At 44.6% G+C, this 72,089-nt stretch overlaps 1 protein-coding gene across 6 annotated transcripts; it reads right to left on the bottom strand.

The window, feature by feature from the left end:
* Positions 1–17,370: 17,370 nt before the first annotated feature.
* Positions 17,371–60,280, bottom strand: Coq7 (ubiquinone biosynthesis protein COQ7, mitochondrial). 6 transcript variants are annotated; one of them, XM_068377635.1, is made up of 5 exons: positions 59,841–59,869; positions 43,023–43,174; positions 25,105–25,254; positions 17,672–17,953; positions 17,371–17,552 (listed from the first exon to the last, which is right to left on the bottom strand). In XM_068377635.1, the coding sequence occupies exons 1-4, from the start codon at positions 59,852–59,854 to the stop codon at positions 17,673–17,675; spliced, it is 597 nt and encodes a 198-aa protein (XP_068233736.1). In that variant the 5' UTR covers positions 59,855–59,869; the 3' UTR covers positions 17,371–17,552; position 17,672. The 6 variants fall into 6 exon arrangements, with proteins under 6 accessions (XP_068233736.1, XP_068233739.1, XP_068233745.1 ...); XM_068377638.1 differs by having other exon boundaries at positions 17,372–17,549; XM_068377644.1 differs by lacking the exons at positions 17,371–17,552; positions 59,841–59,869 and adding an exon at positions 60,093–60,280 and having other exon boundaries at positions 17,581–17,953.
* Between the last annotated feature and the right edge of the window lie 11,809 nt (positions 60,281–72,089).

The following is a 72,089-nucleotide window of genomic DNA, read 5'->3' as shown; positions in this document are numbered from 1 at the left end:
CTCGTACATCTCATAAACTTACTCTTACCCACATTAACTCTCAACTTCCTTCTCTCACACACACTTCCAAATTCAGTCACTAATCGGCCAAGCTTCTCTTCTGTGTCTACAACCAGTACAGTATCATCCGCAAACAACAACTGATTTACCTCCCATTCATGGTCATTCTCGTGTACCAGTTTTAATCCTCGTCCAAGCACTCAAGCATTCACCTCTCTCACCACTCCATCAACACACAAGTTAAACAACCACAGCGACATCACACATCCCTGTCTCAGTCCCACTCTCACCGGAAACCAATCACTCACTTCATTTCCTATCCTAACACATGCTTTACTACCTTTGTAGAAACTTTTCACTGCTTGCAACAACCTTCCACCAACTCCATATAACCTCATCACATTCCTCATTGCTTCCCTATCAACTCATACGCTTTCTCCAGATCCATAAACGCAACATACACCTCCTTACCTTTTGCTAGATATTTCTCGCATATCTGCCTTACTGTAAAAATCTGATTCATACAACCCCTACCTCTTCTAAAACCACCCTGTATTTCTAAGATTGCATTCTCTGTTTTATCCTTAATCCTATTAATCATTACTTTACCATACACTTTTCCAACTACGCTTAACAAACTAATACCTCTTGAATTACAACACTCATGCACATCTCCCTTACCCTTAAATAGTGGTACAATACATGCACAAACCCAATCTACTGGTACCATTGACAACACAAAACACATATTAAACAATCTCACCAACCATTCAAGTACAGTCACACCCCCTTCCTTCAACATCTCGGCTCTCACACCATCCATACCAGATGCTTTTCCTACTCTCGTTTCATCTAGTGCTCTCCTCACTTCATCTATTGTAATCTCTCTCTCATTCTCATCTCCCATCACTGGCACCTCAACACCTGCAACAGCAATTAAATCTGCCTCCCTATTATCCTCCACATTCAGTAAACTTTAAAAATATTCCGCCCATCTTTTCCTTGCCTCCTCTCCTTTTAATATCTTCCATTTCCATCTTTCACTGTCTCTTCAATTCTTGAGCCAGCCTTCCTTACTCTCTTCACTTCTTTCCAAAACTTCTTCTTATTCTCTTCATATGAATGACTTAATCCCTGACCCTACCTCAGGTCAGCTGCCCTCTTTGCCTCACGTACCTTGCGCTTTACTTCCACATTTTTCTCTTTATATTTTTCATACTTCTCTATACTATTACTCTGCAGCCATTCTTCAAAAGTTGGTGAGATTGTTTAATATGTTTTGTGTTGTAAATGGTACCACTAGTTTGGATTTGTGCATGTATTGGCCCACTATATAAGGGTAAGGGAGATGTGCATGAGTGTTGTAATTCAAGGGGTATTAGTTTGTTGAGTGTAATTGGAAAAGTGTTTGGTAGAGTACTGATTAATAGGATTAAGGATAAAATAGAGAATGCAATCTTAGAAGTACAGGGTGGTTTTAGATGAGGTAGGGGTTGTATGATTCGGTTTTTTACAGTTAGGCAGATATGCAAAATATTTAGAAAAAGGTAAGGAGGTCTATGTTGCGTTTATGGTTCTGGAGAAAGCGTATGATAAGAGTTGATAGGGAAGCAACGTGGAATGTGATGAGGTTATATGGAGTTGGTGGAAAGTTGTTGTAAGTAGTGAAAAGTTTCTACAAAGGTAGTAAAGCATGTGTTAGGAAATGAAGTGAGCGATTCGTTTCCGGTGAGAGTGGGACTGAGACAGGGATGTGTGATGTCGCCGTGGTTGTTTAACTTGTATGTTGATGGAGTGGTGAGAGAGGTGAATGCTCGAGTGCTTGGACGAGGATTGAAATTAGTAGATGAATGGGAGGTAAATCAGGTGTTGTTTGCGGATGATACTGTACGGGTTGCAGACGGGGAAGAGAAGCTTAGATGATTAGTGACAGAATTTGGAAGGGTGTGTGAGAGAAGAAAGTTGAGAGTTAATGTGGGTAAGAGTAAGGTTATGAGATGTACGAGAAGGGAAGGTGGTGCGAGATTGAATGTCATGTTGAATGGAGAGTTACTTGAGAAGGTGGATCAGTTTAAGTACTTGGGGTCTGTTGTTGCAGCAAATGGTGGAGTGGAAGCAGATATACGTCAGTGAGTGAATGAAGGATGCAAAGTGTTGGGGGCAGTTAAGGGAGTAGTAAAAAATAGAGGGTTGGGCATGAATGTAGAGTTTTGTATGAGAAAGTGATTATACCAACTGTGATGTATGGATCGGAGTTGTGGGGAATGAAAGTGACAGAGAGACAGAAATTGAATGTGTTTGAGATGAAATGTCTAAGGAGTATAGCTGGTGTATCTCGAGTAGTAGGGTTAGGAACCAAGTAGTGAGGGTGAGAAAGGGTGTAAGAAATGAGTTAGCAGCTAGAGTGGATATGAATGTGTTGAGGTGGTTTGGCCATGTTGAGAGAGTGGAAAGTGGCTGTCTGCTAAAGGTGGTGTTGAATGCAAGAATTGATGGGAGAAGTAAAAGAGAAAGGCCAAGGTTTGGGTGGATGGATGGAGTGAAGGAAGCTCTGGGTGATAGGGGGATAGATGTGAGAGAGGCAAGAGAGCGTGCTAGAAATAGGAATGAATGGCGAGCGATTGTGATACAGTTCCCCCTCCTGCTTCCTCCGGTGCCTTGGATGACCGCGGAGGTAACAGCAGTAGGGGATTCAGCATTATTAAGATTCATCTGTGGTGGATAATGTGGGAGGATGGGCTGTGCCACCCTAGCAGTACCAGCCGAACTCACCCTTGTCAAGCTGGGAGGAACATAGAGAGGAGACGTCCCCTTTTTTTGTTTCATTTGTTTGATGTCGGTTACCCCCCAAAATTGGGGGAAGTGCCTTGGTATATGTATGTATAAAGGTTAACTGTTGATTGCCCTCCAATTTGGTAACTACATTTCATTATCAATAAGTTCCAATTTTCTGTATCTCGCAGGTTTGCGCGATTTAGTAGGAAATATGCGAGATTAAAAAAGTTATGTATTTTAAAACTTGCAATGCACTAAAGCCACAAAACAAGAGCTGCACTATGGCGAGGGAATACTGTAGACCATTTATCCACTTTTGATTGTAGGCAGGACTTTCTAAGGGGGAGGTGATGGCAGGCTTAGTATAAGTAAAGAGCTCAGGTTTGTACGATTAGAAGAAATATAAATTACTTCCAAGTCATTTGTTCCTAGACAAATACAAACTAAGGAGACTCAAGCTTACGTGGGAGAAGATCCAAAAACTAAATAGGCTGGGAACTTGACCTGGGGAACACCTCTGAGCTCGTGGAAGCATGAGAGGTACCCTTGTCACCTCATGAACTCGGTATAGAAAGCATGAGAGTTGACGGCCTGGGGAAATAGTGGTGAATGTATGGAAGCTTAAGCACTAACTTGACCAGGTAAGGATATTAGAGTGGGTAGCACTCCTATTTCTTAGCCTAGACATTGCCCAACTCCTGCTCACAGAGAGAACGGGGACAATGGGCATTACCTGCAGTTGGAGGTAGACCAGCTTGCAGAGTCCTCAGATGCTGTGCCCAAAAAGAGGGGATCATAAAGGAAGAAAAGGCCAGTCATTCTGTCCATTCATCCAAGGCTAATACCACTGTCCATTCATCCAAGGCTAATACCAGGTAAAATCCATCCTCGACCAACTTCTACATGTCACGTAAGGGAACTAAGGTAAATTACATCACTTGTGCCGACACCACAGGATCTATGGAGAATGTATGCAGGCTACTGTGGGTTAAGTCTGCCAGGTGGGTAGTGGTGTTTTGATGCGTCTAGACACCCGCCTGTAGGACATGCGTCACAGACAAGTTTCTTTTAAATACTCGGGATGTACTAATGTCTCTAACATCATGAGCTCTGGATCTGCGATTTCTTGGGGGGAGTCAGGATTTAGCGCTTGCTCAATGATCCGTTAAATCCAAGTTGAGAATGAGATGGTGTTTTTCATGACTCCTTTAGATCCTGCTTGTGCTAACAAATATTCATTTAATGTGCAAGCGAGCTCCAGAAGTTCTTTTTAGAAAGCGCCTTGGCGCTCTCACAGGACTTAGTTACGATTGATCTGGATCATCGGTTACGTGACGGAGACTTAAAATCCAGAAGGTCCCGAACCTGGGATCCACCACAGCCGGATTCTGAGTCTTGGCAATAAACTCAAGGACAAAGTTGACAGTTACTTGACCCCATCCACTTGAATGGGCTATGTTGTAGGAAAGACCATGCAACTCGCTGACCAGCTTGGCAAAAACCAGGGAGAGGATGAAAACTGTCTTAACAGTCAAGTAACGATCTTAGGACTGGCGTAGCACTTCATAAGGTGCTCCTTTCAAGTATTGTAGCACATGAACTACATTTCAAGGAGATGATCTAGCTTCTGACTGGAGGCAGATAAGATTAAAACTCCGTATGAGAGACCATTCCATCGAGGAGGAACTGTTAACTCCGTTCAGATTAAAGACAATGCTCAAAGCAAAGTGGTAGCCTTTCACTGCTGAGACTGAGCAGTTTTCCTCCCTGAAGTACAACATGAACTCTGCTATCATGGGGATAGTGGCATTAAGAGGAGCAAGATTCCTTCCATGACAGCAACCACAAAAGATAGCCCACTTCTCCTGATAGACAGAAATAGAATACCTTACTGAGGAATCCAGACATCCCTTTTGCCACTGCTTTTGAAAAGCCTCTCTATGAGAGGAGATGCTGGATAACCTCCAGGCGTTAAGTTGTAGGGAAGTGACTGCCTTGTTGTATATCTCTGTGAGGTCATTTGACGAGATTGGGAGGAAGAGGAAGTTCTCTCGGTACCTCTGTCTGAAGTAGTAGAATATCTGGGTACTAATCCACTTGCTACAACAGCGGAGCTATCAAGTTCATCAAAAGTCTTGCAATGATTTTACCTTGTTGATAAGTCTCCTCATCAGACAGAAAGGGGAACGCCTGGACGTTCAGATTGTTCCACAGATGTTGAAAGAGCTGCCTGGGGATACGGTACTGGGGAGCAGTACATCATATCTCTGCCATCTATACTTCCGGCATCCTTCCGCCGGTGGACAAACAGGAGGAATGGTCCCCAAAGAGGGAACAATCACGTCCTCCACCTCTACCTCTTCTGCCTCAACACCCTTACCATGAAAGGGCTGCTTCGGAATTTGCTTCTCAGCAGTGGACTGCTTAGAAGCTGTCGACCCTTTTCTGTGTCCTTATCGGTTGACAGGGGACAATCTCGGCTGAAGACTAAGAGTGAGATGTCACTGCCCTATGGAGGAGGGAGTCATGACTCTCCTTCTTTCAGCGCTCCTCCACTGCATCGACGTCTTCCGAGTTGGACAGGGTAGAACCCTCCAATGACAAGATGCATAACTTGAGCTTTTCCTTATCTGGCACCTACTTCTGGAATTTAAGATGACAGTCAAGCCATTTCAAAATCCAGTTTATCCACTGGTTGACCAGATTATAGGCAAGGAACTAGACTGCCCTTACTTTGGAAAGCAAGAAGGTGTTCCTTGCTTTCCACTTCTCTGAATCTGCCAAATCCTCATTGGCAATCAGAGAGCCTATTGAAACAGACCAGTAGTTGATCCACAAAGTAGCTTTCAAAGAAGCCTTTGCAACCTGCTTCATGTTCGCAGCCTCTGCCTAAGAGAAAGTCACCAGTCGTGCTGCCAATTTGTCAAGCTAGAATTACTTGATCTAAAGGCAAAAAGAGAGCGATCATTGTTAAAGACTTCGTAATGTTTCCTCTACCATACAAACGGGGGAGTAAGTAGAATCAAAGAAAGTTTGACTTCCCACCAACCTGAGAATAGACTTTCTTCACCATCCTAGACCAGGGCAACTAAATCCTGGTTTTGCTGCATATGGAGCGCAACACAAAAAAAAGTCCAGAAACGTGTCTTTCCCCCCTTTGGAGGGGAATAGGAAGATTTGCCCAGATTATTTATTTTCCTTATGCAGCCTATGTCTTGCATCCAAGAAAATAGCCTTAGAGCTCGCAGACATTAGCAGCAATGTCAGAGTGGTTCAAAACATCTTGCGACTCATCCAGACCCAAACTCACACCCATAGAAGCCTAAGCTGGGTCAGGTTTATCAACTGCATCCCTTGCAGGGGTCTGAGAACTAGAGAAGTTATGCGCCGCCGGTAACACCGATGCCAAAACCGAACCAAGAATGTTCTTCTTTTGACCTGCAGCCTTGGGACATTTCAAGGCCCAGTTCTTCAGAAGGGTCTTTTAAAAGTCCTTCTGCTCCCTGGGCTTAGCCGAGGAGGAAGCAAGGAGACATGTTAACTCCTTCCGAGGAACTTCCATGGGCTACGAGGCCTGCACAGTATTTGCCAGAACCAACTGAGACTGGCAGAGGAGCAGCTAGTTGGTTGTCACAATCTCTACTGGGGAGAGCCGGTAATAAGATCTTGAACCCCTGCTAGTCCTTGGGTGATGAGTATCACCTGGGGGAGGCATCTCTTGTCTGCTCAGGAGGAGAAGGAGCCCGAGGCACAGCTGGAGGAGTGACAGTACTCCTACATCTGGGATTCACAGGTAGATCAGTGCTCCCAGGTGAAACCAACACCACAAGAAGGATAGGCATTGGCTTAGCTGAGGCCTGAGATGATAGAGCTAGAACCAGCTCACTAACAACTTGTTTCACAGCCTCAACAAGCTCTTTAAACCATCGCACATCCTTTGCGTATGAAGGGATGGCCGTAGGAACCCCAACAAGCATGTATTCTTCAATGCGCCAGTGACAAGCAGTTGCTCTTAGCAAGCAAACTGAAGAACGTGTGCATGCACAGCCAGATAAGTGAGCATAATTTAATCACCAGACGGAGCTCACCAGCCCACCTCGCAAGTGAGTGGTGGGTAAATGTGCGCCGACGGACAAGACTCTCTCTCACCCAACTAGGCCCTGTTCATCTGCGAGCTGTAACATTGTGGACAGGGGTGCAAACACTTGTCAAAGAACCTACAGTAGGTTGACGAGCTGCCTTATGTACTCCTGCAAGTGGATGGAAACGACCAAGGTAGAGGGGGGCTTGTCTGCGAACGTGAGCTGTCATTTCACAAATGTAAGAACAAGTAGTCTATCCCATAGGGAGCAGAAGCCTGAGGTAATAACCCCAAAGGGTTATGCCTCAAAAGACTTGTTGTACCACAGGTCCATCATAGCAAGGGGCTGAGACTACAAACAGTTGGCTGCCACCACCATCTGGATGCCCTGAAGAGTTGGAGTGAGGCTTAAACAGTCTACTGCCCATTTACAAGGATCTCCAAGGGGAGACCACTCACAAGAGGGAAGCCCTTTCGTGTTGACGAGGAGGGCGACCTGACTAATAGGGTGGAGGAACAGGACTAAAGAATTCCTGCTGCTAAGGGAACTTAGTGCGGGAGCAAGCGCAAGTCGCTGAGCTGGCATGCTCATCCAGGGAGATTGCCAGCAACTCCTCAGGTGGGGCGAGGTGTTGCGTTGGACACTTCGGCAGGGGGCACAAGACACTCTGGAGGATGTGGGAGGAGGGCCATGGTTAACCCCTGTGGAGGCAGATGTATGCTCCCACTGTACCCCAAACTTTATCACCTACAATAGCTGTTCCTTACAGGGGTAATCAGAGATCCACAAGGAATGCCAAAGTCGACGCATGGGATCAAACGAGATAGACTACCCTCTGGCGGTTAGTGACAGGGCCCTCTGTACCTGAGTATTATCCAGGGGTTAAACAGTCATCACTCTTACTCAGTCGTCCTCCAGAGGAGACCAAACGAGCATTGCCAGCAGGGGCGGATGAGTTACCAGAGTAAGAAGTTGTGATTTCTTCGACCTTTTGGATGACCCCAAGGAAGAAGAATGACAAATTCGAAGATAATTTGTATTTTTCCTAACCATACAAACCTTAGCTATTTACACAGGGTTTACCTTTTAGCGCAGCTGAAATGGCGAGCCATTAGAATTTAACAAGGGTGTATTACCCCCGCGCTAGTTAGCGGGGGGTAGGGGAGTGGTAGCTAGCTACCCCTCCCCTCCCTCACACACAGATGAATGCTCACTTTCACTTAGAGGTAGGACTTGTCTTGGGGGACAGGGCTGGCGGGCAAATGTGTGTAAATAGCTAAGGTTTGTATGGTTAGGAAAAATACAAATTATCTTCGAATTTGTCATTTGTTCCGTAACCGAAATACAAACCACGCTATTTACACAGGGTGACTTACCCCTTAGGTAGGGTGGAAAGTCCCCAGCCATACTGGCTTTGGCTTTACCCGGGGACTCAGAATCCGAGTGAGTAGCACTCGATAAAAGGAGTCCCTGCACCTCACAAGTTCCTTGCTTCGCAAGGAACTATGTGGCCTACGTAAGCTTGTGTGTGAAGGAAGAAGTGTGACCCGTCCTAGGCAGTTGACCTGGAGTTCCAGAAGGAACTCTGGGTTAGGACGTTCCCAATACCACCTCGTCAGGGTATGGGGGACGCGACAGTATTGGCTCAATACTCGGAACACAAGGAAGCATGGTTTACCTGCAAAGGTTCGAGGTCAGCTATGCAGAGACCAGGATGCTGCTTCCCCGTAGAGGGGATGATGAAGAAAGAAGTAAGGGCCAGACATACTTCTTTCGTTCATGCAGACTAAAACCTGATAACAATGCCCTCAACCTTCTGCTACCTGTCCAAAAAGGAGCCTGAGGTTAGACCAGCTGTTGTGTAGCCACCACAGAGCGATAGAAAACGTATCGAGACTCCTGTGGGTCACGCCCTGCAGGAAGCGGGCTGCGAAGGTCATTAGACGCTTCCAGACTCCAGCTTGTAGCACCTGCGTCACAGAGTAGTATTACTCGAAGGCGAGGGACGTTGCGATGTATCCAACATCGTGCTGTAGGGCGACGTGACGGGGGGAGGGTCTGGAGACAGGTCGAGATGAATGTCCTCGAGTCCGGGCTGAAGAGGTATACTGGTGACTCTCCCCCATGTCCTCCTTGTGCTCCCAAATCGGCTGCAACTAAGGACAAACTGCAGCCGTTCCCAGCGCTAACCTCTCGATTCCTTTACTGGCAAGAAAGAGAAGGTCTTGGGACATCAGATACAGAATGGAGACTCGAAATCTTGAATGAATCGGACCAAAGGGCCGGGACCCCCAGATTCTGAGTCTAGCCAACAATTCAGGAGCGAGCCTGAATGTTGCCTTCCCCTCTTCCTTAGAAAGGGGGGAGTCGTAAGAGACCAAGAAGATTGCTTACACACTGGCCGTGGCCAGAGTGAGCAGGAGACCCAAGGCGGAATACAATCCGAGGCCTGTCGTAAAGGGTCTTGAGAAGATCTCTTAAAGGACTAAAAGTCCGAGCCATGCTCCAAGTTGGAAATCTTCCTCCGACTAGGGCAGGGACGATCGTAGCTTCGCATGAGCGAGGATAGATCCAGCGGTCAGGAAAAAGTTATTCCTTTAAGCCTGAAGGTCAGGGAAAGGCTGAGCGACAGGCTTCATTGCTGAGAGCGGAAAGGAGTTTCCTCCCGCCGAAAGGCAATAAGACCGTTATTGCTGGAGAAGAGGCCTCAAGGGAAGAGGTATATCTCCCACGGCACCAACCACCTTAGACTTCACTTTGCCTGGGAGACCCCTGTGGATGACTATCGCAGATGACGCGACCTCCGTACCGCGACTGTAGCGGGTTGTCTCTTCTTGAGGAGGAGGCGTAATGTGTCCAGGCATGAAGCCGAAGCGACGCCCCGGTTCGGGAGAGATGTCGCAGTGTGGTTGTTTGAGTAGTCTGCGCAGTGGGAGAAGCTCTCCCGGGAGTTCCGTCAGGGGAAGCAGAGGGTCCAGAAACCGTTCTGCGCATAGTCCCAGTGGAGCTCTCCCATTGAAAGGTTGACAGACAACCTGGTCTTGTTGAGACCCATTGTCCACAGACAAAAGGGAGGGAAGACGCAGGCGTCGAAGTTGTCCCACCATCACCAGAATGCATCTTGCCAGAGTCTCGGGGTCTGAGACTGGGGGGAAGAATAGCGGAAGCTTGAGGTTCCAAGCTGTCGCGATCAGGTCCCCCAGACCAGTACTTGCTGGTTACCCAAGGTCAAAGACCCCCAGGTACACTCTCTCTACGAGGCTCTGCTCGGATAGTCTGAGAGAACATTCCCCTGCCTGGAATGAGAGAGCCGATGGTGGTATTGAGAGAATCTCAATCATCCCGGTATCTCTACTGCAAGATGTGAAGGTGTGAAAATGCGTCCCCTGCTGGTTAGAATACGCCAGAATCATGAAGTCGACGCGCACGGGGCGACTCGGCAGGAGCTGTAGGATCTGTAGAGGGGCCAGACTAAGGCCCCTAAGCCTGCCTGAATGATGGAGAGGTATCCTTCAGGTCTTGACCATAGGCCTGGACCGGAACATGCCCCCCCCTTTCCTTTGACGAGTCCGAGAACAGCATCAAGAATGTGGGGAAAGGACGAGAATATCCACTACCATCAAGAGGCTCCATAGGTCAACACCCATTGCAGGTCTAATAGTTCCGCTGGTCCCATAGGGGCCAGGAAGTCCGGTTAAACATTGCCTGAAGCCACCGGAACTTGGATCGCCCCACATGGAACTTATCCTGAGGCGACCGTTCGGACTATAGACGGGTCAATGAGGAAAGGAGAACTAGGAAACGTTCCAAGGTAGGGCTGAAAGCTCTGCTTGACTGAGAACAGATACTGCGACTCTCCTCAGTCTTGCCACAGTCAACCGAAAGGAAGGCTCGGAGGATGTGGTAACAGAATCTGGCGTCCCCAGGTGGTCACCCATCCAAGTACCGACGTTGCTTAACCTCGCTGGACGGACGAGAAGCGGGGTTTCCAACGTGGTAAGTCCGTTGACTCAATATCATGGCCAGATACTCCAGATGTTGAGGCAGAGGAAGAGAAGGCTCCAAGCAAAATACCATGAGCCCACACTCATGGTAAGCATCCGGAAGCTTGTCCTGGCGCTGAAGAAGGTCGAACCCGAGCCTACCGGAGTTGACCAGCCCTCCAAACAGCAGAGGAGGCGGAAGCCTGCACCTGAGCGGCCAAGAGGAAGGCAGGGAGAGTTCTCTGGGGAAACAAACCTGCTATGCCACGGCGGGATAGCCACACTGCATCATAAGCAGGAATACTTGCAGTCAAGGCTGAATTCGACGAGCACCCTGGAAGATGGATGGAATGGAAACTGAAAGTACCCGTCCTTCCGATCCAGGGTTTAAGGAGTCCTGTCGCCTCGTTACCAGTCTGATCGATTCTGCTGGTCTACGCTGGCCGAAGTTTGTTCGACAAACTTGATCAGGGCTGAGAGGTCGACTAAGGACATCCCCTCTCAGATCCTTTCTTACAAGAAAGGATCGATTGAGGAGGCCGGGGGTGAAGCCGTCGATGATCCTAAGGAAGACCTTCGCCTAAGGTATGGATCATTCTGCCCAACCGGGCAACTCTGCTGACGCTATGGCATAGAGGTTCAGAGACACTGAATTCGCTGACAGAGACGGCAGGCGCGATATCCTTGGCTGATCACAGAGATTGTGCGGGAATGGGCATCGGGAAGCTGTCATTCGGATGAGTAACCTTAAGCATCCTCCCAGAGAAAAACCTGCAATCCTAGAGTTCGTGAACTCCTTTTAGGACTATGCCCCCCGGGGGAGTCTCCCGTGCCATCTGTTCCTGACAGGAGGAAACTGCAATTGGACACCTTGTCCCAGTTGTCGTAGCCGATAACTTAGGCCGACGTGATTGAAAGAAAAGGGCGCTGGAGCCCTGCAGAGTCTGGAAGAAAGCGCCTTGGAGGAGTGAAAACGGAAGTCGATTTCCTCCGCACAGCCGCTGTCTGAGTCTCTGACCTTGGGCACAAACAAACTCTTCTCAAAGATGGAAGGGTGTCTGAGGTCGTCGACCTCCACAGATGAGACACCCGAAGGAAGCCCTCAGTTAGCGCGTCCAGATGGTACAACATCGAGCTTGTCCGCAAGTTAGATACTTAACGACAAAAGGCCAAGGTGCCTGAGCTCGAGAGGAGGAAAGTACCCATGCTCATCCTGTAGCTTCCTTGAACCAAACCTCGGGCCGTAACCGAGGAGGGAAAGAACCTGGTAAGCTCCCAGAGGAAGGGGTAAGCAGTCACCCCTTGTCTGATGGAGAAATCTCGAACGGAAAGCCCCCCCGCCAAAAATCCTTCCAGGGAATGACGGGGAAGGGCTAACCAGGTTCAGGAAAGAGGAGTGTTGCTCAGATCTCCCTTGAGTTTCTCCTATTCTTGCAAGTGCCATGCTCTGCGTTTACGGGGTGAGGCCGTGTTCTGGAAATACGCTCCAGAAGAACTCGCCAGGCTGGCCATGCTGCGAAAACCCCATTGGGAATCGTGGTCGCAATCGCCCTGGAGCTCGCGCGACGGTAATTCAAAGATTTTCGCGTGGGCGAACGTGGAAGCGCCCATGCGCGGTAACGCAAACGAAGGTGAGCGAAGGAGCGCAGAAGGAGGGCGAGCGTGGTAGGAAGGGCGAGAGCTGGTGGTCGGCGAGCGATAACCCATAGACGAGCGATGGATACTGCAAGAAATAAGCCGACGTTTGTGCGAAGAAACACTGTAGGTTCGCGCGACGGAACACCATCCGTCCGCGTGATGGAAAACCGTTGGTTCGCGCGTGGGCGAACATTGGAGAGCATGGGCGCGGACGCGCATGAGCGTAGATGTGCAGGCACATGGGCGTGTGGGCGTGCAGGCGAATGGTCGCGCGGGCGCACAGGCAAGCGGTCGCGCGGGCGCACAGGCAAGCGGTCGCGCGGGCGCACAGGCAAGCGGTCGCGCGGGCGCACAGGCAAGCGGTCGCGCGGGCGCACAGGCAAGCGGTCGCGCGGGCGCACAGGCAAGCGGTCGCGCGGGCGCACAGGCAAGCGGTCGCGCGGGCGCACAGGCAAGCGGTCGCGCGGGCGAGCGGTCGTGAGGGTGGGCAGGTGGATGAGCGCGAGTCCGAGGCGGCGAACGCAAGCGTTAGCGAGGAAACGCGCTGCCGCGTGGGTGAGGAAGACCGCTGGCGATATGGATCAACAAGCGATCGGTGGTGAGCTGGTGAGCGCTATCGCGCAAGTTGGCGATGGCGCGTTGTGTTATGCCGACGCGATGGTCGAGCAGCATGCGCAGGTGAGCGATCGTGCGTTGGCGAGCAATATGCGAAGGTGAGCGATCGCGAGCAGCATGTGCAGGAGGGCGGTCGCGCGATGGCGATCAGCATCCGCAGGTGGGCGGTCGCGCGATGGCGATCAGCATCCGCAGGTGGGCGGTCGCGCGATGGCGATCAGCATCCGCAGGTGGGCGATCAGCATCCGCAGGTGGGCGATCAGCATCCGCAGGTGGGCGATCAGCATCCGCAGGTGGGCGGTCGCGCGATGGCGATCAGCATCCGCAGGTGGGCGGTCGCGCGATGGCGATCAGCATCCGCAGGTGGGCGGTCGCGCGATGGCGATCAGCATCCGCAGGTGGGCGGTCGCGCGATGGCGATCAGCATCCGCAGGTGGGCGGTCGCGCGATGGCGATCAGCATCCGCAGGTGGGCGGTCGCGCGATGGCGATCAGCATCCGCAGGTGGGCGGTCGCGCGATGGCGATCAGCATCCGCAGGTGGGCGGTCGCGCGATGGCGATCAGCATCCGCAGGTGGGCGGTCGCGCGATGGCGATCAGCATCCGCAGGTGGGCGGTCGCGCGATGGCGATCAGCATCCGCAGGTGGGCGGTCGCGCGATGGCGATCAGCATCCGCAGGTGGGCGGTCGCGCGATGGCGATCAGCATCCGCAGGTGGGCGGTCGCGCGATGGCGATCAGCATCCGCAGGTGGGCGGTCGCGCGATGGCGATCAGCATCCGCAGGTGGGCGGTCGCGCGATGGCGATCAGCATCCGCAGGTGGGCGGTCGCGCGATGGCGATCAGCATCCGCAGGTGGGCGGTCGCGCGATGGCGATCAGCATCCGCAGGTGGGCGGTCGCGCGATGGCGATCAGCATCCGCAGGTGGGCGGTCGCGCGATGGCGATCAGCATCCGCAGGTGGGCGGTCGCGCGATGGCGATCAGCATCCGCAGGTGGGCGGTCGCGCGATGGCGATCAGCATCCGCAGGTGGGCGGTCGCGCGATGGCGATCAGCATCCGCAGGTGGGCGGTCGCGCGATGGCGATCAGCATCCGCAGGTGGCCGGTCGCGCGATGGCGATCAGCATCCGCAGGTGGCCGGTCGCGCGATGGCGATCAGCATCCGCAGGTGGGCGGTCGCGCGATGGCGATCAGCATCCGCAGGTGGCCGGTCGCGCGATGGCGATCAGCATCCGCAGGTGGGCGGTCGCGCGATGGCGATCAGCATCCGCAGGTGGGCGGTCGCGCGATGGCGATCAGCATCCGCAGGTGGGCGGTCGCGCGATGGCGATCAGCATCCGCAGTTGAGGGTCGCGCGATGGCGATCAGCATCCGCAGTTGAGGGTCGCGCGATGGCGATCAGCATCCGCAGTTGAGGGTCGCGCGATGGCGATCAGCATCCGCAGTTGAGGGTCGCGCGATGGCGATCAGCATCCGCAGTTGAGGGTCGCGCGATGGCGATCAGCATCCGCAGTTGAGGGTCGCGCGATGGCGATCAGCATCCGCAGTTGAGGGTCGCGCGATGGCGATCAGCATGCGCAGGTGAGCTAGTAGCTGGCGAACCATGTTCCTTCAGAAGAGTTGGAGAACGTTGGCGTGCCGGCTGTAACACACGCGGGCGATCCGGAGATCGCCGAGAGACAGGTGATCGCTGGCGAGCAGAAGGCTACGCGTGGAAGCCTGCGTATAGAAGAAGAGTCCTTGACCCCGACCTTTACCGAAGTTCTAGATCGCGAGGGCGAACGTGGGCGCACAGGGCGCGTAACAGGAACCAACAGGAACAGCAGGGATGATCATCATGAAAGCGCTGACGAACAGGAGAGCGCTGATGAGCAGAAGAGCGCCTGTGCGTTAACACTGAGCAGGAGCAGGAGAGAACACAGCAGAAGGGCGCGCAGGGAAACCCTGACACGCAAGGGAAGAACCCCCGTGGGAGGCAACCCTTTGCCCCGAAGGGATCGTTGTCCGCCGGGAGACTGATGTCCGTCGGAAGACCGCTGTCCGTCGGGAAGGCCGTTGCCCGTCGGAAGACGAGATCAGACTGCTGTCCATTTGCACCAAGGCGGAAGATCGAGAAAAAGGAGTTGTAGGCTGCAAACGGAGATTCAAAAAGGCGCCTCAAACACCCTTATAGGGAGATGAGAGGCCCTTACGACGAGGCGGACGGTGGGCCTTACGGCGAGGGAGGACAACAGCAACAGCAACAGAAGAAACCTCCGAAGAGGAGTCTCTATGAGTGTACTCTCTCGCGAACGAAAGAGAAACACTTCGTAGAAGAGACTGGTCAGCAGTGACCTAAAAGGAGCAATCCTCCGAAGAGGAGCTCCTGCAGTTGCCCAGCCCCTTGAGCGAAACTGCAGGTGTGACCGCTCAGCACCAAGAGCATAGTCGCACGAAAAAAAGGCAAGAGGAGAACCCTCCATAAGGGGAAAAACTCAAGCCTGGACAGGAAAAAACTTCCCTCGGAAGGAAAGTTACCTGCCCAAGGAGGCAAGCCTCCTGAGAGTTCTAAAATGAACTGGAGAGCTGTCCGTCGTCACGGGAGTACTTCCAGTAGAAAGAGACACGCCCCTGACGAAAACACAAGGGGGGAGGCAGCAACAGCCGAATCCCCAGGACTCAACAAGACAGCTCACACCGTTGCCATATTACAGAAACGAACTAGATCGGTAACTGTAAAAAAATAAAACAAAAGAACATTAGTACACATTCATTCCCCCGGGAAGGCTCCGAAGAGGAATCCCGAGGGAAAGGAAACAAGAATTACACAACAGGCACGTGCCCTCACAACCACTTACACTCACGGAAGGAGAGCTGTAACCAAAACAGAATTATAACAATTATAATTATGTAAAAGGAAACAAGAATTACACAACAGGCACGTGCCCTCACAACCACTTACACTCACGGAAGGAGAGCTGTAACCAAAACAGAATTATAACAATTATAATTATGTAACTATGTAATTATGTAATTTAAAAATGAATGAACACTAAAGAAAGAACGAAAACCCCGAAAGAATCGTTCTACAAAGCTGAAAAATCAACAAATACAATTAGATTCATAAACTAATTGAGACAAACGTACGGCGTAGCAACCCCCCCACACGGAAAGGAAGCTACAAGGGCGTAGTAACACGTAGTAAAAGGGTGAACGACCTCAAGAGAGAGAGAGAGAGAGAGAAGAGACATAAGTCAAACTCGATCGCCACCCATAACGCCGTGGCGGCCAACTGCCGAGGACACCACGTAGATAAGTACACTATACACACAAATCTGAAAAGGAAACTTACTGATTTCTATACTCAAATATGTATACAAACATGAAAACATGTTTACATATATATTGAGTAAATGAAAAGTAAGCGATTAAGTAAAGACAAAACAAACAATGGCTGCCAAGAGAGGACCAAGACAGAGACTGTCTCAGTCCGAGCCAAAAGTGAAAGTGAGCATTCATCTGTGTGTGAGGGAGGGGAGGGGTAGCTAGCTTCCACTCCCCTACCCCCCCGCTAACTAGCGCGGGGGTAATACACCCTCGTTAAATTCTAATGGCTCGCCATTTCAGCTGCGCTAAAAGGTAAACCCTGTGTAAATAGCGTGGTTTGTATTTCGGTTACGGAACAAATCCCTTTTAGATTTCTACTGATGCCTACCGTACCACTCCCACTGGGAGGATGACCACTCCCTACACTCTATGCAGGAAGATGCCCAAGCGTAAGAATGTCGTCCGCGTCCAGATCAAAAGGAATAAGCGAAGATCAGTCTCCTATGCCAACATAAAGGTGCCGCAAGATCGACTTTCGAGGCCAGGGCAAAGCCACATCTTATTGGTCCTCAGTGAGACCAAACACACCAGAAAAAGGGAAACAAACTCAGTTTACGGCCAGTTCTTTTAAATAAATTTTTACGGGACGGAAAGACAGCATACCTATTCATCACCGAGCCAAAAACAAAAGTGGATAGACTGAGTGTGTGAGCCGGATGGTTGGTCTAACCCCCGTTAACTAGTGGTAGGTTGTTTACCTCGCATAAAACGTTTATGGCTAGTTTCCAGCTATGCCAGAGCAATATATCCATAGTCAATAGCTAACGGTTTGTATTTTCAGGGTATGGCACCAAATAACAGGAATACAAAAAAGTAAGGAATTAAATGAAATTCAATGAGAAATGGAAGCTAGAGCTGGCGGGTATGTAAAATTCATAATTGTAATAAAAACATATTAATGCTGTTGGCATACTTTCCTTTTACCTATTTTTTCTTTCTCTTCAAACAAGTACCTATTTTTTCTTTCTCTTCAAACAAGCAGCGACGCAATAATAGAAATCTCCATATTCACAGTTCAATGATTTGAAAATAAATTATCTTGCATCTTCCACATTCCTGACTGCTTACAAAGTTCTTCACTTATCCAGGCCTGCTTCAGAAAGGATATAAAAACAAATGAATTCAATTATTCTATATACATGTACAGTATGACTTGACAATGCAGTTATCTACAATATAAAAAAAATATGAATAAAGACAACAATAAATTACCTCATATTCTTTCAGATATAAACACAGCAGCCTTACATCCAGCTTTAATAACATTACTTAATAGGTTATAAGCTGGTGCTAGCTCAGCATCATGTTCCAAGCCAGTGTCATGGTGTTCCATTTCATCATCTCTAAATTTTTTGATTACTTCTATTAATTCCTTGTTCTCCTCTTCCCCCAATGAGAGCAATTCTCGCAACTGTGAATTGTAGTGATCAGTAATGACGGATTCAACAGCCACTGTACATGCCATTGCTCCCTCTTTTCCAAGTAATGCTGTTCCTATGGAAAACAAAAAAAGATTAACAAAATAACATTTTCATTATTGTCTAAACAAGATCAGTGTTGTTATTATCAAAATGGAGATCAACCAAACCAATGATTTAGTGTAGACCTGACTTACAGAGCATGCCAGAATAAATTTTTAAAAGAAAAATACAATGTATATAATATCTACGTAAAAAAATTTACTTGGGATAAAAAATCTATGAAATATAAATTTTATCTATGGAACCTATAGTTCTTAAGATCATTAAAATCTTAAAAACAAACTCTCAGAATCTGATAAAAGTCAGAAACTTTCTGACCAAAGCATAAAAATCTTTATCTTCAATTACAAAAAATATCTTGTAGGGTCAAAATAGTATCACACTCACTGCACTTGAGAATTATCTCTTGAAGTGTACACATTAAAAAAATCCCTGGGTGAATCTTGTATGATCAATACAGTATACAATCTTGCTAAAATGACCAGTACATTTATCTTTCTAGTTTGATAATTTCCATTGAGAAAAATTATTTAATTCTTAATTCATTAATCTCAAGTTCATCATTTCAGTTTACCATTTTGTTACTAAAAATTGCTTTATGATAGTTATAAAATCTTTATCGGGATGTTTAACGTCCAGCATCTTTTCTCATACTAACAACTCCATCATGGGCCAGAATTCAGCATATTTCAATATTTTCCCCTTGAGAATAAAATATTTTAAGATCTTTTATTTGTAATAACAGCTGGTTCCTATGAGAGTACCCTTTTAGGGTATCTGGCATTTCTTAATCAATAAATGACAAATTTAAGATTCATTCTCCAGTATCTTTAATTGTTTTAACAAGGTTAATTGCTTTACGAGTAACTTTGAATACGAGTAAATTGATATAAGAGTATATAAATTCAAATTGGTTTATCAGCACTTTTTTTGGTCTGGTGCAAAATACTTGCTTCATGTGTGCATTTTTTGTGGACAAATACTAACAAGAATAGCATATGATGTGCAAAAAGCAGTGGTCACATTACATTTACGAAAGGTACAGAGTTTTGTTTTCCCTTATTTGGCAACCCCCCCCCCACCCTGCTCAGACCTTAACCTCTTCGGTACGAGGCACCAATCCCCGTTCAGTACATACGAAAGTTGTGAATCTTGGATAAATTTTTTTTAACCTGTAACTGCATGTTCAATTTAAATATTTGCCTTTTTATTTCATTATTATTAAGTGATTATGTAATAATTCCACAATAGATAGCCTTTAAAATATATAAAAAACAACTGGTCATTATTTCACTTTATAAAGAAATATTCAAAAATTCTATATCTTTCCTCTTTCCTTTGACATAAAATGTATACAATAATGTATAACAAGGTATACTTGTCTACTGTTATGAGAGAGAGAGAGAGAGAGAGAGAGAGAGAGAGAGAGAGAGAGAGAGAGAGAGAGAGAGAGAGAGAGAGAGAGAGAGAGAGATAATCGGACGCAGATTTCCCCATCCAATCATTTATGTATACAATATTTCTTTGTAGTTAGAATAAAAATAAAAACATTTATTACTGGCTATTCATACTCAGGCATGTGGATATCCAGACATATGAATAAAATAGATCATAAATACTTCGTTCTTGGAAACGGTTGTAATATAACATAAATGAATAGATTTTATGACACAGGACAACCCTCCATTTGCTTATGAAGAGGGATAGGATAGACTTTGCGTTGTGAAGTGCGTCATTCTTGATTCTTCTTTTGGCTATGGCGGACCACATAGATGTGTCTAAGGGTGTTATTAGGTATGGCTGGGAGGACATGTTAGTGTAAGTACTGCCAGCTGGTTTGGTGCATTGGGAAAGGAAAGCAGACATTCTCAACAATTATTGTGAATGCAGCAATCCCCTTTGCAAATGCATCCATACAGCTGAGTGTTGGTGCCAATGCTTTTAGTAGCACATCTCGGCCGCTCCCTCCACCTCCTTGCCGACAGAATAAAACACTAAACTTTTTGGCTCAAATTTTACTACCTTCACACTCATTTTACATTTTCTTTCAAAATCTTTTGACCATTCTCCTTTTTTGAAATATCTAAAATCTTTTGTCTATCCACTCCTCTTATACAGCCATGATAAAATAATAAAAGAATACCACAGACCTATGCTCAATTTCTTTTTTTACTCCATCACTACGAGGCAGCGGATCAGCTATGTACAAGATGTAACCATTGGATATACATGCTCACTTACTCAATAATAACCAACATATCCATGTTTACTTGTTTTACTGTTGATTACAGAATAAATTTTTCAAAAGTTTGCTATATTTTCTATTGTATCTCACTCAAAACAACCGAAATATTTTTTTCCATTCATGTGAAGTCATTATGAAGTAATTTTTCAGAAACTTGTTTTATATAATTTTCCCTAAATAATGGTAAAGGACTGTTATTCTATGTGTAAAGAAAACTTAGTATTCGTTGAAGTGACTTGTGTTACAGTATTCTGTAATAATTCCACGATACATAGCCGCCAAAAGATATAAAACTTTTAGCAGCGATAAGATATAATTAGAAAAACCAACACGGTAAAAGATTAAACGTGTCGCTTCCTAGAAATCCCAACCAAAGAAATATAATATTCAACTGGGAAGCAGGGATCACCAAAACGTCGGACATCTTCAAAAGCACAAAACAACACAGAGCAAAGCAAAACACGTCTGATCAACACTGGTGCTATGGAGGAATGAGGTAGGGGGGGTAAGGAGGTGTAGGGGTGGGGAAAGATAGTCGTAGTAGGAGGCAGCAGACGGGTGTAGGACGGCACCTCGTTGTTCCAGGGGATGTTGATGAGGGAGAGGTCTAACTGGTGAGGGACCTATGGTCGTGGTTCTATCACGCCCCAGTTTACTATACCAATACTCATAGAGTGAGCAAGCTGGGTTTGTTCCTGGCATTCCATGCATCCTATGCATCCTTTTTTCTCTGGTATATTTAGCAATAACTATGCCTTAGAAATGGTGCTATAGGAGCATTTCCAGGAGCGACACAGGTCGAGCCCAGAAATGGACTTTACATCACACAGAAATTTAATAAAAACATCCGTTTGTTTCCTTTGACGGAAGAAGTATTCTATAATGTATGAACAAGCAGGATTCAGAAAAGGTAGAAGTTGCACTGACCACATTTTCATTTTGAGACGTACAGCAATGCGTAGAATATAGAAATCCCCTTTTGATGGTATTTGTGGACTATGAAAAAGCCTTTGATAGTGTACAACGGCCAATTTTGAGGAGAATACTGCGTTATGGAATTCCTCATAAATGATGTAAATTTGATTAGGTCTGTTCATGAGAATAGCAAGTGCAAAGTTGAAGTTAATGGAGTTTTATCAAATGAATTTTCAGTGAACAGTGGAGTATTCCAAGAGAGGATGTAGTCACCTACGTTTTTTTTCATCCTCATGGATTTTGTAATGCGTAGTAGGTTGGCCAGGGCACCAGCCACCCGTTGAGATACTACCGCTAGAGAGTTATGGGGTCTTTTGACTGGCCAGACAGTACTACATTGGATCCTCCTCTCTGGTTACGGTTCATTTTCCCTTTGCCTGCATACACACTGAATAGTCTGGCATATTCTTTACATATTCTCCTCTATCCTCATACACCTGACAACACAGATTACCAAACAATTCTTCATCACCCAAGGGGTTACTGCACTGTAATTGTTCAGTGCCACTTTCCTCTTGGTAAGGGTAGAAGAGACTCTTTAGCTATGGTAAGCAGCTCTTCTAGAAGGACACTCCAAAATCAAACCACTGTTCTCTAGTCTTGGGTAGTGCCATAGCCTCTGTACCATGGCCTTTCACTGTCTTGGGTTAGAGTTCTCTTGCTTGAGGGTACACTCGAGCACACTCTCCTATCTTATTTCTCTTCCTCTTGTTTTGTTAAAGTTTTTATAGTTTATATAGGAGATATTTATTGTTGTTACTCTTCTTAGAATATTTTATTTTCCTTTTTTCCTTTCCGCACTGAGCTATTTTCCCTGTTGGAGCCCCTGGGCTTATAGCATACTGCTTTTCCAACTAGGGTTGTAGCTTAGTAAGTAATAATAATAATAATAATAGAACAGTCAGAAATGGTGGAGAAGGCTTGGACTGGATTGGTGATACGAATTTAGCAGACCTAGAGTATGCTGATGATGCTGTCCTTATTAGCAGAACGAACACCACAGGATTTGCAATGCTTGCTTACCAGAATTCATGAAATATCACACGAGGTTGGGCTCAAGATAAATAGAAGAAAGACAGAGATGATGAGAAAGGAGTAGGCAATGGAAGATGAAATATCATTGGAAGGAGGAAGGATTAATGAGGTTGAATCATTTTAAGTATTTAGGAACTATGATGTCCAATACAGGGTCTTTAGAATTAGAGTTTAGTGAAAGATTGAAAAAAGCAAATCAGACAATGGCTAAGTTAAGTAAAATTTGGAAATCAAGTTACTTGAAATCACATATAAAAATAACACTATATATCAGTTTAGTGAGATCAGTGTTACTCTGGACATGAGTCATGGTATCACAATGAAATAATCTCCAAAAGATTTAGTAGATTTGAGAACACAGCCCTCAGAAGGATATTGGGAGTTAAATGGCAGGACAGGGTTAGAAATGAAACTATAAGAGACGGATTATTCAAGTGCCATATGTTGACGAGATCATGATGAGGGATAGATGGAGATGAATTGGGCATGCTCTTTACACTCCCAAAGAGAGATTAGTTCACCAAACGTTCAGTTGTGCTCCACAAGGCACTAGAAGAGTTGGAAGACCCAGGCCTACATGGCTGAGGACTATGAAGTGCATAGTAGGAGATGATGCATGGAGAAGTATCCACTTGAAAGCTCAAGACAAGAGATGGCTGGCGAAATCTAATCGAGGCCCTTTGCGTCAATATGCATAGGAGGTGGTGATGATGATTTATGTGGTATACTATATCTATATACCAAGGCACTTCCCTCAAATTTTTGGGGATAGCCAACATCAAACAAATGAAAAAAGGGGACCTTTCCTCTCTACGCTCCTCCCAGCCTGACAAGGGACTCAACCGAGTTCGGCTAGTATGCTAGGGTGCAATAGCCCACCCTCCCCTATTATCCACCACAAATGAAGCTTCATAACGCTGAATCCCCTACTGCTGTTACCTCCGCGGCCAGCCAAGGCGACCGGAGGAACCAGCAGTACCTGCCGGAACTCTGTCACAATCGCTCGCCATTAATTCCTATTTCTAACATGCTCTCTTACCACTTTCACATCTATCCTTCAATCACCCAGAGCTTTCTTAATTCCATCCATCCACCGAAACCTTGGCCTTCCTCTTGTACTTCTCCCATCAAATCTTGCATTCATCACCTTCTTTAGCAGACAGCCATTTTCCATTCTCTCAACGTGACCAAACCACCTCAACACATTCACATCCACTCTAGCAGCTAAATAACTTAGTCATATAGAACTCTCTTTACATTCATGCCTAGCCTCTATTCTTTACCACTTCCTTCACTGCCCCCAACACTTTGCATCCTTCATTCACTCTCTGACGTATATCTGCTTCCACTCCACCATTTGCTGCAACAACAGACCCCAAGTACTTAAACTGATCTACTTCCTCAAGTAACTCTCCATTCAAGATAACATCCAACCTCGCACCACCTTCCCTTCTCGTACATCTCATAACCTTACTCTTACCCACATTAACTCTCGAAAATAAACAAAAAACTGATGACAAAGAAACACATTTCTGGCCCCGAGAGAGAGACAATATAAATTTAATTCATTAGATATAATGTTTGTTCGTTCGTCTGTCATTCCACCTTGGAAATAGAGACTGCGCATGTAAGAACATGAGTACAGCGTAGAATGGCAATAATTGGAAATAATGACAGTAGGCTAACTTTTACTCATGAAAACAATGAACAATACTAATATGAAATACATAAGACATGAAGATGATGATATTTTGTAGAAATAATAGTTGAGAAAAAAGGAATAAAAAAAAAAAAAAATTTGTGGTGTGTCAACTTTGCATTACTGGTAAATTGTTTTGGTCGGAGCAAAGAACCGATGGTGTTTGAAGAACTATGTTATGTATTTTCTCTCATTAATTTGAACACTATGGCAATATAAAAATACACTAAAATAGACCTTAGAAATCACAAATAAGAACTAGAATCGCAAGTATTTCCATTGGGGGTAGCACAAGATGTGAAGAGCCCTACGTCTCCAAGCTAGGGGTGTCAAGGTGGAGTTGAGTAATGTCTCATGTAGGGAATGTCGCCACTGGCTAGAGAGAGGGGTACGATTATTATATCGTAACAAAAAACATACTAAAATAGCTTTTACATATTCAGAAATAAAGGCTAGAATGCCAATGACTTTGTTGGTTGGCTGAAGACAGGAGGAGGAGGGGCTAATATTAGGGAGAGCAGATTTTTTAGTGAAATTTCCCGAGTGTGAACTGTGTTTGATATATAACCATGAGCTATACTGTTTCGTAGCTTAGCTTGTAATAATAATAATAATGAGGATAACATAACCCGACGTCACGGTGTGTAATAGCAGGTATGTTTTGATGTATACCGAAGTCATCGTAGCGAAGGGGTTAACTCTTCCATCCTCCAAGCAGGACAAGTGGCAGCATCATATACACTTTTTTATAGTATCATGCAAGTGTCTTTGGAACTGTTCCTTGTAGAGTTGTAAAGTGTTCTTCATTGAATTATGATCTATTACGCACTGTAAATTTAACAGCACAGTTTTGAGGCAAAGGGCCCCAAGATGATTAAGGAGGATAGTAAGAAGGTGACTACCATAGAATAAATAAAGAAATGATCAAGAAACATGAACAAGGCTTCAATACGGAAACAAAATTGTGTGTTGAAACTGAATGACGCTGTCAAGGCATCGACTTGTTATGAGGGACAAAATCATTGTAAATGTTATTAGCATTGTGTCAAAAATCTTAAAACATTATGTAATATACCATATATATTAACAATGGCAGCAACTCTTACATGATAGATATTCAATAATGGTTAACAAAAAGCTCCAATTTCAGAAATGAACATTGAGAGGTACTTTACTTTGTTTACTAGAAAAAAAGACAATAGTAACTTACCAGCACCTAATGCAAACCCAGCAACATTCCACAAGGGAATCAGTACTGTGGGCCGCACTCTGTACTTTGGTATCAGTTCCTCAAATTTGGCTTTATGTTCCTTTTCCTGGTCCCACATATGTTGAATAACTGGACCAATACTAGTTTTTCCTAAAAAATTAAATTAAAAAATATCAAAAAATAATTATATAATATTTTCACCTTTATACAAATCCAGTACAACTACTATTTTAAGAACAACCTGTATGGAATGACAATGACCTAATTACAGTATTTAAGGATAACACTGACAAGCTTTATATGTTCAAAAGAAACTTTACTTCTGTTGAAACATTGGGCATTAGGATGGTTCCATAAAAATTTGTGCTCACATATACAGTAATGTATCTTATAATATTTTTTTTATTTCTATACTCACTTGATGTTCAAATTACTTATCCAGAGGCTCTGTTTATAAATGTTTACCCCATTAGTATATTAAAAATTTTCCCTTTTACTGTCCTTCCAAAAGATACAAGCTGCTAATAAAGTACTGTACAGTAATGAAACAATCATAGTTAATGGTAAGGAGCGGGACAACGGTTTCAAGTTCTTTAATTTGAAGTCAAAAGTATTTCTTATTAATTGACATGACAAGTCAGTAGGAAGGAGAGTAGGAATGTATATCAACATCTGCCGAGTATATAAAGAAAAAATGTAACTAGCGGTGTGGGTAGTTAACCCTTGCTAAACTTTAATGGCTCGTCATTTCAGCTACGCCGAAAGTAATACCCCTAATAAATAGTGTGGTTTGTATTCCAGTTACGGAACAAACAGCATATTGAACTGGTATTGCCTGTTCTCGTGTATGATCCGAAGTTACTTCCTTGTAGATAAATGGACTGGGATCTGGAAGTATGCGTCTTTGAGATCAAGTGTCCAAATGAAATCCTGTAGCCTTACTGCTTGTATGACCGTGTCTGCCATCTCCATCCTGAACAAAGTCTGAAGTGCAAACATGTTCAGAGCCGAGAGATCGATGATTGGTCTCCAGCCACCGAACGTCTTTTTCAGAAGAAAAGAGTCGACCAAAGAAGCCTGGGGAACCGTCGAGAACCTCTTGGAGAGTGCCCTTCTCCAAAATTTGTCTAGACTTCACCCTGGGGGATCAGCTCCTTTGTGGATCCCTTTGCATAGGATCTTGACTGGCTCCCGAGTCAGTGAAGGGAGAGATTGAGTGAACGGGAAGCGATACCCAGAGCAAATCATGGAGACTGCCCAAGGATGGGCTCCATGTTGCAGCCACCTGTGGCATTGCAGGAATCCTTCCCACCTGTGGGCAGGTGAGAGGATTGCCCTCCCTAGCGAGGGCAGCCTCTGTCACTGCCCTTACCACCTTTCCCTCCTCTGTACGGTGGGAGGCCTATGGATCTTTGGTGGGAAAGGGCTGTTTAGACTCCTTTTTAGAGGACCCTGCCATCTTGCTGGTTGAGGGCTTGGTGGATAGTAGCTATTTCATGGAAGTGGTGGAGCATTACCATCGGACCTGAATGTCAAGGCCCTGTGGAAAGGGAGTCCTTGGTTGATTTCTTCCATCGCTCGGCCGCCCTCTCGACCTCTTCCGGCTTAAGGGGACTGTCCACTATGGTGTTTAACATATATTGAAATAATAAAAAATTGTTTTATTGTTCCTATGTAGGTAGAAACATGTTGTACATGCTCTCCAGAAGTTTCAGCCTATTATTTTACAAATACTGAAGATAAAGCGGTCTTTAAATGATGACGTCATCATTACTGTGTTGTCTGCATGTGTTTTATTTTTGCATACATATAGCAATTTTTTCACTTGATGTTTCGAAATCTCGTATGTCTGGTAGAGATGGAAGGTATTGGTAGAGGGTGGGCAAACGCAAACTACGATCTACGAGAAGACCAGCCAGAGTTTCCACAGACGTATAGAAGTTATGATGCATGTGTGTTTGTTTACTTGCAGTTCGTATGTACATTGTGTTTTCACAACGTTCTTGTGAACTTTAGAGCAAGGCCAATGCTATCCAAGGTTAAAGAAAGAACAAAAGGTAAGCAGAGAGCAACAAAAAAGAACCAAGGAGAGGGAAACATGAAAAAGAGTACAAAGCTGGAACATTCTAACAAAAACTGGCAACAATGAGAGGCAGCTGGCAACCCTTACACCAAGTGTATTAGTACACTAAGGTTTAAATACATCATTTAGTGAGCCTTCATGTAGGAATTAACAATTAAAATGACAAATTCGAAGATAATTTGTATTTTTCCTAACCATACAAACCTTAGCTATTTACATTGGGTTTACCTTTTAGCGCAGCTGAAATGACAAGCCAATGGTTTTAACAAGGGTTAATTACCCCCGCGCTAGTTAGCGGGGGGTAAGGGAAGGGTAGCTTGCTAACCCCCCCCCCCCCCCCCCCCCCACACACACACACACACACACCGGTGACTTGCTTCACTTCACTTAGAGGTAGGACTTGACTTGGGGGTCAGGGATGGCAGGCACATATGTGTAAATAGCTAAGGTTTGTATGGTTAGGAAAAATACAAATTATCTTCGAATATGTCATTTGTTCCGTAACCGAAATACAAACCACGCTATTTACATTGGGTGACTTACCCCTTAGGAAGGGTGGAAAGTCCCCAGCCTTACTGACTTCGGCTTGCCCGGGGGTTCGATCCCTCAGTGAGCCGCACTAGAGAAAGGGAGCCCCCTGTACCTCACAAGTTCCTAGCATCGCTAGGAACGAGTGGCCTACATAAGCAGTGTGTGGAGGAGAGTGTGACTCGTCCTATGAAGTTGACTTTGAGACCTTCAGATAGGAATTCTAGGATAGGACGTTCCCAATACCACCTCGTCAGGGTATGGGAGACGCAACAGCATTAAGCTAGGAGCACAAAGAAGCATGGGTTACCTGCAGGGGTCGAGGTCAGCTATGCGAGGACCAGGATGCTGCTTCCCCAAGAGAGGGGAGAATGAAGAAAGAAGTAAGGGTCAGACATACTCTTTCATTCACGCAGACTAAGACCGGGTAACAACGCCCTCAACCTACTGCTACTTGTCCAATAAGGAGCCTGAGGTTAGACCAGCTCTTGTGCAGCCACCACAGGGCCGATAGAAAACGTATCGAGGCTCCTGTGGGTCACGTCTTGCAGGTAGTGGGCTGTGAAGGTCGTTTGACGCTTCCAGACCCCAGCTTGAAGTACCTGCGTCACAGAGAAGTTTCTCTTGAAGGCCAGGGATGTAGCAATACCCCTGACATCGTGGGCCCGAGGGCGACGTGACGGAGGAGGGTCAGGATTCAAGGCATGGTGGATAACCCTTCGAATCCAAGCTGAGATGGTGTTCCTGGTGACCCTCCTCTTGGTCCTGCCTGTGCTCACAAATAAAGCTCGCACTTGAGGACGGACTGCAGCCGTTCTCTTTAGGTAGTGCCTCAGACATCTCACTGGACATAGTAGCAGCTGGTCTGGGTCGCTTGTTACAGAGCGGAGACTCGCGATCCCGAAAGAGTCGAAGCGAGGATCCGGCACTCCAGGATTCTGAGTCTTGGCAACAAACTCAGGGACGAACCTGAACGTTACCTCCCCCCATCCCCTTGAATGGGCGATGTCGTACGAGAGACCATGAAGTTCACTAACCCGCTTGGCCGAAGCCAAAGCGAGTAGGAAAGCCGTCTTCCAAGCCAGGTGGCGATCGGTGGCCTGGCGTAATGGCTCGAAGGGAGGTCGCTTAAGAGACCTAAGGACTCGAACCACGTTCCAAGGAGGAGGTCTCACTTCCGACTGGGGGCAGGTAAGCTCATAGCTACGTAAGAGTAAAGAGAGCTCTAGCGACGAAGAAATATCCAAGCCGTTCAGTCTGAAGGCCAAGCTTAAGGCTGAGTGATAGCCTTTCACTGCCGAGACAGAAAGGCGCATTTCTTCCCGCAGATAAACGAGGAAGTCCGCTTTTGCTGGGATAGTAGCATCGAGTGGAGAGATACCCCTTCCACGACACCAACCACAAAAGACTCTCCACTTTGCTTGGTAGACTCCCTCAGAGGACCTTCGCAGGTGGCGAGAGATTCTCTCCGCAACCTGTTGCGAAAAGCCTCTCTCCGCGAGGAGACGCTGGATAGTCTCCAGGCGTGAAGCCGAAGCGAGGCTACGGCCCTGTGAGGGACACCGGAGTGGGGTTGTCTGAGAAGCCCGTGTCGTGGAGGAAGTTCTCTCGGGAGCTCCGTCAGGAGCTGCAGAAGATCCGGAAACCATTCTGCGTGATGCCATAGCGGAGCTACCAGAGTCATTGAACAGTTGACCGATAGTCTGGTCCTGTTGAGTACCCTTCTCATCAGACAGAACGGTGGGAAGGCGTACACGTCGATGTTGTCCCACCGTTGCTGGAAAGCATCTTGCCAGAGTGCCTTGGGGTCTGGGACTGGGGAGAAGTACAGGGGCAGCTTGAAGTTCAAAGCTGTCCCGAACAAGTCCACAGTCGGGGAACCCCACAAAGTCAGGACTTTGTTGGCTATCTGAGGATCCAAAGACCACTCGGTACTCACTATCTGCGAGGCCCTGCTCAGACTGTCGGCAAGCACATTCCTCTTGCCATGAATGAAGCGAGCTGATAGTGTTATCGAGTGGGTTTCGGTCCACCTCAGAGTCTCTACTGCAAGATGGGATAGCTGCTGCGAAAAAGTGCCTCCCTGCTTGTTGATACAGTATACTGTAAGCCACTACCGTGGTGTTGTCGCTCATCACCACCACGGAGTGACCCGCCAGGGACCGTTGGAACTGCTGAAGAGCCAGAAAGACGGCCTTCAATTCTAGCAGGTTGATGTGTAGGCACTTTTCTGATTCTGACCAAAGGCCTGAGGCCCTCTGGTTCAGAACGTGCGCCCCCCACCCTTCTTTTGACGCGTCCGAAAACAGAGTCAATTCCGGGGGGAGGACGAGAAGTCTCACTCCCTTCCGCAGGTTCTCGTCGACCAGCCACCACCGCAAGTCCGCCTGTTCCAGAGACCCTATTGGGTTCAGAATGTCTGGGGAATCGGATCCTTGATTCCACCGGGACTTGAGCAGCCATTGAAGGGATCTCATCCTGAGGCGGCCGTTTGGAACCAGACGAGCCAGGGAGGATAGGTGACCTAAGAGACGCAACCACGATTGGGCGGGGAGTTGTTCTCGCCTGAGGAAGGGTTCCGCCACCCTCCTCAGCCTTGCTATCCGGTCGTCCGATGGAAAGGCTTTGTGGAGATTGGTGTCTATTAGCATGCCTAGATAAACCAGTCATTGGGACGGCTGCAGAGAGGACTTCTTGAGGTTTACCACGATCCCCAGATCCTGGCAAAGATCCAGAAGCCTGTCTTGGTGCCGAAGCAGGGTCGACTCCGAGTCTGCTAGGATCAGCCAATCGTCCAGATAACGAAGGAGACGAATGCCGTTCCTGTGCGCCCAAGATGAAATCAGGGTGAACACTCTGGTGAACACCTGAGGAGCTGTGGAGAGACCGAAACACAGCACCTTGAACTGGTAGATCTTGTCGTCTAGGCAAAATCTCAGGTACTTCCTGGAAGACGGATGGATTGGGATCTGGAAGTACGCGTCCTTTAGATCCAGTGTGCACATGAAGTCTTGTGGTCTCACCGCAAGTCTGACCGTGTCTGCTGTCTCCATGCTGAACCGGGTTTGTTTGACAAATTCGTTCAGAGCTGAGAGGTCGATGACAGGTCTCCACCCTCCAGTAGCCTTCTCTACAAGAAAGAGTCGACTGAAGAAGCCTGGGGAGCCGTCGACGACCTCCTGGAGAGCACCCTTCTCGAGCATGGTCTCGACTTCGGCCTGAAGGGCCAGCCCCTTTGCCGATCCCGTGGCATAGGAGCTCAACGACACTGGATTCGCTGTCAGGGGAGGTTGAGATGTTGTGAACGGGACGCGATAGCCTTGGCCAATCACTGAAACCGTCCAAGCATCGGGCCCGTGTTGCTGCCACCTGCGGACGCAACGCTGAAGGCATCCCCCCACAGGTGGACACGCTGAAGACATCCCCCCACAGGTGGACACGCTGAAGGCATCCCCCCACAGTTGGACACGCTGAAGGCATCCCCCCACAGATGGACACGCTGAAGGCATCCCCCCACAGGTGGACACGCAGGGGGACTGCCACCCCTAGGGCTTGCGGCCGTGGCCGCCACCCCTAGGAGTCTTGCCTCCCCTGGAGGACTTACCGCCCCTCTTGACCTTGGCTGGAAAGGGCTGGGGCTTAGACACCATCTTTTTAACTGCCGGTGCCTGCTTTGGAGCCTTACGAGGCTGTTGCTGCTGTTGCGGCGGAGCTGGAGGTTTAAAGGGCCGAGCTGTAAGGGCCCTATGGAGGAGGGAATCCGTGCTGGATTTCCTCCACCTCTCAGCTGTTCGCTCCATGTCTTGAGGTTCAAACAGATTCTCCCCCAGAAGGGAAGCATGTCGGAGCCTACACACATCCACGGCGGGGACCTTCGGATGGAATCTCTCGGACACAGCATCACGACGCTTCAACACCGAGTTGGACCACAGGGTGGTAACCTGGTGCGCCAAAAACTCGATGGAGCGGGTGCCCGAAAGCAAGAAGGTCTCCAGGGCCTTCCTATTGGTCTCCTTGGACAAGTCCTCCGATCACAATAGGATGCCCAGAGATCCTAGCCAAAAGTCCAGCCACGAAGAACGACACCTGCCGGGCAGAGAGCTTCTCAAGGGGAACTCCCTTCGCCAGCTCCTCCACAGAGTGATGGAGAGGAAGAGCGAGGTTGGGCTCACCCAGAATCTCGAAGTACCTCCTCTGCTGAAGACGAGGAGGAGGGATGAGCTTGTTCCCGGCAGCGGAACGACTGGAGGAGGCAAGAAGCGCGAGCTGAGCGTTGGCCCTAGCTCTGGCACTCTTCAGACCCCGAGACCAGGGCAGAGCCGCACTGGTCTTAAGGGCCTTCCGAACGTCAAACACTTCATCCAAAATCGTGTCTTTGCCTTCACGGGGGGTGATGACTGGATCCATAAGTCCGTTAAGTTGCCTTATCTGGCTTAGGACCTGCCAGAAGGCATGTTCGGATTCTTGCTGTTCTCCTCCCTGCGGGCTGGCAGCTAAGTCTCCTGCCCCAGGGATCTCTTCCTGAGGTGAAACATGGACATTCCCCCGGGTAGCCGTGGGTTCCTGGCGAATCCTTGAAGAGGATTTCGGGACGGTCTTGGAGTCCTTGGATTCCCTCCTGGGAGGGATACAGGATCCCAACAAAGAGGTTCGAGGGGCCCCTTCCTCACGAGATGATTCTCCTCCATGAAGCGAAGTCTCCCCCTTTGGTGCCGAGGGGAAGACTACCGCCCCACTGGACTCACCTGAGGACGGAAAGGCCTCGTCCACGGGAGAAGGAGAAAGCACTTGAGCAGGAGAAGGGGCCTTCGCGACCGACCTCTTGGGAACCAACTTCGCCCTGGGGGAAGTCACCATGAAGTCCACTCCTCTCTTTCTCTTCAGCATAGGAGAGACAGCAGTTGGTTTGTTACCCTGGTCGGCAAGTGCTGGTTTCATAACCCTCACTAACGCCCGCGCCAAAGGACCAAACCAAGTCTAATGCTCCAAGTCCGAAATCCTCGCTAAAGGGAAAGGGATCGGGCAATCCTTTGGAGTGGACACCACAGTACCTGCCTGAAAAGAAGGTGGGGAAGAATGATGTACTAACCTCTCCTCAGTAGTATCCTTGTCCTGCACTACCATCCTGTGTTTGGGTGGAGGCGATCCCGAGCGTTGTCTAGGAACGCGCGCTCCTGCAGCTACCACTGGCTGTGGAATTCGCCGCGAACGGTCGCGCAGGTGGATGATCGCGCGGGCGTGCAGGCGAGCGGTCGCACGGGCGCGCAGGCGAGCGGTCGCACGGGCGCGCAGGCGAGCGGTCGCACGGGCGCGCAGGCGAGCGGTCGCACGGGCGCGCAGGCGAGCGGTCGCGCAGGCGAGCGGTCGCACGGGCGCGCAGGCGAGCGGTCGCACGGGCGCGCAGGCGAGCGGTCGCACGGGCGCGCAGGCGAGCGGTCGCACGGGCGCGCAGGCGAGCGGTCGCACGGGCGCGCAGGCGAGCGGTCGCACGGGCGCGCAGGCGAGCGGTCGCACGGGCGCGCAGGCGAGCGGTCGCACGGGCGCGCAGGCGAGCGGTCGCACGGGCGCGCAGGCGAGCGGTCGCACGGGCGCGCAGGCGAGCGGTCGCACGGGCGCGCAGGCGAGCGGTCGCACGGGCGCGCAGGCGAGCAGTCGCGGGCGCGCAGGCGAGCAGTCGCGGGCGCGCAGGCGAGTGGGCGCGAGGGTGGGCAGGTGAATGAGCGCGTGTCCGAGGCGGCGAACGCAAGCGTTGGCGCGATGGCGAGAAAATGCGCTGCCGCGTGGGTGAGGAAGACCGCTGGCGATGTGGATCAACAGGCGATCGGTGGTGAGCTGGTGAGCGCTGACGCGCAGGTGGGCGATGGCGCGTTGTGGCATGGTGACGCGTTGGCGAGCGATAGCGAGCAGCATGCGCCGGTGAGCGATCGCGCGATGGCGAGCTAGTAGCTGGCGAACCATGTCCCTTCAGAACCTCCGGCTGACGAAGCGTTGGAGAACGTAAGCGCGCAGGCTGTAAAACACGCGGGCGGTCCGGAGATCGCCGAGAAACAGGTTATCGCTGACGCGTAGAACGCTGGTGAATAAGCGATACCAAAATCGCCTGCGCACTGACGAGCAGGTGAACCCTGGTGCGTAGGCGATCGTTGACGCGTGGGAGAACGCTGGCGAATAGGCGATACTAAAATCGCCTGTGCGCGCTGGCGAGCAGGTGATCGCTGGCGAGCAGGAGATCGCTGGCGAGCAGGAGGGCGACGCGAGAGATCCTGTGAAGGGACAAGTGGCACGGCGCGTTCACGAACAGGAACAAGAAGATCGTAGGCGCGTTGGCGAACATGTGCTTTTGACACACGCACTGGGGAACGTGAACGATGTTGCGTAGCCACAGGATGAAAGAGCTCAGAGGACTGATGGCGTGCAGGGAGATCAGCAGGAACTGTAGGATGGTCAGAGACCGCAGGGCGATGATCCTCAAATGAGCGCTGACGCTCAGAAGAGAGCTGACGAGCAGGAGAGCGCTGACGAGGAGGGCGAACATCAGGAGCGCTGACGAGGAGGGCGAACATCAGGAGAGCGCCGACGAGCAGGTGAGCGCCAACGAGCAGGAGAGCCTTGACGAGCAGGAGAGCGCTGACGAGCAGGAGAGCGCCGACGAGCAGGAGAGCGCCGACGAGCAGGAGAGCGCCGACGAGCAGGAGAGCGCCGACGAGCAGGAGAGCGCCGACGAGCAGGAGAGCGCCGACGAGCAGGAGAGCGCTGACGAGCAGGAGAGCGCCTGTGTGCTAGCACTGCTCGTGGAAGGGAAGAATCCCTTTGCCCCGGAGGAGTTGGTGAACGGTCTGCAGAGAGGGCCAAGGGAGACGGAGCTGTAGGTTGAGGCCGACGAGGAGAGTCCGCTTCGGAGGAAGAAGATCCAAAAAGGCGCCTCTTAACCCCCTTATAAGAGGAAGGGAGGCCCTTGCGACGTAGTGGACGGTGAGCCTTACGGCGGAGGCGGCCTCGGGGAAGATCATCGGGACCATCGGTCCTCCGAAGGGGAGTCTCAGTCAAAGCACTTCCCTTAGAAGGAAGCTGAGCAGCAGCAAAGACCGAAGGACTCACTTCCCCCTTCGAAGGATGTACGGAAGGGGGAGGAGAGCCCTCAGCACCATCATCCTCGACTGCACCTGTGGAGGATTGCCCAGCCACGTCGGAGGCCTCTGCCACCACGATGTCGACGATAGACAGAGGGTCTACCTCTGCTACCGCCGGCGACTGCTTAACAGCGGCCCCCAACGAGACAAGGTCAATAAAGGCGACCCTGGAGGGCAAGCCCTTAAGCCCCAGGGAAGACCAAATCTGCAAAAGATCATCATTAGTTAAAGCATTATCAACAAACTCCCCCGGAGGAGGAGGGGGAACCGCCTCGCTATGGGAGGCGACGCCCTCTCCCCCCACCGAAGGTCGGGAAACAGAACTAGGGCCTGTGCTACCACTCGGCCGACTCTCCTTAGGAGCCGGACGAGGGGAAGCTTCGGAGGAGGTTTGGGCAGCGGAAGAAGAATCCCGAGAACCTTCCTCCTTCAAGGCAAACCCCGAAGGAGAACGATCTCTCTTGGACTTCTTCCTACGCCGGCGGCCAAACCTCTCCCACTGGGAGGCAGACCACTCACTGCACTCACAGCACATGTTCTCCTGGTCACACCGTCGGCCCCGACACTGAGGGCAAAGGGTGTGAGGGTCCGTAGCTACGTCCGACATAAAGGTCCCACAAGGACGACCGGCAACACCAGGGCATGTACGCATTGTAAAATAATAATAATGAAGGTCAACTTCCAACCAACACACACGCTGTAGAAAGAAAAAGCAGAAAAATTAAAGGCTGTCACGAGGACGATGAACAGACACGTCTGATCACTGCCGAGCCAAAAGTGAAGTGAAGCAAGTCACCGGTGTGTGGGGGGGGGAAGGGGTAGCAAGCTACCCTTCCCCTACTCCCCGCTAACTAGCGCGGGGGTAATTAACCCTCGTTAAAACTATTGGCTCGTCATTTCAGCTGCGCTAACAGGTAAACCCAATGTAAATAGCGTGGTTTGTATTTCGGTTACGGAACAAGTACAAATTAAGCATTATAATAATGTTATTTTGATTTTTCTAAGAAAAAAGCAAAGATTAATAGCAAATCTTTGGGAGCTCATAGCTCAAAAACATAATTATTCACACTTCGGTACATTTTTCTCACTTATTTATTGTTAAATTTTAGAGAGAAATATATCACTGAAAAGAGGAATAAAAATCCCATAATTCTGTATGACAGAATTTTCATTTTCTTTTTACTTTTTTTAAGGATTACTTTGCGTCTAGATGAGCAAATATAAAAAAAAAAAAAAACCATCATAAAACAAAAAGGAAAACCAAAATTCTGTCTCAGAATTATTCGGTTTATAAAGTAGCTTTTATGGTATGATTTTCAATATAATTGGTGTTATTAGTGGAGAACAATGTACCTAATTTTTTTTAAATCATGATTTTTGCTAATAAATCAAAAGGTTTTTAATCAAATGACCTGAAATTTTCATATGATGAAGGTATTATATGTCTAAAACATAGAAATGGTGTCTGAACAATCAAAAAAAAAAAAAAAAAATACAGGACATGGTGGACAGCCCCCTTAACCCTTTTACCCCCAAAGGACGTACTGGTACGTTTCACAAAACCCATCCCTTTACCCCCATGGACGTACCGGTACGTCCTTGCAAAAAAATGCTATAAAAATTTTTTTTTTTTTCATATTTTTGATAATTTTTTGAAAAAAAATCAGGCATTTTCCAAGAGAATGAGACCAACCTGACCTCTCTATGACAAAAATTAAGGCTGTTAGAGCAATTTAAAAAAAATATACTGCAAAATGTGCTGGGAAAAAAATAACCCCCTGGGGGTTAAGGGTTGGAAATTTCCAAAGAGCCTGGGGGTAAAAGGGTTAAACAGTGCTGAGCCGTCAATGGTGGAGTCCCTGAGCCCTGTGAACTCAGCCTTGGGGACCTGCCTGTGGAACCTTTCAATCACGGCATCCCACCTCCTAAGTATTGTGTTGGCCCATAGGTTGACAACCTAGCGGGCGAGGAATTCCAAGGTGCGAGCGCCCGACAAGAGAAAGTTTTCCTCTACTTAGGAGGTTGTGTTAGAGGCATGAACCTGTGCCCTTGCTGAGTTGTGTCTATAACCGCCTGCCTGACAGATTTGACCAAGATGTCAAACCATGAAGGTGGCATCCCAGAGTTGACAGGTCCAGGGTGTCCTTGGGGAGGCCTGGTGGTGGAGATCGCCTCCTTGAGGTACGCTGCCTCGGTACCTGAACCGGGGAGAAGGCTGCTTACCTAAATCAATCTGCATAGGCATCTGCATTCCTGTGTGATCTTCCTAGGGCCATGGGAATGCCCGCAAACTTATTTGGTGGTTACCTGAACCCTTCAAGGAAGAGAATACGCCATCTGCCTCTTGCTACCAGTACTACTGCTACCTTTCTGCTGGATTGTCGGGGTGCCGGACCTTGATTGCTCGAGGGAGCATGTGAGGTGCGAGCAAAATAAAGGAAATTGCACGGGGAAATTTAAACTTCACACATGGGAGATAGCGAGTGCGGTAGAGAAGGCAAGGTAAGTCTCAGAGACCTCCGATGGGCAGGAAAATGACGATGACGTGCTGGAGATCGACGAGCAGGAGTGATGCGTTGGCGATTAGAGAACCATCGAGTGATGGCCAGACAAGTGACGAGCAGGCAAAAGATGAGTCGGCGAGTAGGAGAGCATTGCACTGGTGAGTGGTTAGATGGCGAGTGATGAGATGGCTAGATGCACTCTAGCGAGTAGCTAGATGAAGAGTAGCACCATCTGTCGAGCGCTGGGCAGGTGAGCGTCGTCTGGCAGGAGGTCTTCTAGGTGAAGGACGAGATGGCGAACAGTGCACTAGAAGACTAAACGCTGACGAACGATGAGCTGGTGTGAAAAGCGTGATGGAGAACAGCGACGCAAACAGGAGAACAGTGGGCAGAGGTAGAGCGTCCAGCAGGTGAGTGACGATCGCAAACAGACAAACGACTATCTGCAGAGTGATCATCACGAGATGTTGAGGGACAAGCACGAGAAGAGGTGATCACGAGCAGAAGAATGGTGAGAAGATCGTCAGTCTAGGGAACCAAAGTGCTGCCTGACGAACGTCTGGGCATGAGCAGAGGACTACGGTCCCTGGTGAAAAAAAAGAGATCCAAGTGCGGCATGAGGTCTCATCAGCAGAAGGTCTTCATTGGGCAGGCGAGAAGGTACGCTGGTTTCCTTGGTGTGCAGGACTAGCAGGAGTAGAAGGCGAGAGATGGGCCTCGCAGACAGCCAGAGTGGCAATAAAAGCATCCGCAGGAGAAAGGACTTCCACTCCAGAGGACCCCAGAGAAGGAGCCCTCTGGGCCCCACGCTGCAGAAGTTCTACAAGTACATCCTTGGAAGGAGGCCCAACCACAACCAGCGACATATCAGAGAGCAAGAAGGACTTGCCCAAGGGTGGGGGCTAAGCAGCTTCTCTAGGGGAAGCAGCAACATCCCCAGGTCCCTGAGGTTTACCTGGAGTAAGTTGGTCTAAGCACCTACTCAGCCGCCCCTTGGAAGAGGCCAAATGAGCAGGAACTTCGAGGAGAGACTGGGGGGTTAAAGAAGATGTCCGAGATTTCTTTGTGCTTGAGGAAGTCCACGAAGGCAAAGAATCTCTCCTGGACTTTTTCATCCGGGATGCCAAAATCTCCCCCACTAGGAGGCAGACCACTCCTTACACTCCTCACAAGTGTCATCCTGGGCACAGCGGAGTCCCCAGCAGGTCAGACACAACGAATATGGGTTAGTCTCGATGGAGGATATGAAGGTACCACAACAGCGACCATCAGGCCCTGGACAAGCCCGCATGAGTACGCAGGAGGAGGAATACACAGACCTGAAAAGAAAAAGAATCTGAATACAGTATAATGGCCCAGTCTTCTGAGAGCAGAGAGCGGGCATGTCCGTTCTCCTCAAGCCAAAAGAAAAAAGTGACTTGGATATACTGGTGTGTGAATGAAAGGGGTAGTTGGCAACCCCAACTACCCTTCACTAACCCCCGGTTTGGGTAGTTGCCACCTTGCTTAGTCTTAAAGGCCGGTCTTCCAGTTTTGCCAAAAGATAATCCCTAATAAATGGCAAAGGTTTGTAGAGGGTCGGAACAAATCATCTTTTTAATACAGAATTCTATTCTAAAACTTTACTAAACTTTTCCGAACGACTACCTATTATGTACGGAAACTGACATGCAAGAAGAATAGATTTTAAAGCAAGTAAGCTGATAAACCCTACATTCATCACCTTAGGAGAAAGACATGAGATAAGCTAGTGGCCAAATTTGTAAGAGAACAATGCACACAGCTATTCCAACAAAATGCAACCAAATAGATTTAGTGAATATCTATAAGCCAGTCAATAGAGGAAAAAAGGAAGTACAAAAATGTTTGCATCTTTTCTGTTCTCTCTTCACATATTTCAAAGATTTTCCGGATGGTGGAAGATGAAGACGGCTCTTCCATTGCAGTGGGCAAGGATATGTCGAAGTGTAACACATTATGCTTCTACTATTATGTGGCACAACCAAAGAGGAGAATGCATCAAGGGAAGACGTCTAAGTCCCAGCAACAGCTAATATCTCAATTAGCTTCTCCACCAGTGGGGCGCCATCAAAAGCTAGGAACTCTATGAGTAAGATCAAGATACTTGATAGAGTCGTCATCAGTAGGTACAGCAATGGGAGTACTTTGAGAGATATTTCAGGCAAGTACAGTATTACCTTCACTGGGAAAAGGCAACTCTACCGTCTCACTCAAAGCACTCATTGAGAAAAGCTTGTAGCCGAACTCAAACTAATGATCCACATAACCATTCCAACAAGATACAATCAAACACACTGTGAATCTTTATAGGTCAGTCAATACTGTAGAGGAAAAGAGGTGGAATAAGGAAAAAATTAGGGAAAGCTGCAATTAGCTGTATCATCGTCATAATTGAGTACAGTATCTAATAACATTAATTTTGCACTCCTGTACCACCCTAGGAGATCTCTCTCTCTCTCTCTCTCTCTCTCTCTCTCTCTCTCTCTTGTGATGAAGGATGATATGGGGAAAAGAGGTTTAGTAGTAGACCCCTTAACATAGGGATAACAGTAGGAAAGGTGGTGGTTCATATTCGTATAGAACAAGTATAAATAATTCTTAATAACAGCATAAAAGGGCGCTGGAGAGGCAGAAGGTGTCATTGGGAAGTATGGCGTACCAGGTAGAAATGAGAGTGGTGAGGGACTGGTAGATACGTGTGTTGAGCAAGATATGGTGATAAGTTCTAGCTTTTTCAAAAAGAAAGATAAAAACAAGTACAGTATACAGTACATGGGTAAGAGTGGCAAATGGAAAAGTGGTAGAAAGGGCGTTAATGGATTATGTGTTAAGAACTAAAAGAATGTTTGGAAGATTGAAAGACGTGCACATGTTTAGGGGTATGGCTAACGGTATGTCTGATCATTTTATGGTGGAAAGAAAATTAGTTGTAACAAAAGAGTGGGGGAATAGAGATGGGGGTATGTAAAAGGGAGCTAGTGAGGGTTGAAGAGTTAATAAAACCGGAGGTAAAAAGTGAATATCAAGAAAGGTTGAAAATGGCATATGAAAGAGTGAAAGTCAGAGAAACTGGTGAATTAAAGGAGTGGAAGTCAGTAAAAGAAAATTTTGTTGGGATTGCATGTGATGTGTGTGGCAATAAGTTTGTTGGAGGCAACATGAGGAAGGGCAGTGAATGGTGGAATGAAGGAGTGAAGGTAAAAGTGGAAAAGAAAAAGAGGGCATTTGAAGAATGGCTGCAGAGTAATAGTGTAGAGAAGTATGAAAGCTATAGAGAGAAAAATGTGGAAGTAAAGTGTAATGGAACCGAGGCAAAGAGGGCAGCTAACCTGAGGTGGGGTCAGGGATTGGGTCACTCATAAGAAGAGAATAAGAAGTTTTGGAAAGAAGTGAAGAGAGTAAGGAAGGCTGGTTTGAGAATTGAAGAGGTAGTGAAAGATGGAAATGGAAGGTTGTTAAAAGGAGAGGAGGCAAGGAAAAGGTTGGCGGAATATTTTGAAAGTTTAGTGAATGTTGAGGCAGATATAATAGGGAGGCATATATAATAGCTGTTGCAGGTGTTGAGGTGCCAGTGATGGGAAATGAGAATGAGAGAGAGGTTACAAGAGAGGAAGTGAGAAGAGCACTAGATGAAACAAGAGTAGGAAAAGCACCTACTGTTGAAGGAATGGGGTGTGACAGTATACTTGAATGGTTGGTGAGATTGTTCAATATGTGTTTTGTGTTGTCAACGGTACCAGTAAATTAGGTTTGTGCATGTATTGTACCACAATATAAGGGTAAGGGAGATGTGCATGAGTGTTGTAATTCAAGGGGTTTGTTGAGTGTGGTTGGGAAAGTGTATGGTAGAGTACTGATTAATAGGATTAAGGATAAAACTGAGAATGCAATCTTAGAAGTACAGGGTGGTTTTAGAAGAGGTAGGGGATGTATGAATCTGATTTTTACAGTTAGGCTGATATGCGAGAAATATTTAGCAAAAGGTAAGGAGGTGTATGTTGCGTTTATGGATCTGGAGAAAGCGTATGATAGAGTTGATAGGGAAGCGATGTGGAATGTGATGAGGTTATATGGAATTGGTGGAAGGTTGTTGCAAGCAGTGAAAAGTTTCTGCAAAGGTTGTAAAGCATGTGAAAGGATAGGAAATGAAGTGAGCGATTGATTTCCGGTGAGAGTAGGGCTGAAACAGGGATGTGTGATGTTGCCATGGTTGTTTAACTTGTATGTTGATGTAGTGGTGAGAGAGGTGAATGCTCGAGTACTCGGACAAGAATTGAAACTGGTAGCGAAGAATGATCATGAATGGGAGGTAAATCAGTTGTTGTTTGCAGATGATACTGTGCTGATTGCAGGCGCGGAAGAGCTTGGCCAATTAGTGAGAGAATTTGGAAGGGTATGTGGGAGAAGGAAGTTGAGTGTTAATGTGGGTAAGAGTAAGGTTATGAGATGTACGAGAAGGGAAGGTGGTGCGAGGTTAAATGTCATGTTGAATGGAGAGTTACTTGAGGAGGTGGATCAGTTTGGGTACTTGGGGTCTGTTGTTGCAGCAAATGGTGGAGTGGAAACAGATGTAAGGCAGTGAGTGAATGAAGGATGCAAAGTGTTGGGGGCAGTGAAGGGAATGGTAAAGAATAGATTGTTGGGCATGAATGTAAAGGGTTCTGTATGAGAAAGTGATTGTACCAATTGTGATGTATGGATCGGAGTTGTGGGGAATGAAAGTGTTGGAGAGACTTGAGTGTGTTTGAGATGAAGTGTCTAAGGAGTATGGCTTGTGTATCTCTAGTAGATAGGGTTAGGAAGGAAGTAGTGAGGGTGAGAACAGGTGTAAGAAATGAGTTAGAAGCTGGAGTGGATATGAATATGTTGAGGTGGTTTGGCCATGTTGAGAAAATGGGAAAATGGCTGTCTGATAAAGAAGGTGATGAATGCAAGAGTTAATGGGAGAAGTACAAGAGGAAGGTCAAGGTTTGGGTGGATGGATGGAATGAAGAAAGCTCTGGGTGATAGGAGGATAAATGTGAGAGAGGCAAGAGAGCATGCTAGAAATAGGAATGAATGGCGAGCGACTGTGATGCAGTTCCAGTAGGCCCTGCTGCTTCCTACGGTCGCCTTGGATGACTGTGGAGGTAGCAGCAGTAGGGGATTCAGCGTTATGAACCTTCATCTGTGGTGGATAACGGGGGAGGGTAGGCTGTGGCACACTAGCAATACCAGCCGAACTCGGTTGAGTCCCATGTCAGGCTGGGAAGAGCGTAGAGAGGAAAGGTCCCCTTTTTTTCATTTGTTTGATGTCGGCTACCCCCCAAAATTGGGGGAAGTGCCTTGGACTATGTATGTATAAATGGCATTTATCACCCACTATAACTGAAGGTTTCAAACTATGCAAGAGACACGTGAGATTGGGAGATGTAAAGAACTATCTGTACTATACTGTATTCAATATTTTCTTTGGCAATCAACTAAGTACAGTACAAAAGAAATAGTCCCTAGAAAGTTGATAATTTTCAACTAATAGAATATGACCAACAACATTTTTTTCTTATTAAACAAACAACAATTATCTCACTTCTATAAACAGTATTAATAAAAATCTAAAACATTAAAACTAGAAAAAAGCTTTACAAGAAAGTATATCGAGAAAAAAATTACCTAGAACAGCCATCTGTCCAGCATAGATACGATCTGCACCCAGCTCCCCCGCATGATCCACTCTTATAATACGGTCAATAACTGCTCTATTGCGTGAGGCATTTGTACTGTAGAGTCGTAACCCTTGTCTTAAAGGTTGATGCACAGCCATACTAGAATTAAAAAAAAAATTTATAGTTACTGTAACGTAGGTCAAATGCATATATGAAAAACATAATACAATAGCATTGAAAAATTAAAAATAAATTGTTTACAAAAGGAAAGCCTTTATGTGGTGTAACCTCTCATTCTGGTTATTCAGATTGGTACTGTAATTTCAATATTTACAGAAAACTTCATTCAGTAGCCACAATAAAAATCCAATTCAAGAAGAACATGATGTGTTTACGATGAAAAGTTCAATTGGAAGCAGTTTCTTTAATTAAGTGAAATTTTAATAATAAAATGTTCTATTTCTATACTTTCCTGTAGTTCATCTATCTCGGAAAAGTTCTCTTTTTGACATCTATCATTGAAAAGTTAAATAATTCTCACGCACAAGGCTCCACATTCAAACAAAGCACGTAAGTAACAGTCCAACCACTTCATGTGCTTGAAGACATGTTTCTCGCTAGGGCGAGTAAGTAAAGGTGAAGACACTTGAAGCTCCTCAGTTATGTGAGGGCACGTGCTCTGATTATCAGGAGCCAAATGGTGAAGTCTATTTAGAGGAGAGCTCATTCCTCTCTCCACCGAGGTATTTGGAAAATCATCAGAAAGATCATATCACAATTTGGTCACAACTGGAATAAAACTTCTTGAATACTGTACTGTGTAATACTGAGCCTCATGATGAAGAAGGCAATACCATTAGAATTAACTGCATACCTAATATTACGAACAGGATGGTACTGTCCAGGAAGATCTGAATTTAAAGGATGATCAGAATTATGAAAAATTTTATGTAACATGCATAACGAACTGATTGAACGACAGTGCCAGAGATTGATATCTAGATCACGAATATGAAATCTAATAGCCTAAGTTCCTGTACAACAAATTAAGATGAGAATCAGCGGCTGAAGACCAGACAGGAGAACAATACTCAAAACAAGGTAGAATGAAAGAATTAAAATACTTCTAAAGAATAGATTAATCACTAAAAATCTTAATTAAAAGACTTTCTCAATATGCCAATTTTTTGTACAACTAAAGAGACGACCTAATGTCTCCGAAGTAAATTTGATGTCAAGAGTCGCACAACTAAAAATTTTAAGTTATACATACTGTAGCTAAAGAAACATTATCAATGTTGAGATCTGGATGTTGAGGAGCAACTGTCCTCAGCATACTTACAATAATAATTAAGAGTTTTGTTAGGATTCAACTTTTTACCCCTTAATTTATACCATGCACTAATTTTAGCTAGACCCCTATTAAGGAATTCAGAACCCCAGACTTACATTCAGGAGATGGAATTGATGCAAAGAGTAACATCCTCTGTCTATACACCAAAGTTGTTTTCTAGGCCAAACCATATGTCATATGTATATACATGTAGTATGAAAAGTAATGGGCTAAGAACATTACCCTAAGGAACACCAGATATCGCATTCCTATACTCACTATGATGCCCATCAATGATTCTTTGCGATCTATTACTTAAAAATTCAATAATGATGCTAAGAAAAGACCCACCCACTCCCAACTGTTTGAGTTTGAAAACAAGGGCCTCATGATTAACATGGTCAAAGGCTGCACTAAAATCAAGGCTGATCATATGAACTTCTTGGCCAAAATCAAGGGACTTTTGTACACCACTGGTGATTTTAAGAAGGGCATCATATGCTCCAAGGCCTTTACAAAAACTAAATTGCAAACTAGGGAACAGATAATTCTTTTCAGCAAACTTAAGACGTTTGCCAAAAGACATTAAAAACTTTAGATAATATGGGAGTTATGAAAATTGGGTGGAAATCAGCTGGACTTGAGCTACCACAAACCATTTCCCCAACAAGTGCTAAAAGAACCTCTTCTTGATAACTTGCGCAAAATTACATAACTTCGGAGCTAAGAAATCTGCACTCTTTAAAAAAACAAAGGAAAAATACCATCTGGATCTACACTATAAGCATTAAGATTCATCAAGAGAGCTTTAATTTCACAAGATCAAAATGCTAAACTATTTAGTTTAACCTCAGGAAAACAAGAATGAAAAAGATCAAGTTTCTCATTAATCTGCTTACTATCAAGTATATCGGCCAAAAAAAGAGCAGACTATCTCAAAGGTGAATGTTAACTGACAACTTGGGAGCAGGTTCAAAGCCAATGTCAGCTGAAGGCTTAATCCTGGTCAAGGGATTAAGTATGAAAGCAAGTTACTCTGTGTGTGGGGGGGAGGGGGGTTTCCCTCCAAAACAAGAGCAACCAGAAGCATTGCACAGTGCCGTCTACATAAACATATGCTAGAGACAACTCCTAAGGAAGAGGCTCTTTGTTCTGCTAAGGGAAACAAGATTCTCCTGACCTCAAGATTCATCCAGATATAAAATTGGCACCACTCTTCCCAACTTGACTCCCAATGAGGCCGATAAGGAAGGGCCAGAGGAAAAAGTACCAGGGGTAGAAGGAACAGGCCTAAACAATTACTAGAATCAAAGCGACCTTTCAGTGTCCCAGCATGAGGCAGAGCTTCCCCCACAGACGGCCGTTAACTACCGGTTACTGTATTGCCAACACCTTGTTATAAGTTTTAACAGTTGAGTTCCAGGTATGCTTGAATCAATTCTCATATTAAAGGATGAAGGTTTGTATTCATGCAGAAACAAAGTGTTAGTTCGCTGAACCAATATACGCTTAAATAAGTGTGTGTGATGACGGACACAGCTGGAAAGAAATCCCTAGAGAATGGAATGAAATATTCCCATTTCTATATGAGCAACAGACCTGGTCCATATCTTCCCCCAAGATCTTACATACGTACCTGGAGCTTCTCTGAACAGACTGAGAATGTAGTACAGTATCTACTCATAGCATAATCAAGTATCTGAACAGCATATGAGTAATGCTATACTGTACCAGTATAAGGTTATCATTCATTCCTTTATTTCCTTGCCTCACTGGGCTATTTTCCCCTGTTGGAGCCCCTGGGTTTACGGTATCCTGTTTTTCCAGCTTCTGGTTGTAGCATAGGAAGTAATTACAACAAAAATATAAACCTAATAAGGTACAAAGCACCCTACAGTGAAATTTTTTAGACTAGACATAGTTACCAGCCTTTGCAGATCGGCAGACCAGGCCTTACATGATTAGAAAACTGGAATTATCCTTCCCATACTTTATGTAGTTTATAGCCATTTCTATTGTAATGGAAACCCCTTACTTAAAACGTATTTATGGGTATATCGGTCCATTAAATTAACATTCAAATCACTTACTGGTCCTTGCTTAGAAAAGGCTCACTTTGCTTGCCATTTAACATTAACTCAGTGTATCTCAGTGCTCTTCCATTGTGGCATGCAGTACAGTATACAGTATTGCACTATGTCTGTTTGTTGTCATTTTAATTATCCAATTACAGTAATCACTTCAAATATATTACTTTACCTACATTATTCGAAATCCGAGAAGTCGGAACCACCAACTTTCCAAATACCAACCTCCTCTTTAATTGTGGCGGACGGGACGGGACAGGCAGGGAAGTGGCGAAGAAGTATGTACAGTATAGGAGGTTTGCACAGACCAGGTAGGTATGGTTTAATAGACAGGGAATCGCATCGTGGAAAGGGACAGACAGATTTTGAGCGGGTAAGAAAAGTAAATTGAATGAAGATCTACAATCTGTCCACTTCTTATATCGCTGCCGAACACAATAGTGTTGAAAATGGCTGTTGTAAAATTGTTTTTCAATAGTTATGAGAAGATTCCTATTGAAAGCATACCGCATGTCACCACTTTTACATTTTGTGCAAGGCCTGAGAAGTTACAAATCAGTCCTCTTATATAAAGTCCGTAAATTGTAAGGTTATTTGGGTTACCAAACATATCACTTGTTAAAAAGGGATGAACTAGGTCATTTGGGAGCTTCCATTGGCTTGCAATTGCTATTGCAAATCGTTCTAATTTTTTTATGGCGTAATCATTACTTGGCCTTTTTAACAAATTACCCACTTCCAAATATTTAGGCACAAGTTCTTGGATGATGTTCTACAACAATCATTTTTTCCACCCTCCCCTTCAGTTTCAAACTCAACCCCCATCACATAAAAGACATCTCCACAAAGGAAGAACAATCTAATTCAAAATTTAGTGTAATTTCATCTATGTTGGGAATTGAATATGATAACTCTCTCCATTCTGTATATACCTATTGATGCTCATGTGAAAGTAAAAATATCCCCTAAATAATGACCCATGGGGCTTGCAATGCAGACTATTTAAGTACCACTTGCCAGAACAGAGGAGCAGTAATGTAATGTTAATTTTTCGAGCACAGCAAGCCAGGGGGAGCAAAAAAACATTAGAAGGATGTGAAGTGAATCATAGATAACTAGAGGGGCACTCAGTAGAGTGCAGACCTCTGCCAAGGGAGCTTATTTCTCAACCTTTTGGACGTTTTGCTCGTCCGTGACCTTGACTTCTGGCCTTCTAAAATATGGAGTTTTTATGATAAAACAAAGTTTTATGAATACTTACCTGGCAGTTATATATACATAGCTAATAATCTCTATTTCGGCAGAATTTTTCTAAACGCGGCAACCGCCTTGTGGTGGTTGGGTGGTTACACCCGTTAAAGGGTGGTACTTGGAATCATTCCCGTTTTCTGTTCTTCAGTTCATCTATGCCCGACCTGCCTCCTGAGGGGAGGTGGGTGGGCCTTCGAATGTATATATAACTGCCAGGTAAGTATTCATAAAACTTTGTTTTATCATAAAAACTCCATTTTTATGAATAGAACTTACCTGGCAGTTATATATACATAGCTGATTAACACACTTGGAGGAGGGTGATAGACAGTAAACATCGTTGGGGAAACAACCAAAAAAGTTGTAGGATAAAAAACACCTTGATTCCTTACCTGCTAAGGTAGCTGACTTCAAAGGTTCCTGCCTTTTGAGTCGCTTTCCCTTAGGAGTGTCAGCCAGGATGTGACCTGCAGTGCTGAAAACACTCAATCGAGTCTGTCAACGGGGTGAGACCAACAATCTGACTAGACTTCAGGACTACCTATTGCCCAATATAAAAAACTGCAACCTTACCAAAACCAACCACCTAACCTTTGCAAAGTAGATAAAAAATTATCTAACTAGACTGAGGTGACTGTACACAAGTCGAAGTCCTCAGACAACCATTAAAAACACCAACCCACGCACAAGCATACAAAACTAAGGTTGAGGGGAGGTAGTAACTCCTTTGCCTAATACAGAAGCCGTAGCTACGTATGGGCCCAAGGTATAGCATTTCTCATAATCCACTCTCACCTCTCTGAGGTAATGAGAGGCGAACACAGAGTTGCTCCTCCAGAATGTCGCATCCATAATTTGTCTGACCGACATGTTCTTGCGGTAAGCAAGCGAGGTCGCAATGGCTCTCACTTCGTGAGCCTGCACTTTTAAAAGTCCGAAGTGTTCCTCCTCACACAAGAGATGCGCTTCTCTTATAACTTCCCTCAGGAAAAAAGACAAAGCGTTCTTGGAAAGGGGCTTCTGAGGATCTTTCACAGAACACCACAAGGAGCTAGAAGAGCCTCTCACATTTTTTGTGCGAGACAAGTAGGCCTTGAGGGCTCGTACTGGACAGAGGAGCCTCTCTTGCTCTTGACCCACTAGGTTAAGTCAAGTTAGGAACCTCAAAGGTCCTTGGCCAGGGCTTTGAAGGGTTCTCGTTCTTAGCGAGGAAGTCTAATCTTAAGGCACAAACTGCCCCATTCAGATTGAAGCCTACCTGCTTTTCAATTGCATGGACTTCACTGACTCTTTAAGCTGTTGCTAAGGCCAAAAGGAAGAGGGTTTTCTTCATAACCTCCCACTAGATGCCAATATTCAAGTAATAGCGGAGTTCTTCATGTATTTGCGGGAAGAAATGTGCCTTTCAGTTTCGGCAGTAAAAGGCTATCGCTCAGCCTTGAGCCTAGCCTTCAAACTGAATGGAATAAAAATTTCCCCATTGCTAAACCTTTCTTTACTCATACAGAGTTACGAAATTATCTTCCCTCAGTCTGACGCGAGACCTCCTCCTTGGAATGTGGTTCGAGTTCTCCGGTCTCTAGAGACCTCCCTACGAATCATTAAGTCAGGCAAAAGATCGCCACCTGACTTGGAAGACTGTTCCTGCTCGCCTTGGCTTCGGCCAAACGAGTCGGTGAACTACATTGTCGTGGCTCGAGTTCTCTGTCTCTAAAGAGACCTCCCTACGAACCATTACACCAGGCAAAAGATCGCCACCTGACTAGGAAGACGGTGTTCCTGCTCGCCTTGGGTTCGGCTAAACAAGTCGGTGAACTACATTGTCTCTCATACGACATCGCCCATTCAAGGAGATAGGGAGAGGTAACATTCAGCTTCGTCCTGTAATTTGTTGCCAAGACTCAGAATCCAGGGGTATCGGATCCTAGATTTGACTCCTTCCAGATAACGAATCTCCGCTCTGTAACAGACGACTCAGATCATCTCTTACTTTCCCCTGTAAGGAGTTTGAGACTATCTTAAGAGAACAGCAGCAGCGTGCCCCCGAGTGCCCGCCCTTTTCATCAGCACAGGGAGGAACTAGATGAGGATCACCAAGGAAATCATTTCTGCCTGGATATGCAGCGTCATAGACAAAGCTCTGAATCCAGATCCTCCTCAGTCACATTGTCCCAGAGCCCACGATGTCCCTGGCCTACAAGAAAAACTACTCGGTGATGCAGGGTATACAGGCTGGGGTGTGGAAACACCTAACGACTTTCACAGCCCATTAGCTGCAAGACGTAACCCACAGGAGGCTCGATACGTTTTCTATCGGCCCTGTGGTGGCTGCACAACAGCTGGTCTAATACCTCAAGCTCCTTATTGGACAAGTAAGGCTGAGGGCATTGTTACCCGGTTTTAGTCTGCGTTAATGAAAAGGTTCGACTGGCTCTTATTCTTTTCTTCATCCTCTCCTCTCTTGGGGAAAGCAGCTGCCTGAGTTCTCTGCACAAGCTGGCCTCAACCACTGCAGGTAAACCATGCTCCTTTGTGTATAATAGTATTGTGCCAATACCGTTGCATCTCCATACCCTAGCGAGGTGGTATTGGGAAAGCCTTGGTTACAACCATTTGGCCTACAAAGACTTGGAATAACTTTTACCTTTAGTCACACTGCTTATCTCTACACACACCTTGCGTAGTAAGGTTTAGTGAGGTGTTAGGGCCTCCTTATATTTGGTACTAACCTACTCAAGAAAAGGAGCCCCAGGGTAAAGCCAAAAGCCAGGTTGGCAGAAATGTCCACCCCCTTAATGGGCGAGTCGCCCCTAATAAATAGCATAAGTTTGTATTCCAGTTACGGAACATATGACAAATTCGAAGGTAATTTGCATTTTTCCTAACGATACAAACCTTTAGCTATTAATACAAACTTACCCGCTGACCCCATCCCCCTTGAAATCCTACCTCCAAGCAAAGTGAGCTCAGTCACAGGTGTGCGAGTGGGAGGGATAGCGAGCTACCCCCCCCTACCCCCCTAACTAGCAAGATAGGTAGTTAACCCTGGCTAAATATGGAGTTTTTATGATAAAACAAAGTTTTATGAATACTTACCTGGCAGTTATATATATATAGCTGAGTCTCTGACTGCGGCAGAATTTAATCGAAAATCGCGGCAACCGCCTTGTGGTGGTTGTGTGGTTAGATGGTTAACAACCCTTACAGGGTGGTACTTGGAATCATTCCCATTTTCTGTTCCTCAGATTATCTTTGCCCGACCTGTCTCCTGAGGGGAGGTGGGTGGGCTTTAAAATATATATATAACTGCCAGGTAAGTATTCATAAAACTTTGTTTTATCATAAAAACTCCATTTTTATGAATAGAACTTACCTGGCAGTTATATATATATAGCTGATTCACACATTTGGAGGAGGGAAACAGACAGAAAAAACATAGTTGGGGAAACAACAAAAGAGTTGTAGGAGAACAAACACCTTGATTCCTTACCTGCTAAGGTAGCTGACTTCAAAGGTAATTGCCTCTAGAGTCGCTTTCCCTTAGGAGTGTTCATCCAGGAGTAGACCTGCTACGCTGCAAACAACTCAATCGAGTCTGTCAAAGGGGTAGGACCAACAACTTGACTAAACTTCAGAAAACTACCTTCCCATATAAAAAACCTGCAACCTTACTAAAGCTAACCATCTAACCTTGCAGAAATAGATATAAACTATCTATCTGGACTGAGGGAACCGTACCACAGGACGAGGACCTCAGACAACCATAAAAAACACAAACCCATATACAAGTACATAAACTAAGGTTGAGTGGGGGTAGTAACTCCTTTGCCTAATACAGAAGCCGCAGCTACGTATGGGCCCAAGGTATTACACTTGTCATAGTCCACTCTTACCTCTCTGAGGTAATGAGAAGCGAAGACAGAGTTGCTCCTCCAGAACGTTGCGTCCATGATCTGCTTAACTGACATATTTTTCCGGTATGCCAGCGAAGCAGCAATGGCCCTTACTTCGTGAGCCCGTACTTTTAACAGGGCGAAATTTTCTTCCTCACAAAAGAGGTGGGCTTCCCTAAAAGTTTCCCTCAGGAAAAAGGACAAAGCGTTCTTTGACAGGGGTTTTTGAAGATCCTTCACTGAACACCATAAGGAGTTGGAAGCACCCCTCACGCTCTTAGTGTGGGCCAAATAAGCCTTGAGAGCCCTAACCGGGCAGAGGAGGCTTTCCTGTTCCTGACCTACTAGATTCGTGAGGTTAGGGACTTCAAAAGTCCTAGGCCAGGGTTTCGAAGGGTTCTCATTCTTGGCGAGAAAGTCGAACCTCAAGGAACAAACCGCTCCAATTAGGGTGAAGCCTACACGTTTCTCGATTGCCTGGACCTCGCTGATCCTCCTGGCAGTCGCTAGAGACAAAAGGAAGAGGGTTTTCTTAGTCACATCTCGCAGAGAAGCTTGCGAGATAGGCTCAAACTTCCTGGAGCACAAAAACTTAAGCACCACATCCAGGTTCCAAGAAGGGGGTCTTAAGTGCACCTGCTTCGACCTAATGAGGTCCTGCAAGTCCTTATTCTGAGATAACTCTAAGCCTCTATGCCTAAAGACGGCTGAGAGCATGCTCCTGTATCCTTTAATGGTAGATACAGCCAGCTTAGCATCCAGCCTGAGGTACAAAAGAAAGTCTGCAATCTGGCTCAGAGAGGTAGAGGACGAGGAAACCTTGCGCCTCCTGCACCAAGCTCTAAAGGTCTCCCACTTTGACTGGTAGACTTTGTGAAGAGATCCTCCTTGCCCTGGCAATAGCTTTCGCCGCTTGTGCCGAAAAGCCTCGAGATCTAACGAGCTTCTCGACAGTCTGAAGGCAGTCAGATTGAGAGCGAGGGGGTTTTGGTGAAATCTCTCGAAGTGGGGTTGTCTGAGAAGATCTGGACTTGCCGGGAGTCTTCTTGGAAAGTCCATCAGTAACCCTACCACTTCGGTGAACCATTCCCTCTCAGGCCAGAATGGAGCCACTAGGGTCATTCGTCCCGAATCGAGGAGAGCGAACTTCCTGACAACCAGATTGATGATCTTGAACGGGGGAAAGGCATACATGTCCAGCCCCGTCCAATCCATCAAGAAGGCGTCCACTGCAACAGCTTCCTCGTCCGGGACTAGGGAGCAGTAGTTGGGGATCCTCTTGTTTAGACCGGAGGCGAAAAGGTCTATTACTGGTCTGCCCCACAACTTCCAGAGGCTCCGACAGACATGCGGGTTGAGAGTCCACTCTGTAGGAAGGACCTGTCCCCTCCTGCTGAGCATGTCTGCCCTGATGTTTCTCTGCCCTTGAACAAACCTTGTCAACAGCTGGGTCTCGTTCTCGTTCGCCCAGAGGAGAAGCTCTCTCGCAGTTGAGAACAGGGAGAGGGAGTGAGTTCCCCCTTGCTTCCTTATGTACGCGAGAGCTGTGGTGTTGTCGGAATTGATCTCCACAGTCTTTCCCGACACCGAGGTTTTGAAGGCCTTGAGCCCTAACAAAATGGCCATCAATTCCTTCCTGTTGATATGCCAACTGACCTGACTCCCTTCCCAAATACCCGAGACCTCTTTGTTCCCTAGTGTTGCTCCCCAGCCTGACTCGGACGCGTCTGAGAATAACACTAGGTCGGGGTTCTTCTTGAACAAGGAGATCCCTTTTCCCAACAGAGCTGGGTCCAGCCACCACATTAAAAGATCCTTGATCTCTGTCGGAATGGGAAAACAAAAAGTGTCCTCCTGGATCTTTCTGTTCCAAACCTTTGCGAGGAAGTGTTGCAGAGGCCTTAGGTGCAGTCTCCCCAAAGGGACAAACTGCTCCAGGGAGGATAGAGTTCCCAGCAGACTCATCCACTCCTTCGCTGAGCATTCCTGCTTCCTCAAAAAGTCTTTGACTTTGTCCAGGCACCTGGTCTGCCTCTCCTGGGAGGGAGAAGCCTGAAAAAGAACTGAATTCAGAACTATCCCCAAATAGAGAATAGTCTGATTCGGCTCGGTCTGAGACTTCCCCCAGTTGACGATGAGTCCCAGGTCCTGAGTGATCGTATAAGTTTTCATTAGGTCCTCCAGACATTTCTCTTTCGACTGTGACCGGATCAGCCAGTCGTCTAGATAGAAGGAGACCCTTATCCCCTCCTGGTGTAACCAGCCTGCCACATTCGCCATAAGTCTGGTGAAAACTTGGGGAGCTGTGCTGAGACCGAAGCAAAGTGCCCTGAACTGGATGCACTTGCCCTGGAACACAAACCTCAGATATCTCCTCGAAGACGGATGAATAGGGACGTGAAAATAAGCGTCCTGCAGGTCGAGAGAAACCATCCAGTCTCCTGGACGAAATGCAGCCAGCACTGACTGAGTCGTCTCCATGGAGAACTTTGTTTTCTCCACGAAGGCGTTCAGAGAGCTGACATCTAGGACTGGTCTCCATCCACCCGAGTTCTTGGGAACCAGAAACAGGTGATTGTAAAAGCCTGGGGAGGCGAGGTCTTGAACTGGCTCTATTGCTCCCTTGACCAACATCTGGTCGACTAGCTCCAGAAGAGCCTCTCGTTTCCCCGCGTCGGTGTACTGAGCCACTAAGGCCAGGGGAGAGTCAGAGAGGTGGTTTCTTTAAAAAGGGGATCTTGTAACCTTCCTTGACGACTGAGAGGGACCAGGTGTCTGCCCCTCTCCTTTCCCAAGACTGCCAAAAACGAGACAGTCTTGCTCCTACTGGTGTCTGGAGGACTTCCATCTCATTTTTTGGACCGGGGCCTAAACGCACCCCTGCTGGTCCTTGGCCCTGACTCTTGTCTTCTCCCCTAAAATCCGCTCTCGAGGAGATCCTGCCCCGAAAGGGCTGTTGAAACTTCTTCTCCTCCTTCTTCAGAGGAGCAGGAGCAACAGGTAAGGTCTTTCTAGCCGACCGAGACAAAAGGTCCTGAGTAGCCTTCTGAGCCAGAGAAAGGGAGATATCTCTGACCAGAGCTTCAGGAAAAAGATGACGAGAAAAAGGGGCGTAAAGTAGCTCCGACTTCTGGGCAACAGTCACCGATCTAGAGGTGAAGGAGCACAAAAGGGCCCTCTTCTTTAAGACCCCTGCTGAGAAAAGGGAAGCCAATTCATTAGCTCCATCCCTTAGAGCTTTGTCCATGCAGGACATGATACTCGTCAGGTCCTTCGTGTCCTCCAGGAGTTCAGACTTCCTGGCCAGAGTCCCGAGAGACCAGTCCAGGAAGCTGAAAACCTCGAAAACCCTGAAAATTCCCTTGACGGGGTGATCAAGCTCCGACATGGACCACATCACCTTGGCAGAGTTTAAAGCATGCTTTCTTGCCGAGTCCACAAGAGCCGAGAAGTCACCTTGGGAGGAGGAAGGCACTCCTAACCCCAAAGGTTCCCCTGTCTCATACCACATACCGGCCTTGGAAGCGAGCCGGGACAGTGGAAAAGAAAAGGTGGTCTTGACAGCTTGTCTCCGTTCCTTCATCCAATCATCCACTTTAGCGAGAGCTTTCCTGGCCGAAATTGAAAGTTTCATTTTGATGAAGGCCGAAGACTTAGTACCTTTCTTCCTGGTAAATTGAGACTGAGGAGAACAAGGGGCCGAAGGTTGAAATTCCTCCCCATAAAGTTCCAAAAGAGAGCGAGAAAGAACCTTGTAATCGCTAGAAGAGTCGGCAGGTTTTTCTTCCTCTTCCGAAATATCTTCGAGGTCCTGCTCAAGGATAACATCCCGAAGAGTTGGGCTGCCAGCAGTCTGGCAGCGAGAGCTGTTTGAATCCTGGCGCCGAGCGCCGCTAACATCCAGTCGGCGAGAGGCGGTATCGTCACGATGACGAGAAGCGGTATCGTCACAATGACGAGAGGCAGTATCGTCACGATGACGAGAAACGGAAGCGTCCTGAAGATGCAGGCTGCCGTCGCCTTGAAAATGCAGACTGCATTCATCCTGTTTCCTAAGAAACGAGGCAGTAATGTCCAGGCGTTTCGAAAGGGAAACGGAATCGTCACGGCGCCGAGAACGAGAGGCAGTATCGTCCTGGTGGCGGGAGAGGGGGGAAGGAAATTCCTGGCAGCGTGCCGATGAAGAGGGTGTACGTTGTCGTACGGCCGACGAAGTGCGCAGAGGTTTCTTGGGAGAGATACTAAAATCTCTCTTAGAAGAAGATCTCTTAACAGGCAAAGAGACGTCCTTACGTCTGACGGACTGAGAAGGGTGGCTGAAAGCTTTAACTAATGATGAAAGTTGTTCCTGCATAACAACCATGAAAGCTTTAGCAACCTCCGCTGGCTCTCGCGGTGCCGAAGACGGCAGTTGTCGTACGGCTTGACTGGGAGCGCTGGCAGAAGAAGCAGGGAGTCTAGCAGGATTAACTGGGCTAAGGACTCTCTGTTTCGCCCTTTTAACAGGAACATCGAAATCGTCTTCCGAAGGATCAGGGTCTCTGCTACTCGAACCGGGAGAGGGACAGCGAGACTGCACGTCCCGGTTCCACCCTCTCTTCATTGGTCTTGATTCGTAACGCCAATTACGTCTGGGAGAACGATCAGGCGAAGACACAAACGTATCCGACACGCCTTTCCTACGGCGGTCAAGAGCAGCCTGGGAGATCGCAAGAGGACTGTCTGAGGCGACGACTGACCGAGGATAAGCACCTCTCACCCCCTTTCGGCTTTCGACGTACCTTCTCCCTTGGTCCTGGGAGCTTGGTAGAGGTCTAGACCTAGGGGTATGACAGATTCGATCAGTCGCCACCTCCACTGCACTTTCACAAGCACTAATTTCACCTACACCCTTACCTTTAAAGGCCTCCAATTGTGCTTTAATGGCCTCCAATTCAGCAGCTAATTTAGCATACCCAGGGTCATCCGTAGGTACAGGTCCTGTAGAAGGGGCAGGAGTCACTACATTTGGGGAAGGAATACCTTCCAAAGGGGTTACAAGCAAAGGGTCAATAGATAAATCTAAGCTAGGCTCACTAGCAGACTTTGACTTTGATTTAGCTCTTCTAACTCTATCAATCTCAAGTTTGCGCACATAGCGCTGCATAGCTAACCAATCATTATCACTTAAAACCTCGCATTCCTTGCACTTATTATCTAAAGCACATTCAAACCCCCTGCAACCCATACAGATAGTGTGAGGGTCAACCGAAAGTTTCGGCAACCTCACCTTGCAAATATCATTCGCACAAACACGATAATGAATTTTCCCACTCATGATAATAACGGAAAAAAGACAAAAAACAAAAACAACACGATTGCCAAATCCCAACACAGTGTACTTCACCATAAACGAAGTCCAAAAAGGCGATAAAGGGAAAGCGATCCGAAAAACTCTGAAAGGCGGACCAACGATGTTGTCGATCCGGCCGGCAGAGATAATCTGAGGAACAGAAAATGGGAATGATTCCAAGTACCACCCTATAAGGGTTGTTAACCATCTAACCACACAACCACCACAAGGCGGTTGCCGCGATTTTCGATTAAATTCTGCCGCAGTCAGAGAATCAGCTATATATATACTGTATAACTGCCAGGTAAGTTCTATTCATAAAATTTAATGGCTTGTCCTTTCAGCTTCGCCGAAAGTAATACCCCTATAAATAGCGTAGGTTTGTAATCCAGTTACGGAAAAAATTGCCAGCTATCTGCTAAGTCTGCAATTGTAAGGCACCCTCACAGCCAAGTGCTCCACCCATCCCAACTGCATCACAAGCTTACCAATTTCAGTGTATTGCTACAGGTTTCTTCTGCTACTGTGGCCCTACCTACCTAGTCATAGTGCGCCTCTGATGGTGCCGCTGGGCTCATTGCTGCATGACATCGAGTGTTCGTCACATACAGCATAGGTGAAGAACTGCCTTCAGATGGTGACTCAGAATTCAAAGCACATATCGCATGCACATTCCTCCCCAACTGGGGTGTCAGTCATCGTCTGTCCTCTGTTGCCTTCCCTCACACTAATTGCTTAGCGGAAGCCTGTGTAAAGACAGTGAAGACGACAGCACAGATCAAGAGGGATCACTTGAACATCACTCAACTTGGCAGGAGATGCTCCTCTTGCAAGAGGAGGCATTACGTAATAGCCTCATGCAATCAGTTGAGCAAGTCTCGGAACACACCCGAAGCCTGACCTCTCTGGTTGAGGGAGTGACTGTCCATATCCAGACCCAAGTTGGTCCGAATCTAATGAAATGGGAAAAGACTGGCGCTATAATCAAGGAATGTCAGTTTGACCAACATGGGGTCTGTCGATGGCTCTGGTCGGGTTACCCTACACAACCGGAATTTTCTGCGCAAATATCTTCCTATCATGGCTCGAAGCCCTTTATTTATGTTACCCGGCGCAACACCAACTCCATTAACAATTCCTCAATCCCCCCCCCCCCCCCCCACCAGAGTTCCCTGCCATGGATTAGCATCGTTCTAACGATGTGCCATGATGGGTCACCCCTTCCAGTCCGTCAGTGACACGTCCCGGAACCTTCAACTGGAATAATCCGATCCACCCACTTTAACACTGCTATGGCCACACCCCAATACATCTGGGCATGTCCTAAGAGGCCTGCATGACCTCCAGCCACACAATAAACAGGGGGTCAGAAGACCCACACACTGACTTATACTTATCAAAATGTCTGACTCGTCAAGCCCTGCAGTCATCCTGATAGTTAGAAGGCTTTTGTTTGCAGACTCGTTTTGTTCTTATTCATTATTATGCATTATGCATTGTGCGTACAGGAAGTGCACCTTTTGACATTATTATTTTGACACTTACTTCATTACTCTGTTTCTGCACCCCCAAAGACTTGGGGGTAAAATTATAGTTTAACACAGGACAATATTTCTAATACAAATAACTTTCCTTACAGTAAATAGTGCGGTTTCAATGAATTTCACCTTTATTTTCAACACAAATAAGCCTCTCCCCCTTTACCCCTCGCCTTCCTAACGGGCACAGGAGAGAACAGAAAAAAAAAAATTATTATTTAAACTTTAAATATAGGTAAAATCAATTGCAAACACACTTATTAACAGTAGGAAAAAGTTTGTCCCATAAGGAATGTTTCTCTTGAACAAAAATATAAATTTGGATATTCATTCAAAAGGTCATAAAACCTAACACACTTAACCTAACCTAACCTAGTAGTTCCCAGGTCACAGTCCTAGAAGGGGTCAAGCCCCCATGAACCCCCTTCCCAGGTCACAGACCTAGCCAGGGAGTAAGACTCCAGACCACCCTTTCCAGATCACATACCTAGCATGGCTTGCAAGCCACCAGACCACTGTTTCCAGGTCACAAACACAAAAAGTAAATTGCAAATAATGCCCTCTCTTGTTTTCTTTTTTATAATAACACTTGCTTAACTTGCATGCAAACCTTAGGATGTAAAACAACGAAAAAAAAAAAAAAAAAAGAGAAATAATTAATGCCAAAATTGTGTAATTTTTTATGGATTTATGCGTCACAGAATAACATAGAGAAGAAAATAAGTAGTTTTTTCCTAGGTTACATTGCCCTGTAATACAGTACAATAAAACCAAATTTTCCAACCCAAAACCCCTGCTGCCTACTGGCTAGTCCCCATTACTATAGGATACTTATAGGGTATCTTATTAACTATTTAATTGCATTGGAAATATAGGTAATTTTCAAAGAAAACAGGAGTTTTTTTTAATGGAACCCCATTCCTTAATCAGTAAACCTTTTCCTGTGTTGTTCTATGATAATACCGACTCGGAGACGGCATAAAAGTATTATCACATGTTTGCACGACAGTCACCGCTTTATTATTATTTCACCATCTCATAGTATTTCATTAGTGATAATTTTCTGGAGAATAAAGTTCTGAAAAAAGTAGTTTTACACTTAATGAATACGGAACAGACTTTATTCCATACAGGATTGCGAAAATAAGTGTTATGTTGATCTATCGATCTACAAACAACCCCCAAGGGACGTGAGCAAATGGCAATAGAGCTCGCCTAAACTAAAGATTATGCCTCAGATCTCGGCAATTCACTTTCGTGGCTCTACTGTAGTATATTACAACCAACTATACTCGATCTTAACATTTTATCAGCCTAATTAGCATACCGGTAAGTCGCGTCTACAAAAGGGTTTTCCCTACTAGTCTGTCTGTATGTTTGGATTGCCTTACCTTATGTATGACATGGGCTCTTGCGTTGGCAGCCCGTAAGAGAATTTAATTGGAATTTGCTAATTCAAAATTGTAAAAAAAAAAAAAAAAAATTGCAATGTGAATAATTCCCTAATTCTTGATCTATCACCACCTGCCTTACTACCCACCTTGACTCTTCCACATACCTGGCCTATCGGTAGTTTAGGACTGACTTCACGAAAGTATTATTACATCAAGATCACACAACTGTCAAGTTTTAAGACTACTTACGTGTAACAACTCTAGTCTCTTGAACTATTATTTACGTGTAACAACTCGATAGTCTTGTACTGCACTCTTGTGTAAGCAGCGCTTAAAATGGGAAGCACAGTTATACATAAGCAAGTAAGAGAACTTTAAGGCCTAATCTCAAGCAAGCCTAAACACGATTTTAACCCTTATGGTAGCATTGGCATATTCAACATTGGCAACTTCTTTGTTTACGTTCTTCTTCTACAATAAACTACTAGGGGCGTTGAGACCACAATATGGATGGATGGATTTAGATTGCTCGGAGAAATTATGAAACAACTATCTTTATTATAAAAATTACAAAGCCTTCTTCAATTCAATTTATATAAAAAGTAAAACATTGAATTATGTTATTATGCAGAATAAAACACGATCTTTATAGATTATAATTGCTCAACTACCTTAAGCTATAGTTTCCCGATCACTTTAAGAATATACTTGTTACAAAACATAATTCAAATTATCAAAATATATAATTGATATCTTATTAAATATAGGCTACATCAATTATATAAATGACGTGGTCAGGAATGCTCGTGGAGGGGGAAAAGAGTCACGATTGATCTATCCATTAGACTATTTTTGGATGCTCGTGGAATGGTAATCCTCCAGTTAACACATTAGGCCTATACTGAGTTTACTAGTAATGGAATAAAAATGAAAGATAATAGACGGGCATGCAAAACCAGAAGCAATAATTAGATAAGTTTCATTGAAAGAAATCATGAAAGCCATACTTATTGCCAATTCTTATGTATGGCAATTCGCCATGTAGCTTTTATAAAATATTCTTATCCATGGTATCTATGGTTCTTACCAATGAGGCAACAGGGACTATTACACAGGGGTACAATTTCAAAATATAAAATGTAATTTCAACATTCAAAATATCATTAAATTCTACAGGTGTCAACAGTCTTACCTTTATAAGGCCAAAACTTTAAAACAATCATTGTAGGTTTACTTGCTAAGTTATACAGAAGGTTTTATCTGCTGTCAGATAAATGATAATCAATCAATCTAGCCTACAACCCATCCCCCCCCCCTCTCTCTCTCTCTCTCTCTCTCTCTCTCTCTCTCTCTCTCTCTCTCTCTCTCTCTCTCTCTCTCTCTCTCTCTCTCTCTCTCAAACAAGCAAACAAACCCACACACCATGCTCAATAATACTATAATCTAAGCCTATTGAGTATGGGGAGTATAGGAATGTGATATCTGGTATTCCTCAGCGTAGTGTTCTTGGCACATTACTTATCATACTAAATACACACGATAAGATGGTTTATAGCAAAGAAAACAAGCTCGTTGCATTTGTAGATGATGCTACTCTGTTTGCATCAATTCCATCTCCTGAATGTAGTAGATCTGGAATCAATTATTATTATTATTATTATTATTATTATTATTATTATTATTATTATTATTATTATTATTATTATTATTATTATTATTATTATTATTTGCTAGGCAAAAACCCTAGTGGGGAAAGCAGGATGCTAAAAGGCCAAGGGCACCAACATGGAAACCTAACCCAGTGAGGAAAGCAAATTAATAAACTACAAGAGAAGTAATGAACAGTATAAGATATTTTAAGAACAGTAACAACATTAAAATAATCTTTCATCTACAAACTATAAAAGATTGAAAAAAAAAACAAGAGAAATAAGATAGAAAAGTATGCCCGAGTGTACCCTCAACTGTGAGAACTTTACCCTAGGACAGTGGATGACCACGGTACAGAGGCTATGGCACTACAGAAGACTAGAGAACAATGGTTTGCTTTTGGAGTGTCCTTCTCCTAGAAGAGCTGCTTACCATAGCTAAAGAGCGTCTTATACCTTCAGCATAAAGAAAGTAGCCATTGAACAATCATAGTGCAGTAGTTAACCTCTTGAATGAAGAAGAATTGTTTGGTAACTTCAGTGTTGTGAAGTGTACGATTACAGAGGAGAATGTCGAAAGAATAGGCTAGACAATTCGATATATGTGTAAGCAAAGGAAAAATTATCCGTAGCCAGAGAGATGAAGCCACTTAGTACTATCTGGCTAGTCAAAGGACACAAGAACTTTCTAGCGGTAGTATCTCAACGGGTGCCCTAGCCAACCTACTACCTATAAAATAGAGATCTAGCTAAAATTGGTGCATTGAGGAAATTATGGGACATGACGTTGAACCCTAACACAACTCAAATAATAATCTTAAGTAGGTCGATGGCATTAATTCTTCAACATCCACATATTTGCGTTAATAAAGTTTCTTTAACTATATAAAACTCCTTTAAATTTTAGGTGTGATTCTTGATTGTAAATTTACTTTTGAGAAACACATTCCTTCTATTTCTTCACTTGCACAAAAACTGGCATATTGAGAAAGTCTTTTACAGATTTGTTGTGATCAATCTATTTCGAAAAAAAAAATAGTTTTAATTGTTTCAGTCAGCTTTGTTTCGAGTATACTGGTCTCCTGTCTGGTCTTCAGCTGCTGAATCTCAATTTAATTGGTTGGACAATAACTTGGGGTCTATTGAACTACTTATTCCTGAGCCACATATTACTCTCTAACACTGTCGTTCAGTTAGTACTTTATGCATGTTGCATAAGATTTTTCACAATTCTGACCATTCTTTGTATTCATCTCTTCCCAGACAGTACCATCTTGTATGCAGTATTAGGTATGCAGTTAATTCTAACAGTCATGCCTTCTCCATTATAAGGCTCAATACTACACAGTATTCCAGACTTTTACTCTCGTTGAGACCAGATTGTGGAATGATTTTCCTAAGCACGTAGTTGAATCGGTGGAACTTCAGAAGTTCATACTTGCAGTGAATGTTATGTTGAACAGGCTGATATAAGTCTCTCCATAATTTATACAGGATATGATAGATCTATTTTACCCTTGTTACTGATCTTAAAATATTTCATACGAAGTATTCATTTCTTTCATGCTTTTTTTTTCCACTCCTCTTTTTCCTTGTTGGAGCTCCTGAGTTTATAACATTTTGCTTTTCCAACTAGGGTTATAGCTCAGCTTAGATTTCGCCAGTCGTCTCTATCTTGAGCTTTTACTTCAATACTTCTCCATTCATCATCTCCTACTTCACGCTTTATCGTCCTCAGCCATGTAGGCCTGGGTCTTCCAACTCTTCTAGTGCCTCGTGGAGTACAGTTGAAAGTTTGGTGAACTAATCTCTCTTGAGAGTGTGAAGAGCATGCCAAAACCATCTCAATCTACCCCTCACCATGATCTTATCCACACATGGCACTTGAGTAATCTCTCTTATAGTTTCATTTATAATCCTGTCCTGTCATATGACTCCCAATATTCTTCTGAGGGCTTTGTTCTCAAATCTGCAAAATCTGTTGGATATTGTTTCATTGTCATACCACGATTTTTATATGTAATTTCAGGCGATTTCCAAATTTTACTTAACTTGGGCCTTTTCTGATTTACTCTTTTCAGTCTTTCATTAAAGTCCATTTCTAAGGACCCTGTATTAGCGATCATAGTTCATAAATATTTAAATGATGCTACCTTATTAATCCTTTCTCCTTTCAATGATATTTCATCTTCCATTGCATATTTCATTCTCATCATCTCTGTCTTTCTTCAATTTATCTTGAGCCCAATCTCATGTGATATTTCATGCATTCTGGTAAGCAAGCTTTGCAAGTCATGTGGCGTTTTGCTAATAAGGACAGCGTCATCAACATACTGTAAGTATGCTAATTTCCTATTACTAACCCAGTCCAATCCTTCTCCACCATCCCTGTTCTATGCATTACAAAATCCATAAGGTGGATAAACAGCTTCGGTGACAACACATTCCTTTTGAGTACTCCACGGTTCACTGGAACTTCATTTGATAGGACTCCACTAACATTAACTTTGCACTTGTTATGTTCATGAACAAACTTAATTAAATGTAAATATTTAAGAGGAACTCCAAAATAACACAGGACCCTCCGCAAAATTGGCCGGTGCACATTGTCAAAAGTCATTTTCATAGTCGAGAAATACCATCAAAAGTGGATTTCTATATTCTACACATTGCTGTACATGTCTTATAATTAAAATTTGGTCAGTTTAACATATACCTTTTGGAACTCCTGCTTGTTCATCTCTCAGCTTTTCATCACTCTTTCTCTCTAGTCTCCTTAGAATGAGCATACTAAATATTTTCATGACAACTGACGTAAGTGTGATGCCTCTGTAATTATTGCAATCAGTCAGATCTCCTTTTTTCACCTACACTTATAGCTCCTATTCATCAGGTTTTGCCTCTTCATGCCACATTCTACAAAATAATCTTGTAAGTATCCTGGAAGTCACTTCATTATCAAGCAATATCATCTCAGCAGTTATCCCATCGTATCCTGGGGCTTTCCCTCTCTTGATTCTTTTTAATAATAGCTTCGACTTAAAACACACTGAATTCATTCTTGGGCACATCAAGATCTTCCTCAGCTCCAGGTATAGCAATCAAATTATTCCCTTCATGTCTCCTATTCATGACCTCACTAAAGTGTTCCCTTCAATGTTGCCTTTCTTCATCTTCTGTTGTTATAACATACCCATACCTCTATTTGGTAGGTATATGCTTCGTCCTCTTTACCCCAGTAGAGATTTCATTTGAAATTCCATGAGCAATTCTTGCACCATAGCCAGTTCCTGAATGAATAGCTTTGTCAGCCTCATCTGCTTCACCGTCTAAATATTCTCTCCAGTCATTCCTGACTTTTCTTTTGATCTCACTACCAATACTAGAATACATACACACACACACACACACACACACACACACATATATATATATATATATATATATATATATATATATATATATATATATATATACGTGCTGCGGGGTGATAAGAATCTCCCAGTTTATAAATACTATAGAATAAATGAAAATTGGTAATTGGAATGTTAGAATCATGAATCAGATTGGGAAGTTACAGCAAGTGGAGAATGAATTTCAATATAGTTTGGATATCTTGGCCCAAATGAAACACGTCGTAAGGGGATTGGTAAAGAAATCTTAGACCAAGGTAATATATATATATATATATATATATATATATATATATATATATATATATATATATATATATATACATATATATATATATATATATATACATACATATATATATATATATATATATATATATATATATATATATATATATATATATATATATACTCAGGAAGAGCATATGGAGTCGGAGAGAGCTGGCAAAACCTGACGAATGAGAGTTATATGTTAAAATAAAAATATAGAATATTATTATATATATATACAAAGGCATAACACTTATGTCAGGGGTTATGAAAATATACAGTATGCTAATTTTAGAAATGAATGGAGAGAAAGATTGAGGAAAAGCTGCGATGAACAAGCAGGATTTCGAAAACGTAGAAGTTGCACTGACCAAATTTTCATTTTGAGACATGTCGTACAGCAATGCGTAGAATATAGAAATCCCCTTTTGATGGCATTTGTGGACTATGAAAATGCCTTTGATAGTGTACACTGGCCAATTTTGTGGAGAGTTCTGCGTTATCATGGAATTCTACTCAAATAATGGAATTTCATTAAGTCTGTTCACGAGCATAGCAAGTGCAAAATTAGGGTTAGTAGAGTCATAAAATGAATTTCCAGCGAACAGCGGAGCACTCCAAGGGAATGTGTTGTCACTTATGTTGTTTATCCTTCTCATAGATTTTGTAATACGTAGAATAGTCGGAGATGGCGGAGTAGGATTGGACTGGATTGGTGATAAGAATTTAGCAGACCTAGAGTATGCTGATGATGCCACAGGATTTGCAATGCTTGCTTACCAGAATCCATGAAATATCACACGAGATTGGGCTCAAGATAAATAGAAGAAAGACAGAGATGATGAGAACGGAATATGCAATGGAAGATGAAAAATCATTGGAATAAGAAAGGATTAATGAGGTAGAATCATTTAAGTATTTAGGAACTATGATCTCCAATACTGGATCGTTAGAATTAGATTTTAGTGAAAGATTGAAAAGAGTAAATCAGAAAATGCCTATGTTAAGTAAAATTTGGAAATCAAATCACCTGAAATTACATATAAAAATCAGACTATATATAAATTTAGTAAGATCAGTGTTACTATATGGACATGAGTCTTGGTATGACAATGAAACAATCTCCAATAGATGTAGTAGATTTAAGAACAAGGCCCTCAGAAGGATATTGGTAGTTAAATGACAGGGCAGGATTAGAAATGAAACTATAATAGAGATTACTCGAGTTCTATATGTGGTTAAGATCATGAATGGGGTAGATGGAGATGGTTTGGGCATGCTCTTCGCACTCCCCAAGAGAGAATAGTTCACCAAACGTTCCTCTGCTCTCTACAAGGCAATTAAAGAGTTGGAAGACACAGACATAATAAACCATACAAAATTGTATCCATCGAAATCAAACAAAATTATAGTTTTGTAAAGTTTCACTTACATTTGAATAGGGTCCTGATTCTTTTAATCAAATTCTGAAAATTTATCTTACATAACACATCTGTTTCTATACTTAATAGAGATAAGGCATCCAGCCTCCCTTGTGGCATAGTTATTCTTTAACTGAAAAAAATGAGCGTTCACCTGAACAATTTGTGACCATTAGTGTTAAAAATATACGGAAGCCAACATCTTCCTTTGGAATGGCACACAATGTTATCATATACAAGTACAGGTATTTTATAAAGTTGTGCATTACTGAATCTTGTTTCTACATTTTTTTTTTTGTTTCACTGAATTTAGGACGCACGTAAGAATGAAACTGCTGAGAGGGTCAGCTGAGAAATTACTGTTGAAATCCTCTTGGTAAGCATCAATAAGGCTTTGACAGCAATGCGAATACCTTTGAAAGCAACAGAAAAGAAGAATCTGAATACGGATATGGAGGAAGATGCTAAAAATACATTGGAGAGACCACAAGACATGAAGGGAGGGAGAAGGTACCAAGAGCAAAAAGAGATGGCCATGAATAGAGAATTATAGAGGACGACTAATCCATGAGAGGACCTGTCTTAGGGCAGAACACTATAGTATAATAGTAACAGAACCCATCGAGTTGTAATCTAGATCACCTTAACAGCGTAGGAAGCAACTAAATTTCAACTGGCTTGCTAGAACTAGTTGTGAGTTTAGCCAAATATGGCCATTTTCATTAACTTAACAACGTTAGCGGTTAATACATGAAGTGGCAAGAAGTGGAACACAAGCACTTCTGACGGTGCCAGTGTGAACACTTGTTTCATATGAGTTTCTAACCGCTTTTATTCCTTTGTCAGTAAATAAATTTAGTTTCCTTCTGTCTGCAAATTTAAGTTAACCCAACAGCGCACGAACGATGAATGTGTGGTGCCCCCCTTTTCTTGATGCCCTAAGCACGTGCTTATTTTGGTTAACGGTTAATCCAGCCCTGCTGAGGACTATTAAGCGCAAAGTAGGAGATGATGAATGGAGAACTGTTGAATTAAAAGCTCAAGATAGAGATGATTGGCGAAATCTAACCGAGGCTCTTTGCGTCAACAGGCGTAGGAAATGATGCTGATTATATATATATATATATATATATATATATATATATATATATATATATGTGTGTGTGTGTGTGTGTGTGTGTGTGTATAATAATAATAATAATAATAATAATAATAATAATAATAATAATAATAATATACAGGATTCTTCTTCATATGACCAAGCAAATTTTGATCTGCTCTTCACTTGTTACTCACTTGTTTTTTGTCTATATAAACAAATTTCAGCACTCGAACTTTTTTCTGTAAGAGAGAGAGAGAGAGAGAGAGAGAGAGAGAGAGAGAGAGAGAGAGAGAGAGAGAGAGAGAGAGAGAGAGAGACTGACTGACACTCTTTGGTAAGTAAGCAAATTTTAATATTGCTCTTTAGTATCAACACTACAGTTTGTGTACCTTATGTATTTTTCTCCTACCTCTACACGCATTTCTTTACTGGAATTCCAGCGATAATAATGTTTTATTATACTGATATTTTGACATATCGATCAAGTTATGAATAATGCATAACCCTTGACAACTTTTTTTTTTTTATATTGAAAGATCGACTGTCGGTTATTTATTGTGTATCATATATTCAGATTGGACCTTACAGAAGAAGTCGATAAGCCTTTTGCCCAGTGAGTATAATTATCTTGATTAAAATTACTGTTGATTTACGTAGATGATTATTTATGTACAGTCAAATGCAATAGTCCTCTCGTCTCAAGTCCCCCTCTGTCACCTCCAATTCCAGAACTTCAGGTGTAGAAAAGTTTGGTAGTTAGGAGGGAGGACAGCGAATGGGAGGGGGACGACGGGCTGGGGGAGGACTCCAGGAAGGGGCGGGAATTACGACTTGTTAAAGCTCTAAGGTGTGTGATGGCAGGGGAAGCCCAAAACATGTATGAACTTAAATGCCATATAATATCACACGATCCGATCCCAGTTTTATTATTATGAGGATTCTAATTTATATTTGCTATACCATTCTCGCGAACAATTTGTTGACAAAAAGGATCGATGATTAGTTTGGCATTTATTATGTCCTGAGTGAAAAATCTTACGTAAACATATGCTAGGAGTTCTCTCTCTCTCTCTCTCTCTCTCTCTCTCTCTCTCTCTCTCTCTCTCTCTCTCTCTCTCTCTCTCTCTCTCTCTCTCTCTCTATATATATATATATATATATATATATATATATATATATATATATATATATATATATATATATATATATATATATATATATATATATATATATATATATATATAGTGTGTGTGTATCGAAAGTGTGATTCTAAAGGCGGGGAAGGAGGCATTTTTTTCTAAAGTAATTCACTATCAATTCATCAGTATCATAATATTTTTCAGCAATGATTCCAAATTATAATTACGTTGTATAGACCCGCGTGTTGTTATTCCACATAACATTCTAACATAAAAGTTATTGCCTAAAATACTGAACTTTGGTATAGTTTGGAAATTTTGTCCAGACTGAATAACCTTACTCATACCAATTCACGAGTCCAATAACAACTCAGTTTCCTTAGAAAACATATCTGCAATTGGGTTGAAACAATTCACCATATATGAACAAGTACTTCAGGAAACATTGGTGTTTGTGTGAGCAGTCAATCCTCAGAGAGCAATTACAAATCATCATCATATTACTTTTATATCCTCCCCTAGCTTACATTACGTAAGGTTCGTTTAGGTGTATTTATGGCTTTTCTTGGTCTGGTTAAGTGTTTTTTCCCTAAAGATGCGTTTTACATTTAGTTGTGAAATTTGTGCTACCACAAATGAGTTCTACTCCCTTTTGTAGATTCTATAAAGACAAGTCACTTAATGCTTCCTCCCGCTGAATAAGCTCTGGTTCCAGCTGTTATTTCCTGGTTAATAAGCTGTCATATTCAGTTAGTATTAAAGGTGGTTGATAAGAGACATCATAATTCAATAGTTGTGTTTATTTAGATTATAATATGACCCCACGAGAATAGTGTAAAATCTAGACTACAGTGACCAAATGCAGTTGATTAGCTTACTGAATATAAATATTTGCTGAAAAGTAAAGAAAAAGTTTCATTATTTTAATTCTAATCCAAGAATCTTTCATATATAAAATGTAAACTAAACGCTCCTTAGTGTGATGTCCATCCACCATTAGTGTCTATAACTTCATTTAGACATGCTTGCATACTCCTCACAAGATTCTGGCATATGGTAAAGTGAAATTTTGACACCCACAATTCAAACGCTCTTGTTTAGATGGCTTAGCACGTTCGTTGCTCTCCCACATCCCAATAACGAACCATTTTTTCCCGTAGGTTCTCTATGGGGTTGAGGTCGCACGTCCTAGGTGGCCAGTTTATTACTTGGATTTCTGGGTGATGCTCTAACCAAGCTCTAATCACTGTGTTGGTATGGGTGTGGCTATTATCGTGCACTAGAACGATTGGTTGTGGATTGGGAATGGCCATGGCTCTCACTCTGGGAAGCAGGACATCCACATAACCATTGCCCGTGAACCTTCCAAATAATCATCCAACCCCACAAATTAATACGAACTCTTCCATTCTTAGCTCTCTTCTGAATATTTGTCAAGTCATAGTGGGTATTATGTCACCTCCAGCAATGCCTTGCTCGTGCTTCCACTGATGTAAAATGTTTTTCATCGGTAAAGATGACATTTTTCCAAAACGAGTGATCACCGTGGAGATGATATAAAGAAAATCCAAGGCGACATTCCCAGTGATTTTATGTCAATTTTTCTTTATTGGTCAGTGAGTGATTAAGAAAACCATCCTCATAGACTCGCCGTCTTCATGATTGACTGCTCACACACACTATGTTCCCTGAAATACTTTTTCATATATGCTGAATTGTTCATACCAGTTGTAGATATTCTATCTAAGGAAACTGAGTTGTTATTAGACTCATGAATTGGTATAAGTAAGGTTTTTCAGTCTGGACAAAATTTCCAAACTATACCAAAGTTCATTATTTTAGGCAATAAATTTTCTATTAAAATGTTATATCAAATAAAAACAAGTGGGTCTATACAACATAATTATGATTTGGAATCACTGCCGAGAACATAATACTGATTAATCGATAGTGAATTACTTTCAAACAAAAAGCCTCGATCCCCATAACAGCTCTAAAAACCTACTCTGCCACATCCCACACTTCACGCCTTTAGAATCACTCTCTTTCAATATATATATATATATATATATATATATATATATATATATATATATATATATATATATATTATATATATATTATATATATACACACACATATATATATATATATATATATATATATATATATATATATATATATATATATATATATATATATATATATATATATATATATATATATATATATATATATATATATATATATATATAACATCCTCCACATTATAGTAATCATTGTATATATTTTGCCTGACTGTTTTCCTTTGTCCTTTCCCAGAAACTTTTTTGCCTTGTTTCACACTCCTTGTTCTTACTTGCTCCCCCCATCCTAAATTTCTTCGACGCCTAAATGTAATTTTGAATCAGTCTCCACTCAGCAACTAAACCAAGGACATTAGTGTACGGCAGGGAAGCAATCCCCTTTATTATAATGTATCTATAAAATAAGTATAAGTGATATTGATGTAAGGGCTTAATAACAAATTGTGCTTTTGTTTCAAGTGTTCTCAATTTCAAGCGTGATTACTTTTATAAACGTGGTTGTCGTTTGTCATTTGTCCTATTGTGTCATTCCTGTCCATCATGACCTTTGTGTTCCTTTTATATGGACTTTAAGTTTAATTGTAATTTTTTGTAAATAATTTTTGCATTGTATTCAAATCTTGTTTGATCGTATTCTCATTCAAATACCGTTATTTTGTATTATTATGGTCGATTGAACCCACCTGCTAAAATGGTAAATCACCCTTCTCTCTCACAACTGTAATAATATATATACATATATATATATAATATATTCATATATATATATATATATATATATATATATATATATATATATATATATATATATATACGGATTTTGAGCGAAGCGAAAAATCTATTTTTGGGTGAGATCGCCATGTCGTCCTGATGGAAGTTCCTAAGGTAGCTTCAAAAGGATATATTATATACTACAGTGATATTCCCAGATAATTAACCTTCAGGTTCCAGAATTCTAACTCCTGGAGCGAATATCCTTAAAATTTTCTCAAGGATATCGCATAATATCAGAGGACGCATTCTTGACACGTCACATAGCAATATGCCCCCCGCCCCTAACAGCGTTAACACTTCGAGGGGGACGTGCCAAAAGAATAGAAGGGGGCCGTAACAAGGTTACCCCCGTTCCCGTACTACTATTGACCACCACCCCAGCACCATTCCC

This window comes from Palaemon carinicauda, chromosome 1 (genome assembly GCF_036898095.1).
Source record: "Palaemon carinicauda isolate YSFRI2023 chromosome 1, ASM3689809v2, whole genome shotgun sequence".
In the NCBI taxonomy this organism is placed as follows: Eukaryota; Metazoa; Arthropoda; class Malacostraca; order Decapoda; family Palaemonidae; genus Palaemon; species Palaemon carinicauda.
The sequence above is the reverse complement of the archived record's forward strand: the minus strand, read 5'-3'. Positions and strand labels throughout refer to the sequence as shown.

What these genes read in the sequence shown, in the direction of transcription:
- Coq7 (XM_068377635.1), bottom strand. An exon ending in TGGACAGATGGCTGTTCTAG is followed by an intron (nt 25,255 to 43,022) that starts GTAATTTTTTTC and finishes TTAATTTTTTAG; the next exon opens with GAAAAACTAGTATTGGTCCA. An exon ending in TGGGTTTGCATTAGGTGCTG is followed by an intron (nt 17,954 to 25,104) that starts GTAAGTTACTAT and finishes TGTTTTCCATAG; the next exon opens with GAACAGCATTACTTGGAAAA.